Consider the following 72,089-nt stretch of genomic DNA (forward strand, 5'->3'; position numbering starts at 1 on the left):
CTTTGTCCAGCTCCTCGCCAGCCCTGGGTCTGGAAAGTCCCAGGACCGGTTTGGACTGGCCTATGCACGGGGACACCTTGTGTGCCCCGGGCATGTCTGATTCTATTCAGCCCTGTCCTACCCAATACACAAAACCCTGTCTGGGGTGGTGCTCGCACCTCCCAAGGCAGGAAACCCTTTGTCCAGGCCACCATCTGCCGAGTTTCGGTCAGTAGCAGGAGGCCAGACTCGTGTCTCTGGTGGCAGCATCCATTTTGTGATGCTGAGGCTCTGGTTAACTTTAACCTGGGTTAAGGCTACACACATGTCGTGTCCCTCTAGAAGGGTGGAATGCTATCCCCGTCAACAGAACTGTCGAGGGGATAGTATTCCAATTCGTATGACACCTTACTCGACATGTTTTGATAAAGCCAAACCAAAGATAGCATTTAACCGCGAGGATTATAATGCACTTAAGAGTATATGGTATGGCAATATCCCGGAACAGCTTAGGGAGTGGTTCCCGACAGCTGCTGACAGGCTCAGCTCATGCTAGAGCACCATCTCACATATTTCCAAGCACTCTGCCTCCAGGATTGATGAAGCCTTCCATAGGAGTGGCTGATAGGAACATATGTGTCCAGTTTAGGGTTAGATATAGGGATACTATATCTAAGTAAGAGGTGATTACACCAACTTACCCCAGCTGAGTGATCAGCCAGTTGTGTCAAATATGGAGGCCAGGCTAGGGGTGGCACAATACATGCTGCAGCCCCTGGTAGGCCTTGGAAGCACCTATGCCCTGGGTACCTAGGGTACACTGTTACAGGGGCCAATAAGGTGAACCAGTTCCAATTCGTAATGCATCTAAAGTGCATTGGCAGTAATTTAGAGAGAGAACAGCCGGCTGTGGGTCTGATTAGCAGGCCCACAGTCACATTAAGTCATAAACCAGTGAAGCAAAAAGCAAAAATTTGGGGTGACCATAGGATAGCAGACCCTACTCTCCTACACTTGGCCTTGTGCCTTTACTTGTCCGGGTCTTATTTTTCCCCGGGACCGTCGGGGGCCAAACCGAAAAAGCAGCTGGTTGGGATATTGAGGATAGCCCTGGAACTGTTGTTGAAAGGGTTGTTGGAAACTACCAGGGGGCCCCCATGGAGCAGGTGGCCACCACGGTTGTCCTGGCATCATTTGTGGTCCCGAAAAATTCTGGTATCTTCCTGATCTTCGTTGCCCTCTACCTACAAAAGCGGGGGGTGTTGTTCCTGGGTCGCTACCTGAGTCTGAACTGGACCCTGAGTAATTGGACCCATACTTTCTACCACTACGGTTGTAATCCGGTGCTTTGTAATTATCACTAGTGTATGGGTACACTCTGTCCATTTTAAATTTTGCCAAGTCTTTCTTAAATTTGTCCAACTTGGACTGGAGGATAGTGTCTCCATAGTCCTTGGTGTTCTTATCTGATTCATCCTTTGTGTCAAATCCTCCCTTACAGGCCTGTCTGAAGCACAAATAAAACATTTGCATCAAAGATCTTGTCATCTTGAAAATGCGCTGGCACATGGTATTATGGCCTGTTTGCAGTAAGGAAAACATGAGTTACTAAAAATGTGGGTAGGTTGGTTAGAAAATGCCTGGGAATCACTCATATTTACCAGCTGTTGTCAGGCATAAATATGGCACCTCAAGTGGACCTCAAAGGGTGAATCAATCAATCTATAAAATATTCTTTATTCAGTTATTTTAAACCATAAAAGATACTAAAGATAACGAATATTCAATGCCATGAAACAGTTTGCATTAAGATGATAGACACAATAAAAAGCCAAAGACAGTCATAGCAAAATGAATACATATACAAATTAATAATTAATAAAATCCTGTCCTTCCTTGATGAGTTTCCGGAGACAATTAAAAACATGGCTTTTTATTCAATAAGATCTTGATTTCCTTTTGCACATGATCTGTACAGCGCCGAGACACCTTAGGGTATTTGCGCGCTAAATAAATTGCATAAATAAATAAATAAATAAAATAAAAAGGTGAAAAGCCATAAAAACATTAAAACCCATTCATGATAGGCTGACTGATTGCTGCCAATAATTTGCTAACCACAACGCCTCCTGCGCCTGACAGTCCCTGCTAGAAAACAAGCTACATTGAAGCAGAACCATTGATTAGATTAAATTTGCAGAAAAATTAATGCAAGTCGTGCTTGGGGTCAAAGGCAGTGCCTGACCGCCTGTGTGGCTGCAGGGACACAACAAGCTTTAATTGGCTGTTTTCCTAAAGAGCCCTCGTAAGAAATTGGGAACTAATTGAGGGGGGAAAAGCAACCACCACAATTCTTATCAGGATGAAGTAACAAGCAAACCTTAAATTAACTTGTGATCAACCTTTGGATAGCTTGGCACAGAGCAGTCAGGATTAACTAAGATGCAATGTGCAAAGTATTTGTGTAACACTTCAAACAGCAACAAAGTGACACATTACCACAAAAGAATCACACATCTTGTAAGACGAATTAAGCAAAAATGAATAAATATAACGAGACCACAAGGACAAAATTCCTATCAGTAGAACCTGAGATGCGAATATTTTAAGAATAAAGTGTAAAGTAGCTCCCAAAAGAACAAAGTGGCAACCGCAGAATCTGGTTGCACTGGATTGGGTCAAAGTCAAAGGTTGAGGCTGATGGCAATGGATTACATGTCTGATACAGTCACCAGTTTAGGTCCACTGAAGTTTACCTTCTCACGTTCGTGCTAACAGACCTGTTCACATTACCGAGGGCCGCAAGGAGCAGGAAGAGTGTTGTGGGAGGCTGCTGAGAAAGCATGAGGAGTCAGCAAGTGGGCGGGCTGTGCTGTAGGTTCGCAGTGGCAGTCCCCATGAGCGGTCGATGCTGCATTGCGAGGAGTTTGACTGACGTACCTTTACACTGATTTGAAATGTGAGTGGCGGGATCTCGGTGTGGGAAGGCTCATTCATGGTCACAAAGAGCCCAAAGCATGATTTCAGTGCCCGTGAGCCACAACAAGGGTCCAGGACCTGAGAGACATCACTTGCGTGTCAAGGGCTGTGCCGGATATTGGGGAGCCTTTTATGTCCCTGAGGCTCAGATCAGGAGACCAGCAGACTAGCCGTTGGAGTCACTCTGGGATCCTGAGTTCAAGATGAAGTTGCAGGTCCATCTCACCTTCCCCAGAAAAGAGGACAGGAGGGCAGCAGTTCCCATAGAACAGCAGTCCAGCAGAGAGGCAAACCTTGTAGCAACACAGCAGATCTTCTTTCTGGCAGAGTATCCACAGATCCTGAAGTGTACTGAAGGGTTGGTGTCTGATTGTCAGCATTTATATACAGTTGTGCCTTTAAAGTGGGGCGAAGCTCTTTGAGGCATGCCTTTAAAGTGTTAAGTTTGGAAACTAAATGTGCTCCATTCTTATCCTCAATCAGGAGTGACAGCGGTTTGAAGGAGACGGGCTCCAGTGGGAAGTCAACGAGCGTGGCCCTTAATGCCGAATAAAGTCTCTTAATTACAAATTTATCCATGAATGTGGCCTCTTGGAAATGAGCGTCCTCAGTGTCTGAGAAAATGTGCCTGTCCAGGTACAAATCACTAAGCATGGGCGGAAAATCCGTTACACTCGCGGATTTTGCGGATTTTCGGTAAATTCGCAATCCGTGAATGCTCGCGAATTTACAGAAAATCCGCAAATTCGCACGCAGCGGATTTTTTTTTCTTGGTGATACAATTTTGCGGCGTGCGGTGTAAGTTCGCTATTGCGAACATGTAGGTGCGGCGGGCAGCAACAATCTTGCACTCGCGAAATTACAAAAATTGCAATTCTGCACAAGAAATCTACTAGCAAGCAGCATAAACCTTCTGAAAATGATGATTTTTATCAGAATAACTCCTCAGGTTGACATTTGCCTGCACTTTTTTGGATTTGAGGCCTTTTGATTTTCTTTGGATAACTTTTGGATTAGAAATCAACTTTCTCATATAAGCTTGATTGGGGCATTACAGTTGCTGTAATGCTGTTCTGCAGAAAAACGAGTTTTGCAAAAGTGAAAGCAGGTTCAAAAGTTCAAACTCATCATTAGTAACCGTTCCCTGTAGTGCTTCCTGACAAGGGCCCCTCCAGAGTTCAGTTGCTAGTTGCAACAATTGTATGACCCTGCTCTGACCCTCACAGCAGGCTCATAGAATAGCTACAAGTAGGCCACAAAGGTCCTGGAAAAAAAAATTGCACTGCAACAGAAAGCAAATTACAGATAAGGAAGCAGGTGCCAGACTGGAATTGTAAAACAGTGACACATTAATAAATCAACCCCAAATTAATTCATGTCAGTTGAAGCAGGCAGGTGTGCTTGCTTTTTCCCCCCATAATCTACAGTGATGATGAACCAGAGGGTGGCATTGATGTACCAGAGGGTGGCATGGGTGAAACAGAGGGTGGCAGGGGTGAAACAGAGGGTGCTGGGAACCTGTGATGATGAACCAGACGTAGAAACAACATAATCGTGACCGTTGCGAGCCGACATGTAAGTTCGCAATTGCGAACTGGTACAAAACCCTCGCGAACTGTCAGAAATCCTTGCGAACTGGCAGAAATCCTTGCGAACACAAAAAAAAATCCGCAAATTCGCGAGAATTCGCTGATTTTGCGGATTGCGAGTTCGCAAATTCGCAAAATTCGTGAACGCCAGATTCGCAAAATTCGCCCATGCTTACAAATCACCTATCGAGCTAATGTCAAATTTTGTGAGTGTGTGTTGCACCAGTCTTTCTCAAGTTATGGGGAGCCATCTGGCATTCGGTAGTGGAAGGGCAGATGAATATAAAACTGCTGAGCCAGTGTATCAAGTAAGCCTGTTTTAAGCCCAACTGGTGGTCTACACTGTTTGTATGTCTACTTTACTCCTAGGTTCGCCCCTTGGGAGAACGGTAGCCAAGTTCTTAGGGAGGAATAAGTTGGCCTCTGGGTGAAGAAATAGTATCCTGGCATCTTGGTGGTACCAGGCAAAGGCATAACTGCACTGCGCCACTAGATAGTATAAATAAAAGTCCGGCACTCCAAATCCTCCTCTATCATACTGTAAGGTGAGTATTTTCCATCGTACGCGTGGTCTCCCGCCTCCCCACACCAGTCGTATAAGGTGAGATCGCAGTGTGCTGAAGAAACTGTGCGTGAGAGGTATGGGGATATTATTAAAAAGATACAGAAATTTGGGAAGGACCATCATTTTGATTGTGGCTATTCTGCCTGACATGGACAAGGTAAGCCGTAACCATTTTTTCACCTGAGTCTCCAGCTTCAAAACCGCTGCACCGTAAGTAAGGCACATAATCTGATCCTGCTCCAAATGTATATGAATACCCAGGTATTTGACAGAATCTGAGCCCCATTCCAATGGGAACTCACATTCCCAGGGAACCGTACTGTTAGTCACTGGAAAAATAATCGATTTGTGCCAATTTATACCCAACCCAGAGTGTTGTCCAAAGTGAAGGATTTCCTGGATAAGGGGAGCTAGGTTCAGTTGTGGTTCTCTGACGTAAAGAATAGTATTGTCCGCGTATAATGAAACCAGCAGAGAAGCTGTCTGAAATTGCAGTCTTCTGTGGAGATGACATTCTTGAAAATGTTGTATCAGAGGATCCATGGCAAGAAAGAACAAAAGGGGCGTCAGAGGACATCCCTGACGTGTACCTCGAATTAATGGGAAAGGGCCAGGAATAGTGCTGTTAATGCGGAGCCTTGCCATCGTTCGACTATAAAGTAAGCCTACCGTAGAAATAAAACCCGCTGGCATACCCATACGACGCATTACGGACATAAAAAAGGGCCATTAGAGTGTGTCAAAGGCTTTTTCGGTGTCTAGCAGGATAGCCGCTGCAGGAGTTGCGAGAATAATTCTATGTAATACTGCGAACAAAGTCCGCAAATTTAAGGAGGTCGAACGATGTGGGACAAAGCCAGATTGGGCAGTGGAGATAATGAATTCCATTAGCTGTGACAACCGTTAACGACAATTTTGGCTAAAATGTTATAGTCTATATTCAAGAGTGAGAGGGGACTATATGATTCGCAACCAGAGGGGTCTTTGCCGGGCTTCGGTAAAAGAATAATTACTGCTTCGATTAACGTGGGAGGCAAAATTTGCTTGTCCAGGGCCTCAGCATACACCTCTATCAACTTCGGGGCAATTAGGTCAGAGAAGGCCTTATAGAACTCTCCCGTAAAGCCATCTAGTCTTATTGCGGAGGTGCCACGCAATGCTTTAATTGCCCCACGTACCTCTGTCACTGTGATTGGCTCTGCCATGAATTCCAGCATATTTTATTCTAGGTAGACTAAGGCAATTTCTGAGAGGTAATCCTCTTTTGCGGACATGTCCGCGTTGCGTTTAGAAGTGTATAACGTATTGTAGTATGATAAGAATTAATTCCTGATCTCTGTGGACATCGTGAGCAGTGTCCCGTCGTCGCTACAGATGTCAGTGATGTAAGCTTTGCTGTAGGGCGGTCTGAGGATCTGCGCCATAGTACGGCCTGGGTGTTCTCCCTCTCCGTATCTATGTGCCGTTTGATATTTGCCTAAATATAGGATCTCGCTCTCCGCAGTATATCTGTATTCTGTGAGGAGCCTTAACCTCCTACTTCACAAAGAATCCGAGGCAGCGACATGAGTTTCTTTATCCAGCATTGCTAGGTCACTCTCCAGTCGCGCAAGAGTTGAGCGTAGTGACTTGAGTAACACTGCATGCTTAGAGATGCATACCCCGCAAATGTATGCTTTGAATCCCTCCCACAGCACCGCCTAGGAGTCCACGGAGCCGGTGTTAAGTGAGAAATAATCCTCTTTCGCTTCTCTGATCTCATGACAAAACAAGTCATCTAGGAGAGCGCGGCAGGGAAAGCACCACTGCCTCTCAAACCTCTCAGGGCGTGGGACTCAGAGACAAAGTAGGACCGGGGAGTGATCTGAAAATGTTCTGGGAAGCGTGTACATCACATGATACCAGGAGGAAACACCAGGGGAAGTCAGGCAGAAGTCAATCCTGGTCCATGTATCATGCTGCCCTGAATAATGTGTGTAAGCAGTCGCGGTAGGATTTCGCCTGCACCAAATATCAGTTAATGAAAACTGGTCACATAGGTCTTTAACGGCGCGTCGCGCTTTAGGTTTTGTGTTGGAAGCAGTTGATGTAGTATCCAAATGTAGGTTTAGAAGAAGATTGAAATCCCCTCCAATCATAATCAGAGTCGGATTTAGTTTAGAAAGTTGCGAGTGTATTGCATGAAAAAATCCTGGGGAGTCAGTATTGGGGGCGTAGATCAAAGTGACCCTGTGACCATCAAAAATCCCACCACACACGTGTATCAACCAACCCTATCATATATGACCTGTTGGCAGCTAAAGGGAACTCTCCCATGTATCGGAACAGCCGTACCTCTAGTGCAGTTACTAAAATTAGAGAAATATCGATGCGCCCCCCAACTGGAGGCGAAGTGTGCTGCATCTGAAACAGGTAAGTGCGTTTCTTGTAAGAAAGCGACATTGATGTTATGCCTGTTTAAAAAATGCACTATATGCCGCCGTTTACGCTGGTTATTGAGGCCTCTGACATTCCATGAGCATAGGGACAAATTAGAGGGACGTGTATTTAGGTTGTGCCATCTGTGATTTTTAAAATAAAAGATGTGGACGAATAACTGCTGGAAAACAATAACCCAACACCAAAGACAATCCTTATGATAACCAATAGAAAAAACATTTGACCCTGCCCAGACCCCTCAGCCCCCAGCCAGCCGTGCCACAAAAAAGGCAAGGCCAGCCCCAACCTAAAAGCAAAAAACAGTGTACCGATCGATGTCACAGTGTATGAACTCAACCATGTATAGGTACATTAAGATCAACCAACTCAAACCCATGGTATCCACCTAGGGGGGTGACAACACCACGGCAGCCGACCAGCTGTGAAGATAATGCAAATCAAAGCAGAATGTGTCCCCATATAATTCGAGATTCAAAAAGGAGGCAAATACATAACAATGTCACCCAGTACCGGACCCAAACAACAGTTCCTGGTTTGCAGCGGAGCCGCTGTGTGGGGGAGACGGGTCTTCCCTATCACTCTGTGGCTGATTATTGTTGATTTTATATGTGCAACAGAATTATTGGACCTCATTGGGATTGTCAAACAGCCGTACCTGGCCCCCAGCCTCAACCCGCAGTCGTGTTGGATATAACATGCCGTATTTGAGGCCGAGGATCCTGAGGGTAGCCTTCACCCCAGTGAACTTACGTCTGGCCTCCTGCACCATCACTGTGAAGTCCGGGTATTGAGCAATCTTCGAACCCTGCCAGAAAGTATCTCCACGCTCCCTGGCCAGGCGCAAAGCTGTGTCCCTGTCGCGGAAGTTCATGATACGTGCAATAAGCGGACGAGGTGGGAGGCCTGGATTAGGTCGTGGACCCAGGGAGGGGTGGGCCCTCTCTACCACAAAGCCCGGTGTGAAAGCATCCCTCCCAAACATATCTGTCAGTAAGGTCTCCACAAAGAGGTCCAGCCGGCCCGTCGCTCTCCACTCGGGGACCCCGAAAATTTGCACATTATTGCGGCGACTGTGCGCTTCAAGGTCCTCATTTTTTATGGCCACTTCTTTCAGAATTCGCTCAACGTGGTCTAATCGTTTAGTAACCTGGGCATCCTCAATATCAGATATTCGTGCTTCTGCCACATCGAGACGTCTGTTGTGGGCCTGGATCTTGGCGCCCATTGACTCGAGCATTTTGTCTAGGGAGGCGAAACGATTATCGATGGATATAAAACTGGCTCTCAGTTCCTGCAGCCAATCGGCAGGAGGGGCTAATGCAGCTGCACCAGGGACAGAACCCTCAGTTTGCTCAGCCATGTTTGGGCCTACCTCCTTAGTCTTCTTGCCTTTTGAAACTGCAATGTTCTTTGTCCCGGGTCCTTGCAACCAATACCCCTTTGCTATATGAAGTGACCGATCATCCGCCGCTGTGTTCGCAAGGGTGGCACTGACCATGTAAGGGGTGATAAGGCAGGGAGATGTCCGATGGGCCAACCAGCAGATGCCAAGGTCTTAAGGCACCGCACAAGTGAAAGCTGCGCCAGGTACTTCTGGAGCCCCTCTACTGCATAGATCAGGACCCAGGGGTATGACGGAGAGATGACCACACAGTGTTCAGGGAGTAGGGGGGCGCTATGAGAATGCCTGCAGCCTAGACAGCGCAACGTAGGAGAGGAAAAGCTGGGGGAAACTGAGTGCTACCCGACCAGCAACTGGGTACTCACCGGCTTTGAGGGACCCCGCACATGGTGTATAACCACATCAGCTATGTCTGCGGCCAGGTTCCGTCGCAAACCTCCATCAGGCTGTCAGTTCCTTCTTCCTCCGGCTCTCCAGTCACCGCCGCCAAGCAGACGATTCTTGTGACCCACTGCGCTGAACAGCCTTGTGTTACATGTCGAACAGGCTCAGGGGTGCATCGGTGCACTCGTCTCCCCTGCAAACACGCTGGAAACTCGGGGAAAAGCTTTCTTTGCAGGTCGGCTGGCGGAGCTTCAACGCCGCGAAGCCCTCCCAGTCCACGGCTTGGCTACGCTTCCTCCCCTGAAGCATTTGTTCACAGCCAGAGCTGTGAACAAAAAAACTTTGCAATGTTGCAGCTCCAGGCTTATCCAAGACATTATAAGAACGGAGCTACTCTATATTTTTTTAATGGAGCTACCAACATTCCAATATTCTAATAAAACAATATTGTGTATGTTTCAATAGAAACACTAACTACTTAACTACTGGATTCTGTAATTAAACAATCGCCACTCAATCTAAATTGTGGACCCTGCGAACCGCAGTCTAGAACAGATGCAGTTGTCATTAACACCTCACAGCCACATACCGTTCAATTCAAAAGCACGGAGTTGGTTGCACCTGATCACAGAGGGTACACAGAAATCATCACAGACTTTAACTTATGACATCCTCAATCATATAATCAAGACCCCATTTCACTGTTTGCAACTGCTGTACCACAGTATACTCCACCGACTACTGTCAACCAAGCCCAATAATCATGTGCAGCAGTTAGCTATGGAAGCACAGTGTGTGATGCACCTTGGACATCGTCCATTGTGGGATCAAGACACCGTTCCACTGTTGGGACCTAGAGTTGGTTGCAGCTGGTTGAAGGGAGTACCTCCATCTCCACTCTCAGATACAGTTCTAACATCGTCCATTCTGGGATCAAGACACTGTTCCACTGTTGGGACCTAAAGTTGGTTGCAGCTGGTTGAAGGAGTACCTCCATCTCCACTCTCAGATACAGTTCTAACATCGTCCATTGTGAGATCAAGACACCGTTCCACTGTCATGGAGAGGGGCTTTGCCTTTACACTGTGTTAAGTTAGCATGAGCTTGTTAGAAGTTTCAACGCCATTTTTCCTTTCTGCTGCTTTTGCACACGGCGCACGGCACATAATATTATAAATGTTTAGAGTCTAGCAGAGTATTTTGCTTCACACGAGAAAAATATGTTTTCCTATTGTATATCAGCTTTGCTTGGTAAGCTATGTCTGAACAGTGAGTGCTGAGGCCTTCAAGGTTATTTCAACACAGTGGTTGTTGTTCAGTCTGATAAGCGCACGTCCTAGACATAACACATATGCAGCTGTGGCCTCCTCTGATTTTGGCACGTTTAATAATGCACTGCACAGAGCATGCATACACACTTGGAGAACATTCGCATGCAGAGAGCTGGTGTAGAAAATGATGTGATACCTATCTACTAGGACTAGAGGTGTGGGGCCACCTTTGTAATCCCAAAGAGACCTTCTGTAGATATAATATAATATACTAGCAAGAGAAGGGTAAGACTGAGGTGCAATTTAGCCTTCTTCCCTTTAGCATTTTAACATGCTTTCACCCTTTGTATTTTATGGAATAGTAACTATGCTGATAACCTTGTTGCTTATAATTGTCTGCTTGTATTAGCTAAGATACTGCGCCTGAGAACACGGCATTTACTCCTCATTTTGGACTGGTATGACAGTATAACAAAAGAGTGTTCATGTGTTCCACGTTACCTGAGGTATTCTAAGTTCATGTTCTGGGTTGTCTAATCATTGGAGGTATGGAAAAACCAATGAGACACTGATTGCTAGTCTGGTAGGGGATTTTGGATACTAAGGTGAGTTTTGGTACACCCTAATTTACTGAGGTTCCAAGTCTCTATGCACAGTTCTGTGTAGGAGCAGAATCCTTGAGACATGGCGCCCAACGTCGGGCCGCCCTTGTAATCCCAAAGAGACCTTCTGTAGATATAATATAATATACTAGCATGGGAGGGTAAGACTGAGGTGCAATTTAGCCTTCTTCCCTTTAGCATTTTAACATGCTTTCACCCTTTGTATTTTATGGAATAGTAACTATGCTGATAACCTTGTTGCTTATAATTGTCTGCTTGTATTAGCTAAGATACTGCGCCTGAGAACACGGCAATAGAAATACATTTTTCAAACTTGCATGTGTCTTCATTTACTCCTCGTTTTAAATTGGTATGATAGTATAAGGAAAGAGTGTTCATGTGTTCCACGTTATCTGAGGTATTCTAACTGCATGTTCTGGGTTGTCTAATCATTGGGGGTATGGAAGAACCAATGAGACACTGATTGCTAGTCTGGTAGGGGATTTTGGATACTAAGGTGAGTTTTGGTACACCCTAACTTACTTAGGATCCAAGTCTCTATGCACAGTTCTGTGTAGGAGCAGAATCCCTGAGACACCACTGTTGGAACCTAGAGTTGCTTGCACCTCATCGGAGAGGATACACAGAAGTCATCACAAACTTTAACTTCTGACAACTTCAATCCTAGAATTAAGAACCTGTTTCACTGTTTGGACCTGATGTACCACGGTGTATTCCAGCGATAGCAGTCAACTAAGCCCAATAACCATGTGCAGCAGTTAACTACTGGAACAAATTCTTCCTGTTTGTCTTAAACATAAAAACATTATAGTCCTTGGCAACTTCAATGTTCATTTTGATCTCCAGGACAATCCCCTAACTAAACGCCTTGCAACGGATATGGAAATTATGCAATTGACACAGAAAATAGCATACCCCACACATAGAGCGGGGCATATGCTAGATCTTATCTTTACTAATATAACAAATATTACTATTACTAATATAATACCTTTGACTTGGACGGATCACTATAGGATCGAATTTAACTTGAACCTACCTATAAAGAATAAAAGACCTTTCGTTCAGTCGACAAACTCTACAAAATGCTGGAAAAAAAATTCTGTTGAAAAATTTAAAGAAGATTTTGATTATCATTTTAACCCTGGAACCTCCAGTGAGGAAGAAATTCGTCAATTGCTTGGCAACATTGAGAAAGCGTTGGATCATTGTTCACTGTCCCGTGCAATAGATCGACCTAAACGAAAAACCTCAGAGAAATGGTACGGTTTAGACCTAAAAGTTGAAAAAAGAAAATGTACCACACAAGAACATAAATGGAGATCAAGTAAAATGCCCGAAGGCAGAGCTACGTATAAACATCAGCTGAAAGTATACAACACAGCTATACGTAAAGCAAAGAAAGACTATTTTTCCCAAAAAATACTAGACAATAAAAACTCTTCTAAGGAGCTTTTTAAAATAGTAAAGGAACTCTGTAACCCTCCTAGTCTTACCTCAAACTTGACTCCTTCACATGAAAACTGCTCCAAAATTAGTGATTTTTTTAGTGAAAAAATTCATAAAATCTATGCTTCCTTTGTAAACAATAGCCAAGATCATGTAGAGTATCATATTGATTCCACTCTGCAGGCCAGCTGCTCTACCTTTGGCCCTTTTTCTGAAGAAGAAGTTAGCATGGCTATGTTAGAAATTAAATCAGGATCGCCATGGGATGTTTGTCCACACTATATCTTTTCCCAACTTACACCCGTAATTTATCCAGCAGTTACAAAAGTTCTTAATCTATCCTTGGATCAAGCTGAATTCCCAGAAGTCTGGAAAAATGCAGCTGTAATCCCACTACTAAAAAAAGCTGGCGCGGATATAAACGATCCAGCCAATTACCGTCCCATCTCACAGCACCCATACCTATCAAAGGTTTTAGAAAGATTGGTAACTAAACAGTTGTCAAGTTTTCTGGAAATTAATAACCTGCTCGACGTCTCTCAGACTGGTTATAGAACGAATAACAGTACTGAGACAACGCTCCTGGCTGTGATGGACGATATTCGAATGCAGATTGATGAAGGCAAAACGGTCGCCCTGATATTACTTGATTTATCAGCGGCGTTTGATACCGTTTCCCACAAACTGCTAATAAATATGCTAGCTGCTAAAGGAATACAAGGTAAAGCCCTGAACTGGCTGGAGTCTTTTCTATTGAATAGATCCCAGTCCATCTGTTTAGGAAACTTTACCTCCACTCCTCGGAAGATCAAATATGGGGTGCCACAGAGAGCAACATTGAGCCCAACATTGTTCAATGTTTATGTTTCTTCATTGGCGTCTATAGGCAAAAAATGGGGTATCAATATCTGCTCTTACGCTGATGATACTCAGCTGATGGTAACCCTTAACGGTGAAGAGGATGCCAAAAATAGGCTACATAACTGCTTGTCAGAGCTATCTAACTGGATGCATGATCACTACCTGAAATTAAATGCTGACAAGTCAGAAATTCTTTTATTCGGCGGATCCAATCAGCTTTGGGACAATTCTTGGTGGCCAAATACTTTAGGTATCCCACCAAACCCAACCCTGACTGCCAGAAACTTGGAAATCCATATGGACACTATTTTATCCATGAAGCATCATGTTACCACAATATGTGGCAAAGGATTTGCCATATTAAAAATGCTGAAATGTGTCTTTCCCTGGACTCCGATGGAATGTAGACAGATTTTAGTCCAGTCTTTACTGATTAGTAGGCTGGTCTATGGCAACTCGCTGTTTCTTGGTATGGCGGATTATCTATTTTCAAAATTACAGCTGGTCCAGAATGCGGCAGCCAAAGCCGTCTGCGATAAGAAAAAGTACGATTCTGCTACAAACTGCTTGAGAGCGTTACACTGGCTGCCTATGAGGCAAAGAGGATCTTTCAAAATGCTATGCATTGCTCACAAAACTTTGCATAATACTGGTCCTTACATTCTGCGGAACAGAATCAAGTTGTATGCACCAGTTCGTAACTTACGTTCACAAACCACAGCCAAAGCAGTCACCACACGAATAAAACTATCCAGGATGGGTGGACGTGCCTTCTCGCACCTTGCCGCCAAGTGTTGGAATGACTTGCCTATCGATCTACGATGTACGGATTGTTACCTTACTTTCAGGAAAAAATTAAAAACTGCATTATTCCCTAAAATAGAATAAATAGTAGTCTCTGGTAATTGCTCATTGTTTACTGCTCAAATTTCAGCGCCGTGATATCCTTGTTGGATGAGTGTCGCGCTTTAGAAGTATATATAACAACATAATCTGATGCACCTCAACAGAGGGAGTCCTGTGAAAAACCAGCAACAGGTAATATCAGACATCATCCATTGTGTGATCAACTGTTGGGACCTAGAGTTCCTTACACCTAGTCGAAGGGACTACCTTCATCTCCAGTCTCAGATGCAGTTCTAACATCGTCCACTTTAGTATAAAAAAAAACGTTCCACTGTTGGTACCTGTCGGACTACTGTGTTAGTAGTACACAGAGCACTCCACAGTGCTGGGCTTCAGGCTGGACGCTGTGTACCTGTGTCGCGGTACCCAGCGTTACTCTCAGGAACCTTCCAAGCTCGGAGACCTCAGCCCAGGAGCTTCCGCCTGCACGTGGTGGACCCTCTTTCACATCCGGCGGTGTCAAAAGGTAAACTGTGGAGCATATATGCGTTGCAGCGGCCATTACGCTTTCTAGATACCAGCACGCTGAAAGCATCATTCACGCAGCCCCCTTCGCTCACTGCATCAGCCTCGTGTCGGTGTAAGCTGTGCAGACCTGGCAGACACGTTCACCAATCCGGAAGAGAACCACACCCAGAGAAACGTGCCTCTTCTTCAAACCCCTACGCTAGCCTTGCGTATGACAAGCCAGCCCACTATCTAAACATTTAGGCGGGGAAGGAGGAGGCACGTATGTGCTACTATTCCGTAATCTTCCCTACTGACTGTACTATCATTGTTGTGTCCACTGTCCACTTCACTCAATAGACCATCAGTGTATGTTGGCATGTATATGTCTGTGCTCTGCATACTCAACTGTGTCCAGCACATCCCCTCAATACTTTCAATTATATACTTTTATAATCAATAATTACTTACCACCTTCGCACATACTTTGCTTCCATCTCTCCCCGCATTCTGCATTGTGAGGCAGATGTGCCATGCCAAGTTTAGTTTGTGTACATGGCTAGCCAGGTTTCCCACAGAATGTAGTGTTGTTGTGTCTGCTAGGTGCACATGTTGTTTCACGTTGTGTTTGCGACTATAGAAGGTAGCACATTTATTCACGAGCAGTGGTTTCTCCCATTTACATATCGCTGTCTTAAAGAGCATACAGAAGTTTTTCTCACAGGTGAAAAGTGCGACCACAATGACAGTCATTCATTGCTATCTAAGATTGTCCAACTACACAGCGCTTCTAAACCATCAAATGCCAGTCTTACCTACAGTACTTGAATTACTGAGAAATTATATGTTACATGGCATATAAGTACAGATATTGTGTACTTCAATTTTATGTTTGTTTGATTCATGTTCTTTTCTGGCACATTAATAATATGTGCTTGCATTATATGTGATTTGCACTCTCTCCATCCCACTACCTCACCAGAATCACAGTCTTTCCCACCCCCAAACCGTTCCCTTGGCACTGCAATATTGCCAGATATATATTTAATGTGCAATGTGAGTGTTTTCCGTCTGAAGAAACTCTGATCAGTGTCGGTGTGATTAAATAACACTGATACTCAAAGTTTGTTATGATTTGTATATTTTGAATCTTTGTTTTATTGTTTGTCTTGACCTTTAACACTTGTGATGTTATAAATACTGGGACCACCCCCTTATATGTTGCCTTAACATATGAGCAACTCAATAATAATTGTCAAGCAGTCTAAATTATCAACATTATTTATATGCAAAACAAATAACACATAATTAAACTTTTATCATTTGTTCACGTTATCATGAACATATTATGTATTTTTACCTTTTAAGTAATTTAGATACATTACTCAGTAGAAGTATTTTAGAGTAGTGTTCAACTAAACAGCATCAAAACTCTTTCCAAAGTTCAACAGTACCTACTATAAAGAAGAAAAATATATGTAAAGATAATATATTAGAGAAATGTTGGGGCATATTAGCAACAAAGTGGGGAAGAGAGGTGTTAGCCGCCTTGGCTTAACGTCTCTCTTCGCCACTTTGGAAGCGCCAGGCTGCACCATATTACCAAGGATATGGTGCAGCCTAACATTTCCCCCTGCGATCGCGATAAGTTTTACAACTTAACGCCAGCGCAGGCAGGGAAGGTTTGTTTATGTGCAGGAAGGAGTTCCTTCCTGCACATAAACAAAGTTTAAATGCCATTGTGTAACTTACATGCATGCTGCTTTATGCACCACACATGTAAGTTACAAATTGGCATTTTTAAAAAGAGGTTTGTTTATGTACAGGGAGGGACACCTTCCTGTACATAAACAAACCTTGGCATTTTGCTTTTTCCACGTGTGCCTCCCAAGGCAGCACACATGGAAAAAGCAAAAACGAGGAGAAATTAAGCATTTCTCCTCATTTCGCCACCTTAAGAACAGGTCTTTCCTGTTCTTAAATTCGGCGCTGCCGCCTATTATCGCCTCTCTTGATAATAGATGGCAGCGTCTAAGTGAATGGGTGTTGAGGTGGTACGCCCACCGCAACACCCACTGCACGCCCCCTTTCACGATGAGTTTATTGTGAAAGGGGCCCTATTACCAAGGCAGCGTTAAGTCAATTAGCGTGGCTTTAAGCCACGTTATTTGACTTAACGCTGCCTTGATAATAGGGCGATGCAGATATCGCCGCGTTATCGGCAGAAAAGTGCAGATAACGAGGCGATAAGGGGCTTGTTAATATGCCCCGTTAATAATATAGTTTTTAATAACATAACATGAATTTAGAATTACATAACATTTTCAGTTTCCTTTTTTGCTGTTCTCAGATTACACTTAACTTTACCATACACAGTGATTTCAATGTAGTATCATCATTGAACGGTGGGGGAAAAATAATAAAACTGATTGTAGAAAAAAACAAATTAGCGTAGAGCATCATTTTTAATATGTGCAGCTATGTGTTTTTCTATCTACACTTTGTTAAATACTTCCTTCATCTATATTAACTCTATTATTTACCTCAAATAGATTTGCCAAAATATAGATTCTCATTTATATCTGGTAAAATATAGACAACAAATGTAGAACCTATTTGCTTTGCTTTTAAACACAATTTTCCAAATACAATATCAATTACAGCAAATAATAATCCAAGCACTAATGATAAATACCAGTAGTTTGCACGCCTGTCTACATCACTTCTTCCCAATAGGCTGAATAATGTACCCACAACTTTGGCTTCTAAAATAACAAATATGTATTTGTTAATTTATAAGGCAATCTAGGTTTGAATTCCAAGTGGGAATTATTGAAGTGTGTCCATCCTTTATTACACTTTAAATACACAGTATAGTGTCCAGATGTTGTTGTAGGTCCATCATAGAAAATAATAGCCACTGCTATAAAAGTTCTTCCTGAAATAGATATTTGACTAGCATTTAAAATTGTAATTTTCATTTCCAATTTTCTTTCATTTGCTCTGAAACGTTGTAGCTTTAAATTTGATATTTTCCAAATCTTTTTATATGTAATGTAGATAACATCTCTGATCTACAATACAAACATCTCATATCCTGATTGGATGTTTTTATCAATCTATCAAAAGGTACTGATTTGCAGTCTGGTATCGTCAAGTATATGAATTGTTCTGTTTGTATTTCAGTGGTAGAAGCAAATGAACACTCTTCACATTTATGATCTCATCTCTAACTTAGTCCAAATAAGTTTGCAATCTATATTCTTTCATGTTCTAATACTCCAAGCATAAGGATTATACATTCTTGTAAATCTTGTTGTATATTAAGAGTAAATGTCAAAGAACCAGTACATATATCCAAAAGATGCTGAATACCAGAAGCAGTATGGATTTTACTCTGTCAATTACCAACTTTTGAAATACATGATATAGTAAAGAAAGGAATATTTTATCACGATTTCCCATGATTTCTTGATGAACATCTTACAGATAAAAATAATCATTCAGAATCACATTAGCTTAACAGTTGATACCTGAACTATTTTCTAACTGGTCCTACAATGTCATCAACAGTTTCCATTTTCTTTTTCTTTACGCCTTCAAGGTTCTCTTCATTTGTTTTCTTTTTTTGAACCACAATTGCATCTTTGACATACTTCTGTTTTGAACATATTATTAGTTTCTCGTATATGGGATATTTACCTAAATCAGGCGTATAAAGTCTTCCTAAATGATTGTACTCTCTTACAAAATTTGCATCAGCACTAACTTTTTTTAATCATCAAAATCTATTAAATACAAACCAGACAATGTTCTTTTTTCAAGACAATGCAATGTATGCCATTCCCTCTTTGAACACTGTACTTCCAATATTTTCGAAAGCACTGTCTATACTTAAACCTTGTGATTTATGAATAGTTACTGCACATGCTAAAGACAAAGGAAACTGCTGTCTACGTAAAAATGCCCAATCTTTCTTGCCTCGTTTTTCTAATCAAATTTTCTAATCAAAAATTCTATTCCATCTCTGTTCTGAAATTTTACAAAATCATCAATTTTTCCCATTGCTCCATTTACTAAACCTTCTTCTACATTCAAATTACGCCGTAGAATTACACAACAGTTGATACATGCATGCATAGTCTTTTCTAAGCCTGCAGTTTTTTTTACATACTTTTCCAAAGAATACAATTTAGCCTGCAGTTTCTCTGTAAAAAGAATGGTCACTCCTTGGTGTTTAAGTTTATTAATAGCTTCAATTTACACTATTTGTTGTTTTTCCAATTTAAGAAGTTGCTGCTTAAATATAGAACACTCTTGCAGTGTAGGCATCAGACAAACTATAGACTGCTTTTCTCCAAGCATCTTGTACATTATTTCAGCTGCTGTGTTTCTAGTTGTAAAGATGATCCTGAGTAGTCGTCTTCCTAAAGCTTGTTTACCATGTTTTGTTAAGACACCAATTCTTATGTCTTGAAGAATATTTCCATAATCTTCATCACTTGCTTGTCACATATTCTTAACAATTTCCTTATATTCAAAATGTAACCAAATGTTAAAATGTCCAATACTTCTAAAAGATTTCCTAGTGACTTCATTAACATGTGTTTTAAAAACAGGTTGCATTTTTACAGGAGTAAGTTGTAGTAGATCTCCGAATACAATTAAATCTTTCAATCCAAACAGAACATTGTAATCTGTTTTTAAAATATGTTGCATTGTTAAATGTACAAATACAAGCATTACGCTTGAGACCATGCTAACATCATCCATGATTAAAAGTTTTAGTTTCTTTATATCAAGCTTCTCCAGATACCTTCTGATATTCCAAATTATTATCATGCTCAACTGGTAGCATAAGTCATCAATGTAAACGAATCCCTTTATTGTTGTGTGCTGTTAATCCAGTTGGAGCTTGTAGGAAAGTAGGATCTGCTTCTTATGGTTACCCCCACCTTTTGCTTGATGTTTCACTGTTTTTCACTAGCCTGACAGGAATCATGCATAAAGTTAAAAAGCACGATGTGTAAAGTGCACGTCGTGCTTTTGGGCTTGCTGCATTTCTTCTCTTAATGGAGCTCGGCTGAGGGCCAATTGTGAGCACTTGTGAAAGTATTCCTGTTAATTGCAGCACCCTACTGTGCTGCAATTAACAGGAATATTTTCACAATGGCCCACAATCAGCCCCAGGTTTGCACTATTATTGCAAAAATAGAGATGCGACATGAAAGAGAACCAAAAACTTGGTATGGTATTTTCCTTCTGCAGTGAACAAATAGCGCTGGATCAGCAGCCTCGATTCTCTTCCTACTTGGCTGGCTGTTTATATATCCCCAAGCTTATGCCCTCTACGACCTCCCTCAGTACCAGGTGTGCAAATACATAACATTTCTAACGTTTTCAGAGTGGTTTGAGTCGCTGGCGCTGTGTGCCTTTGAAACTTCGTCCTCTGACCTCCAGCCTGAATGCTCGTACACATGTGTCAGAAACATATCTCCAGATATTTCTGTACACAAGGAGCATGTGTTGATTCAGCACCGTCTGAGCAGCTTTTTCTGGTCCTCCTTATGTTGCACACAGGGATGACTAATCCCAGACAATGGTTGCTCTGCTTGGGGAGGGCTTAACCTCCGTAATTGTCGTATAGTGACACTAGACGCTGTAATACAATTAACACATTCTTTCTGTTCACGAACAGACACTGTAACAGCATTGGGTATTCTAGAAAGCCAAGCTCAACATTATACCTAAAACCCAAAGAGAGGAACATCATCTGCCCCCGAATCCAATACATGAGTGCTACATTATTTACTTGATAATGCGCACCCCGTCACACCTGTCCTGCTCCGTCAGGCAAATACATATATCTCTATGCCAGCATTTGTACGCATCGAATCAAAGTTTACAGCAGTGGCTCTGTGAATACTTTTACATCGGTCCCGGCTTGTGCCTCGCAGCGCACTGGCGCTGCAACTTGTCTGATCATTCCGGGCAAAGAGCACATGGGGTGCAGAACAGGTATCAGAGACAGCTACCTTTTCTAAGCAGTGGTCAACCTGTTGCCAATTTGCAGGGTGGGACGCAGACTCGGGCTCCAAAGTGATTCATAGAGAAATGGCCTGAGATACCTCCTCTTAGGACTCGGAGAGCTCTGAAACTTCAGGCAGTTGTAGTCAGAACAGACCACAACTAAAGCAATAGTGACCAAATAGGTGCCAGTCCAACTTTCAACACGGCTGGCACCACTTAGTTAAGAGCCTTGTGTTTGTAGTAGCTCGGTGACAGCCACAGCGTGCTGGTGTGATCTGGTGCAGCAGGTAGCAGTGAACCGACCGGGGCAGACACCGCTTCACAGGGCTCGGTAATAATTATTGTTAGGGTTGAAGAAGCAGTGCTATAGTCAAGTCTAATTCAGCAGCCCGGCAGGCTGTAATGCGTGCCACTCTTTCCTGATTTCTGGTGCTTTACAGTAGTTTTATGATCTTCGTAGAGTTTCTTGTCATTCAAATGGGTATAATTTCTGATAGTTCTCTGTTTTCCTCGTCTCCATGGCTTGAATTTGCCTGCGATAAAGGGTCACTCATAGTCGTTGAAATGTCACTCATAATTACAATGCAATTATGGAAAGGTTACACATAACAATCTGAAACCTTGGCAGCTATGTATTTGCACTCCAGTGAGTGCAGCTTGGTGGTGCCTGCTGCATGATATGTAATGCCAGGTGAGTCGGGACTGAACACGGCTGCTGGGGTTTATTTGGTGCCTGCAGCCTCTCATAACTCTGGCCCCACCGGTCCCCAGAGGAAGAGTTTAAAAAGTATCAACAGGCCTAGTCAGTCCTGCCCAGCCCTGCAACCTTAGCGGTCAGCTTAATCAGTTTTTTACATGTAAGTTTTACATTTCTGGGCAAATCACTTAACAAAAGAAATCGAATGTGTAAGTCTATAACGTAACTGGTGCTCAAGTTAAGCGCTCTGGCCCCTCCGGGTGGAGTTTACGCTACATAAAACTAAAAAAAAGAACAAAAGTGTACGAAGCTTCACTTTTTTCAAGTTGTCACTCACACTTATTATTTTCTTTTAAACCACATGGTACAAATGTATAAATGTGCCTATTTGCTACAAGTATTAGAATAACTTTGCCAAGTATTATTAATATAGGTTCTATTTTTGAAAAATGTCATCATAAATAGGCCGGGAAGGTGGCTGGGTGTGCTGAACGCTTGTTGCTGGCTAGTGCGATGTTTTGGAAGTTAAAACTGGGTAAAGCAGACTTATCTCATCTTTTCGATGTGAGTACCCTAAACTATGTAATTGTTGCAACTGCTATTCTCATACCTTATAAATGGCAGAAATGTGGTGTTTACTGCTGTAAAAAATGAAACTTTAATGATTATATCCTAGATATTGGTTTTAAAGATCCGAAAAGTGACTGATTTAGAGAAACTACTCAAATGCAACGTTGCCAGACCCTTTCATTAACAGGCAAAAACTATTTTACTGCTTTTCTGAAGCACAGTGACTGAATTAAGGCACGTGTTAACATTGTGGATGGGAAGAACAGTAGCTTTATTACAAGAATGAGCCCACCCATCCCTGGGGCCAAATCAATCTATTGCTGAGCACCTGAAAGTGACAAGTAGAACAGCTCGTAAAGAAACCAATGTTAAGGCATAGCAAGCGACAAAAACGCATTCGCCAATAAAAGGCAACCAATTGGATACTGTATGCCTTGAATTAAATAAGTCACTGCGCACATTTAAATGTGAAAAGGAAATCTTGGACATGCCTCTATAGAATTTACAGATGTTATGCCTGTGATGCATAGAATTGAATTGTATTTTATGAAGCATGCTGCTTCCCACAGTTCAGTATCCAACTGAAAGCTGGAGAAAGAAAAGAGAAGATTTAGTAAGTGGACTAGGGTTTAAGTTTCTATTAGAAAACAGATTCAGAAGAAGATAGACGAATATTTGAGGGTAGGGGCTTATTACAGAGCCTAGGGAACAAGAAACTGAAAAAACTGCCTTCTTGTCTCGCCTTACTGACGTGGAATTGTGATCAGCTTACCATGGATGGAGCGAAGGTCACAAGTAGGTTTATATCGACTAACCTAGTTACAGAAATACTTAGGGCCTGTTTTGTGAAGGCTTTGTACATCAGACAAAGAGCCTTGAAAATCAACATTTTCACAACAAGGAGCCAGTGGAAATCAAACAGGTGACCAGAGTTCAGGTGATGATGATGGTGGGTGATGGGCAGAAATCTGGTTGCAGCATTCTGGTGATCTGGAGGTGCTTGATAAGAAAGTTTGGTAAGCCAAACTATTAAGATTTGCCGTAGGTGGAAAGTAAGGTGTGCCTGGGACCAGCGTGCCCTGTAAGGTGCGGTCGCACCCACGCACCTCAGTGACCCCGAGCGGACAGTGTCCTGAGTGAAGCGCGCACACATGCTGGGAGAGCGTTCACGCCGCAACTTATAAAAACCAGAGCGGCGCGAAAATCTGTAATTTTCTGATTGCCCTGAAGAATTTCTTTCTTAATGGGCCACAGCTGTGGGCTGTTTGTGGGCCTTTGTGAAAATATTTCATTGCAGCACCGTCATGCGCTAATACTTATGGGTGTACAAGAGTAAACTGAAAGTGTACAATATTTCTTAAAGGAAAATCATTGTCCTATATATCGCATATATGTTTGTTATCATCCCAGAGTCAGGGGTGTAGCTTCCCATGTTGCAGCAGGTGCAGTGGCCCCAGGGCTCAAAGGGGCCCATGTAACCCCGATTATTGCAGTAATTTGTCATTCATATTGCAGCTGGGAGATCATTGCTTTCTTGCCCTAAGGCCCATGACAGTGTCTATGATACTTGACAGCCTTGAAATTAATTGAGCTCTATATCACTGTATCCAAAACTACTTTGTCCTCTAAATTACAACCCAGATACAGCAGGGTCTCAGTTAAGTATAAGAAAAGGTAAGTGACCAAAAGAGGCACATTGATTGCGATGAGCACCTCTGATAAACGAAGATCCTCCCCCAGTTACTGCACAAGCAATGGGTGGAAGATAATCAGGGTAGCGGATCCCTGCCTTCCTTTGGAGGGAAAAGCCTCTGCGGGAGGCATGTATTTGCCCACAACAAAGAATAAATTGGTTAAGAAAACAATTTCTCTATATTGGTTGTCTGACTTTGAAAATGCAACCTTTGTTCTATATGTATCAATTGTAGGAACATATAGATGCTGAAAATGGCACTTCAGTTTTTCCATTATTCCTCTGAATACAGCAAAATCTTAGTGAGTCTCCCCCATAGTGCGACATTTTGTGGAGAGTGAAACCAAGCGATTAAGTAAATAGAAAGAGATAAATATTAGAAATTACACCCTTTTGATCAATAAGACCTACAATATTTTGAAACTGCTTCAAAACCCCTGAAATGGAAAGTTAGGATACTGATATGATTTATGTGCCCAGAAGATATATAAGTAAATAAATAATCCTATAACATCTCATACCCCCATGCATTTGCACTTTATTTCACCATAATACAGCTAAGCACATCATGCTGAAATCAAATGAACACATGGAGGATATATTGATGTTGCAGACAGTACAATAATAAGCAAAATCACTTAAAGCTGGAATGTTTTAATTTTATCTGTACATATTACAAAGAACAAATATAAATAGAAAACAGTTTTAAAAGTGTTCTGGAGGTGATCTATGAGTAACTAACACTTAAAGTAAACATATACAGAAAAGGCATGTTCCAAATAATAAATTCAATGTTGTATTCAGTCCTATTTAGTATCAGATCCAAGCCTTTGCAGATTCTTTGAATAACAACTAATGGCCAATTTTTCACTGAAAAAGGTATCAACCCTAGGGTGAGTTACCTAGCTGCTGCTTTCCACCAGTGTCTGAAAGCAGCTTTGTTTTCAGTCTTGAGCTACGGTGTGTTTTGTTGCTTCAGCCAGGGAGGAAGGAAAATGTCTATAGCTGCAATTTAACGATGTGTCAGAGCTCATGGAGAGCCACAGGCAGTTCTCCTCATGGTTTCTCGCTTGGGCTCACAGCAGTTTTTGCTTCTTACGGGACTCCATGCATGCTGTTTTATCGGAGGTCCAGCCGCCAGCCCAAGCAGCATCAATACCTTCTATGGTGATGTGAGTAAAATAAAAACATCCTGCATAGTCTCACTCACTGACGCTGACAACATTGTGAAGTCCTGTAAGCATGCACACAGTACATTGCCACTGTGCCTGCAGCCACCACCACAATAAGAAAAACAAGGTTTCATTTGCCCAACACTTAATTCATAGTTGTATCTCAGTACTTACTGTGGATGACGCTATTCAGTTATTCTGTCAAAGGCGGATGTATTCGGCTAAAGGTTAAGATTTGGTGCTAGAATACACACCAGGTAATTTACCAACTCGTGTTTTTAAAGTTTGCAGCGGCGATAGCAATTAGGGTGCACTACCATGCCCTGTGTATGACTTACTGCTTTGACGTTCCTCAAAAGGCAGCCGGTAACTTCCAAAGAAAGCATATCATTCGTTTTCCTAAAATTAAATCAACTTGATTGTGACTGGTAAACTGTGACTGACAGTGACTGGTGGTTATACTTACTGTGTTCGTTCTGTGGTTCTTCTTCTTCTTTTTCCCCACTGCAGCGTGACTCTCCACTGGTGACGACTGGCAATCTCACTGCTGTCTCCTAATTGCATGATGCAGCAGTGCACTCTCCCTCACCCAGTAGACTCCAGTCGGCAGTCCCGGGTTACTTAGAAATAATTTGCCGGTGTTGCCAATAATTTAGCTCCTGCGCCACCTGGCAGAGCGGGCGGCCTGGACAGGTTAGAGCAACATCACACCTTACACATTGTGCTTTTGGACGTTCTGCATTTCTTAAGTGACACATAAGTTAACAATCTCTGCTTAGCCTAGTGTGCTGCCAAGCTGGTATTTTGCTGCTTCTTTTAGTCTCTACATCTAGATATATAATACAACAAGTAACATTACACCTACAGCAGTAAAATCATATGATGGTACCACCATTGGAATCTCGTGCTTTTTTAAACCCAAAGTGTACTTGCCTGTGTAACCAATTCATGTCATAGCATATACATCCAAACTGCAAACCTGTCGTAAGACCCTTAACGTGGTGCTGTATGTGTGGAAATGCACAGTCTTTTCACTTTTTTAAGCAAAAGTTTGGAATGATATTTAGAGCTGCACACACATGCGCAGCTTTCTTCCTGGCGCACATAGCCATGGCTGCAGTGCACGGAACACCTACACTGCCGCACACAGAGGAAAAAAATTAGAGAGAACATTGGTCACAACACTTAAAACCTATAGTCACCCGTATAGCAGGCCTTGACAATCCTGAAGGTAGGGTGCTGGGTTCTATCTGAGAGGGTGCCCCTGTATGAGCAGAGCTCCTCTGTAGCCTTCAGAGACCATTCTCCCAGGTTGTCTGTGGCACAGCCAGACATATAGGTAAAGGTGCATTATAACCTCGTGGAAAACGGCTGAAACAAAGCATGTCATGTTTGGTATCAAATACCTTGGAATCATACCTCCACACTGGTAACCGGTATGATTCCACCTTCCAAAAGCAAGCTTTGTGGGTCCCTGGTCTTCCTGGTACCATTCTTCTCGAACCAGACAGCACAAAATGGATGTTGCCGACCAGAGACACATTTCTGCCCTCCTGCTGCTTAGCCAAGCTTGAGCAGAGGAAGGCAGCACAACAGGCATCCTGTCACAGGGAGGTGTGAACACCACCCATACAGGATTTAGTGCATTGGGGCTGAGTGGGTATACTTCCAAAGAGCCTTAAAGTCTGCATGAGGGGCACATTTGGTGTCCCTGTGCATAGTCCAGCTCAAATCAGTTCTGGGAGCCATTGGCCCCTTCTCTGGTGCAAGAGTGGACAAAGCACATGGGTCTAACCACCCCCCTTTCCTGACCAGCACCTCAGAGGGTCCCCGGTCTCTGTTCAACCCACTTCCGTGAGTAGAAAATGGCTTGATTCAACATGGACAAGATTCGGAACAAGAAACCAATGACCTTCGACTGTCTGGACACTCTAGACTTCGCTGGACTTCAACTGGGCCCAACTTTGTCTCTGTGTCTCGCCAAAGCATTGTATGTGCCTGTGAACCCTATAGGCTCTGTGTAGGACCTGTGGAGCATCAGCACAACTTAAGTATCTCCCTTGGAGGGAAGGGGTCACCCCCTGCTTTTGCAGGCACCATTATGCAACTGACTGGTCTGGTGATCATGAGCTCCTGCAGACTCTGAAGGCTCCAGCAATGCAGGAGGAGGAGTGCTGCATTAGTTGAGGTTGAGCTTCCCTCTCACCAAGTGTGAGGCCAGTATCCCTCATGGGTACCGCATAACCCAAACCCCTGTGCAACGCATACTTTTGCAATTGCAAATGCTTGTTGGGGTGTCCCAACTTTGTGCATTGAGCTGTTGATAGCCCGCACCTCTGCGCACATTTCCAACAAAGGACTTTGGCCTTCTCGCACTCTCTTTCCTGCAGGCTGTTACTTTGTGAAACTGCTGGAGGTCTTCTCGCTATTCCTGTGCCTTCAGCCTGTGGGTCCTTTTGAGGGACGGCACTGCTTTTCTTTGGCTCCCCTGGTTGCTCCTGACATGCCCTGACTCCCCTTGCTGGGGTGAGTCTTCTGGTCCTTGTTGGGCCAGACCGTAGCTTTCTTTGTCCTTCTTCGTGGGTTGCCAAAGCTTTTAGGTGCTACCACCAGACACTGACCCCTCAGCACTCGACATCCTTTGTGGAACAGCTCATATCTGGCTCCTGGTCATCCTCAACATCTCCAAGTCCCTATAGCTGTAGAGTCAAGGTCTCCTTTGCACCTGAAGCAACTGACATCGGTGGGCATTCGTCAACCAGGTCCCTGGTTATTTCTGAGTGACCCAGACTTTGTTACCTCTGCTATCAGGTTCCTTCCATCAAGAATCCACCTTTCAGTTCCACCAGTCACTTTTATTCATCCCAGCAGTGGCGTTTCTTTGAAGATTCCCATTGAGAACGACAGCAGTTTCCGATACCACTATGCTTCCGGTTTCCCTGGAATAGGTAACTTGGGTACTTTGGTATCCACGGGTGGGGTGGCTCTCCAACCTTCTATGATGAAAAGGGTTTCCTCGTAATCAACTTGCAAGGGTCCTTTAACTTTAAAATTACAATCACGACTCTCCCCGCGAGTACTGTTGTGTTCTCATACTGCACCCATCTTCTATTGCGTCCCTACTAAACTCACCTTGGGTAGTTCATTGGGGTTCCAGCGATTCTACATCCTCTAGACACTATCTTGACTCGAGTCGTGGTTCTTATACCACTTTTTTAGTATATGGTTTGGTCTCCCCATGGGGCCCACTGTGTATTAGTGCTACTTACGATTGTTTCTGTGCTAAAGTATTGTGTGCTTTGAATTTATTTGCATGTAGCAGATACTGTGAGGTATTTAGGTGTTATAATAATAAATATATATTCTTATAACTAGTGTGGTTCTCCTTTCATTTAATCAATACTATAAGATTGCATTCTGGTAAAACAAGCTGCTTAACATTCCTTCTAGACTAAGCCTGAAGACTGCTCTCCACAGCTACCACTTGGATAGCTTTCATAAGTTTATCTTTGACCTTTTAAATCACCATATGGGTTGTTTGCACTGGTTCAAGGTTTCCACTTTTATTAATGGACATCACAGACCAGGCCAACTTATCACAATACTTTGCCAGATAAATCTTTCTATTGATTAACTGAAAACCACTAAGTACTAGGTACATATAATACTAGCTTAGGATAAGTAAGTTCTACTGAGCTTAGAGTTGGGTAAGTCAAGGGTCTAGCACACCCTTTCTCCAACCTAAGAGAGTTTAGTTCCAACTAGGTTAGGTAGGTGCAACACCTCACCACACTTAGTATGTTTTCTAAAGGAGATGCCAGTGGCTCTCTTCACTCTTGATACAGTGAGCTTTCATTCCAAGATTTGAAAGCTCTGTGTGCCCTTGAAAGCTGAAAACAGGGAGAACTGCAAACACCCACCGCCTCATTGAGGCCTTGCTGCTAGATGGCCTTAGGAGGACTCCTGGGTCAGATGAATAGTAGAAAGTGGGTGAGACAGGGAATGAGGACAGGTCAAGAGGTGACACCTTCTATGACCTATTGCAAAAAACACAGTTGATGGACAGAATGCAGAACAATGTCTTACATTCACCCCAGTACAAAGATCTGGGCCTAAATCCATTGTTTTTTTGCACTCCACACCACCCTAGGTCAGACAATGGCTATATTTTCACCCCGAGTGTGCTGGGTATACTCAGACGTGAGTCCCAGGCTCTCCACACCACTGGAGTCAAGCTATCCAGGCTGAAGAAGGCTGATAGCCAGAAACCGGTCCTTGGATGCTTGATTCCGGTCTAGGAAAGATATGGCTTGGTAGTTCGGACTGGACTGTTCCCATGAGGCACAGGGTCAGAGCTGATTTGCATATAGCCAGTGTCTAACCCAGGGTGGTGTGGAGTGCAATAAAACGATGGATTTAGGCCCAGATCCTTGTACTGGGTTGAATATATGACATTTCTACATTCTGTCCATCAACTGTGTTTTTTGCAATTTTCCCCCTGAGTGTGCTGGGTATACTCACACATGAGTCCCAGGCTCTCCACACCACTGGAGTCAAGCTATCCAGGCTGAAGAAGGCTGATAGCCAGAAACCGGTCCTTGGATGCTTGATTCCGGTCTGGGAAAGATATGGCTTGGTAGTTCGGACTGGACTGTTCCCATGAGGCACAGGGTCAGAGCTGATTTGCATATAGCCAGTGTCTAACCAAGGGTGGTGTGGCGTGCAAAAAAATGATGGATTTAGGCCCAGATCCTTGTACTGGGTTGAATGTATGACATTGTTCTACATTCTGTCCATCAACTGTGTTTTTTGCAACCTTCTATGACCTAGACTCAAACCCTGGCCAGGAGGAACAAGATGATTCCCACATGAACAAGTCAGATCTTCAGGAAGATGGCAAAGAAGGCCAAAATGACCCTCTCTTCACCCTCCTGGAAAAGTGCAGAGCTTACCAAGGAGATCTAGATCTCCCTATGCAGAGTCACATCACTTAAGACAGTCTGTGGGGACCTCTGTATCTAGCGAAAGGGACCATTCCTTGGGCAGCGAGTACCAACTGCTTGAATTTGGCTAGGTTTAGGCTCAGACAACCAGTTGACCCTAGACAAGGAAGCCCTAGAAGTACATAGAACTAGGTAACACATGGGACTAGAGTACCATGTGGACAGCACCAGTGTCCCTAAAGTTAAAAAACATACTTTTGACAATAGAAACCTGAACAAGATTGCCCCTCCCTACCATGTTGGATATGACATCCACAAAGGCATAACTGCTTTAGAGAGGGCCTGTAAAGTTCAGAGGGTCCCTGAAGAGCAGTGAGCAGCTATTCTGTGGCTCTTCTTTGCTGACAAAGATAGAGATAAGATCCTCACTATTAGAGAAGAGGATAATGACAACTATTCAGTCATGAAGAGTGCTCTCATTGATGGGTTTGGCTTAACCACCAGTGCAGGATTAAGTTCAGAGACACCCATGATTTCAAGGGATTGTACAATTTGATAATGAGAGAGCAGATGCTTAATAATTTCCAAAATCAATAGCTAGAATTGGGAAAGAAGGCAGATAAGTGTGTCAGAACCAGGGTGAAACAGAAAAACCAGAACTCTGGTGGTGACAAGAAGAAGCAAGACTCTAAAAATCCAAATAAGGGTGGGGACTAGGTTTTGGGCCCTTAGCTGTCACGGGTACTTGACCCATCCAGACGAGTGAGGTACCATTTTTTTCAGGAGACCTGGGGAAATGCTGGGTAACAGGAAATTTGCGGATACATGCAGATTCTAGAGCTTTCTCACACATAAATCTGAGTGTTTTTTCCGCTAAATCTGAGGTTTGCAGAGGATTATGGGTAGGAATATTTTGGGGGACCCATGCAAGGCATACCTTGCTAAACTCCTTTGCGTGTCTAGTTTTCTGAAATGTATGGGTTTGGTAGGTTTATCTAGATGGCCTCCGAGCCCAGGGCCAAAAACTTATGGGACCCCCCTTGCAAAACCAGGATGTTTTGTGATAGGTCATTTTGATTGCGCCTCAATTGGGCTTGGGCCCTTGCCTGTTGCGGGTACCTGAGCAACCTATCCATGTGAGGTACCATTTGTATCAGGAGACCTGGGGGAACACTGGGTGGTAGGAAATGTGTGGATCCACACAGATTCCAGAACATTCCCACACAGAACTTTGAAAAAAAGTGATTTGTTTAGCTAAATCTGAGGTTTGCAGGGGATTATGGGTAGAAAAACTTTGGGGGACCCACGCAAGCCATACCTCGCTATACTTCCCTGGGTGTCAAGTTTTCATAAATGTGTGGGTTTGGTAGGTTTCCCTAGATGGCATCCGAGCCCGGGGCCAAAATCTCATGGGACCCCCCCTTGCAAAACCAGGTTATTTTGTGATAGGTAATTTTGATGTTGCCTCAATAGGTTTTGGGGCCTTGCCTTTCGCAGGTACTTTACCCACCCACGCAAGTGAGGAACCATGTTTCTTGGAAGACTTTAGGGAATGCGGGGTGGGTGGAACTTTGTAGATCCACGCAGATTCCAGAACTTTCCACCACAGAAATGTGAGGAAAATGTGTTTTTGTTTTTACACATTTTGAGGTGTGCAATGCATTCTGGGTAACAAAACCTGGTCAGAGGCAGTCAAGTTACCCCATCCTGGATTTCCCTGGGTGTTGAGTTTTCAAAAATGTATGGGTTTGTTAGGTTTCCCGAGGTGCCGGCAGAGCTAAGGTTCAAAATCAACAGCTAGGCACATTGCAACAAAAAGAGGCAGATTTCACTGTGAAAATGTGTTGTGTCCATGTTGCGATTTGGGGCGTTTCCTGTCACGGGCAATAGGCCTACCCACACAAGTGAGGTACTATTTTTCACTAAATACTTTGGGGGAAGCAGGGTGGGTGAAATTTTGTGGAGCCACACAGATTCCAGAACTTTGCACCACAGAAATGTGAGAAGAAATGTGGAGTTTTTGACAAATTTTGAGGTTTGCAAGGGATTCTGGGTAAAAGAACCTGGTGAGAGCCAGTCAAGTCACCCCATCCTGGATTTCCCAAGGCGTCTAGTTTTCAAATATATATAGGTTTGCTAGGTTCCCCTAGGTGCCAGAAGAGCAAGGGTTCAAAATCTACAGCTAAATCTACAGCTAGGCACTTTCCAAAAAAAGTGTCCGTGTTCACTTAAAAATAAAGTGTGTCCACGTTGCGTTTTGAGCCATTTCCTGTCACAGGCACTAGGCCCACCCACACAAGTGAGGTACCATTTTTATTGGGAGACTTAAGTAACACAGAATTGTACAGCAACTGTTATTACCTATTGACTTTTGATGCATTTCTGCCTTCAAAAAGAAAGACAATGTGTAAAAAATAAGTCATTTTGAAAAATGACCTATAATTCTCATGCTAGTATGGGTACTCACAATTTCAGAAATGTGCAAATATCTACTGTTTCTAAACGTTATATTGTGTTCCAATTTTAGAAATACATATTTGTCTTTCATACTGATTTTTCCATGTATATATTTTCCCAAAATAATTACTATATACCCCGTATATATTTAAAAAAAATTTGCAAGACGCTGCTCAGTTATTGGCTCTGCGTTTGTCGGAACCTACAAGTGCTACACATCCCCACAGCCAGAAAGGTCCAGCAATTGTAACAGTGTATTGCTTTCAAACAGTTGTCACAATTGGAAGAAGTTACAGGTGAAAACTTTGGCACAAATGGGTGTTTTTTTCAACTAATTTACAATTTGTCCTATATTCAACTTTTGGTTTCTATAAAGAAACCTTGAAGGATCTACACAAATGACCCCTTGCTGGATTCAAAATATTGTCTACTTTTCTAAAATGTATAGCTTTCCAGGATCCATTATTTTTTTCATACCAATTTCTACCATTAACTGGAAAAGGTTGAAAGCACAAAAAACAGCAAAGATAGGATATATCCAAGTAAAATGCCAAAACTGTGTAAAAGAAATTGGTTTTCTTACAAAAGTCTATCAGTCCCTAAAATCTGGGAAAATTGTGATTTCAGCCCCATAACCCCTTTGTTGATACCATTTGCAGGGAAAACAATCTGCATCTTTTATTTGCAGCCCTTTTCCCCCAAAAACAACATTTTGCTATATTTTGGCTAATTTCTAGGTCCCCTCTGGGGAAATCCATGAACCTGGGGTACCTTTAGAATCCCCATCATGTTGGAAGAAAAGGATGCAATTTGAGGTAGATACTTTATGTGGTCAAAAAGTTACAGGGGCTTAAGCTTGCACAACCACAAAAAGCCAAAAAAGGCTTAGCACATGGGGGGGGGGGGGGCAGGAGAGCTTGCAGCGAAGGGGTTAAAGATCATTAACTGCATTATAGAAGGTGGAGAAGTCCTATCCTCATTTCATACAGCAACTGTGGTTAACTTCCTGAAAAAAGGACAAGATCAGGGAAAATGTGAATTGCTATAGGCCTATCATCCTCTTAAATGTCAACTATAAGATTGTCATGAAACTACTCGCCAACTAGCTGAGTAAAATTGATGAAACAATTGTCCATCCGGACCAGTGTAGTTTTGTTTTGAGCAGACAGCTGTCCTCTAACACAAATTTTGTGACTGAAGCCTTAGACTACTTTTTACAAAAATTATTTTCCTAACCAGATTCTGGTATTAGATGCTGCAAAGGCATTTGACCTAGTCCGCTGGGAGAGCTTTTTTGTTATTCTTAGGGAACTTGGATTTTCTGCCAGCTTTTTATGGATTATATCTCAACCCTATAGAGGCACAACAGCTCACATAATCATTAATTTCAGCTACATTGGGTCTTGCAACGTCAACAGGGGAATGAGATAAGGTTGTCCGCTGTCACCTATACTTTTCCCTCTTTTTATAGAACCGTTAGCTGTAGCTGTTTGCACTGATATCTGTATGGAGCAACCAATAAGTGGGATGATCAAAATCAAGCTATACATTATAGCACTGGGCCCAATTCACAGAACTGACTTAAGACAAAATCCTAAACTTACTACCATTTTGGTATTCACAGAAGGCACTTACTCATGTTGGTATTCACAGAAGGCACTTACTCATCAACATTAACAATTTCTATGCACTGAATTTCTTCTGCACTGAATTACTTCCTCATGAACTGCAAAATCAAAGCGCTATTCATAAGATGGGCTAAATTGCCTTTATCGATAATCTGCCATGTTGCTTTAATTCAGATGTGGGTTTTACCCCTGGATAATTTCCTGTTTGATTTATCAAAAATGGAGGGATTAGCCCTAATACTCCAACTGCATCTGGGCGAATGAAACCAGTACAAACAAAGATAATGCAGTGGAATGGATAAAGCAAACTTTTTCAATGAACTCAGTAGAAACTTTAGTTAATCCACTGGTGGGAAATCAATCTCGAAGTGACCAATTATCCTATTTAAAGAACAACCTCACATTGAATTGTGGATCATATGTAAATCATTGTACATCCAATTCTTTATGTAGATTTTTTCTCTTATTTTTTTCAACATATACACACTACCCATTTATATACAATAACATACACAAATCTATATACACATATACACATTACACAACTGTACAAATATATGTCAAAAGACAATACAGAATCTTTGAAGCCAAAATACTAATAGTGCTGCGAAATACATTTTTAGAAAACACAACAATATACAATTCGCAGTTCACATTAAAGATAACTCTTATGTGGACACCTTTAGGCCCAATTCAACTATAGACCAGTATTGCCACAATTTCTTTTTGTGCAATAAATTCAAATAAAAAAGTGCTTCTTTTTCATATATGGTCTACGTGTTTCAGCCGAGTTAATTTGGGCCTCATTGTTGTAATTTGGCAGCGATAAGGTTAGCATTAGCAGAAGCCATCCTGTATTTAGAGGTTATCTTGTCCGTTCTGTGGAATCCATTTTGTATTTATGGCAGCCATCTTGTTTGCCATGTGCTACCATGTGCATGCCATGTGCTCTGTCCTACCTTGCTGTTGTCTGCCATTGAATTCTGCCTAGAGACAGGTTATATTTAGCCTCTTCTGCTTTGCGAATGCTCAGTTGAGCTTGCAGCTGTCCTTGCAGCTGTCCCTAGTCTGTAACTGTCAGGATGTGTTCAAAGAATTAGCAACTGTTAGCTCCTCCCACTTGTTGACTGTGCATTTTCTGTATGACCTTATACGTACCTAAAACCCTCTTCTTGTACTTATACCGCCTTCTTTTGAGCCCCTGTATGGGTATAAAAGGACCAAGCTCCTTCTATTCAGGGTGCTACTTCATACACTATCGAAGGGTGTTATGTGAATGTTGTTCCACCTCATGAGGTTTAATAAATCTTGTATTTTCTATTCCAGTTTCCGTGCCAACTTCTATTCTATGGTCTGAGGTGCAGAGAAGGGCGAACCCCTAGCACTGATAGGCCTTGCTGAGGTTCACCACCACAAATTGTCGCTCCAACGCGGGGCTCATCGGGGATTCATGCTTGCAGCGTGTGACTGACGCCATTTGGTAGCACGGTTGCAGGGCGCTGTGGTGCTCTATTCTGGGTTTGTTTTATCTGTTGATGTACATTTTTAAAATACTTGCTCCAGTGTTTGTGCTGCTATATGCTCGCTATTTTATATATCTTAAAATTTGCGCATTTGCACACTTACCGCTTCTGGGACTTAAACCCACCAGCTCCTCCCCGGTCCACCCCCAGCCATTAGTGGGCTGTTTGTGTGGAGGGAATTGAGTCTGGTAGGGACCCACTTACGGTGTGCCGTGCTCCCCACCATTTTGGGTGAGGAGACGGTCTAGTTGATATTTCCCTCACACCAGCCCAGTGAAAAGCGGCTGATGGTGCGGAAGCGTGCCGCGGGCGCGCCAAAGGCGCACCAAAGGCAAGCCCGTCTGCACCCGTCTGTGCCAGGCCGCCGCCAGACACCAGACATGCTGCCTCCCCCGCTAGGGATAGCCATTCTTACACCCATAATTATCTCCTTTCTATCAGAAGCTCGGTGAGTAACTGCAGACAGTCATTTGGAGATATGTCTGGGGCCCCGCTCTGTTGCTCCCTGTGTGGCTTTAGGACAGTACATGCCTTGCCTCCTGGCTGCCACCTCCCTTGCCCTAGCAAACCTATCAGCATTTTAAACCTGAACTGTCGCACCTTAGTCAAACATCATGCTGATGTCCATGACTTATTAGAGGACTCAGCCCTCGACGTTCTCTTTCTCACAGAGACTTGGCTCTTGGATTCCACAACGGTGAGACCAATTCTTGCCCTTCCCTCTGGCTATTGTATCCTTACTGTGAACAGGGGAGCTAGAGGAGGAGGAATTGCAATGATCTTTAAATATTGTTTCCCCTGTACCTTTGTTAAACAAGTTGTCACAGGTTGTGAGTGTGCTCTTTTTAAGATTTCCCCAAATCCTAATTACACAATGTCTGGTCTCCTGGTATATCGTCCCCCTGGCCCCTCTAAGGACTTTAGGACCACCCTCATAGAGACTATCAGTGCACTTGCTGTTAACACCATTGAGGACAGACCGTTCAACATAGAGACCAACCTGATGGTCGGATTAGATATCAAATTTCTATTTGCCAACATTCCGCACTCTAAAGGACTGCAGTTGATCAAACCCCGTCTCCTTGCCAGACCCAGACCTACACGGATCCCCACCGACTTCATTATGGACCTTTTACGAATTGCCCTTCAGAACTATTATTTTCTTGTGAAGAAATGTGGCTCAATGGTTAGAGCAGGCAGATCTTGATGCAGAGCTCTGGCCAGGGACCAGGGTTCGATTCCTGGCTCGGCGGGTCTCGGGCTCATTAATTCCCCAGCCCAGATATTCTTGCCTCAGTGCCTATTCTGATCGTGGGTCCCACGCTGCAACTCTGGGCAATAGCTTGCTTAGTCTCCACAACGGCCCCCACAATGCAAAGGATGCCTGGTCTGCACCATGGGGGTGCCCAGGAGTGGACACTTCACAGGGAAAGCCAGGAAGGTTTTCCTTGCGTTATTCGTACAAGCGCCGGGAAACCCACTGCGGGTAGCTGTGCGCTATACAAGTACAAAAAAAAAATACTGAGATACTTTCTATCTACAAGTCAAAGGGGTCTCCATGGGCGCTTGCTTTGCCCAAAATTTTGCAATTCTCTTTGTACATCATATGGAGAAAACATACATCCTTCACATCAACAACCCCTTTTTGAACAACATCAATCTACGGCGTGGCTACATAGATGACATCCTTGTTCTCTGGAACGGAACAAGAGAGACTTTAACTACTTTCATTCATTGGCTCAACCAATCACTACAGCATCTGTGTTTCACCTGTGATTGTAAAAATAATGATCTTCCTTTTCTGGGTGTTACCATACATGCAGAAGATTGCAAACTAGGCACTTGCCTATTCCGCAAGCCTACTGAGAGGAACACACTCTTACAATACTCGAGCTACCATCCACGAGGATTGAGAGATGGTCTCCCGTAAGGCCAATTCCTCCGTATCAGAAGGAATTGTAAGTGGCGCAAGGATTACTTCCGAGAATCCGATATCCTGGCCAACAAACTAATCACGAGAGGATATCCCAAACGCCTTATCTCAAGGGCTCTTAAAAGGGCTTGGTATTGCCACAGAGAACATCTTCTGACCGTCCAACCCAAGAAACCCATGAAACGAATTCCCTTTCTATCCAAGTTTAGCCCGAGCAGTAACCAAGGGGCTAGGATCATAAAGAAAAATTGGACTATACAACGACTTTTCAAACTCTTCAAGGAAATAACACTTTTCTCCTACCAACGAGAGGATAACCTAGCATCGCACCTGGTACATGCCATCACATGGCCAGAAAAATCTAAGGACAAACATACGATCACTGCTGCGTGGGGTATCCCTCCGGTAATTGAACATATTAAATGCCAAAACTGTTCTGTCTGCGATCTGAACACAAACACTAAAGATTTCATCGACAAAAACAGAACCTACAAACTGAGACACCTAACGAACTGCAGATCACAAAATGTCGTCTACACAATCAAATGTCCCTGCGATCTCTTTTATGTCGGCCAGACTACCCAGATGGTAAAACACAGAATCATCCAACATAAGAGTCGCATCATTTGCAAAGTTATCACTGCGCCCCTGGTCTCGCACTACCTGGAGAAGAATCATCAAGACACCGACATCATCTGGCAGGTGATAGAACAGGTTACGCTACCCTCAAGAGGCGGAGATATCACAACCCTCCTGAATAGATGTGAATGCAAATGGATGACCTTATGTGACTCTGTCAATCATGGTCTTAACACCATAGATGAATGGAACAGTACCATTGCCATCTAACCCGTCCCTGCTGCAATGACCATTATCTGTCTTACATCTAGGCATGTTTGCCTCTCCCCCTACTCTTTAATATACTATCCTGTCCAATACATTTCTCACTCTTTTCTCCCTTTATAAACATGCCTAATCTGTCCTGCCGCAAATTATATCACTGTGTTATCATACATGCCGAACTCTGCACGTATATACAAGTATATATGTATACATGCCTCTAAACTTGTCTTGCTCCTTCTACAATTATGTTGTTATCATACAAATCTAATTATTTCCTAATAACAGAGCGTGCTAAACTACATGTCTAAAGATTGTTGCCTTATATGTATGTATGACTTGCCCAAACAGCCCCAAATGATATTATTGTGTAATCATACTTGCCGAACTCTGCTCGCATATACAAGTAAACATTGATACATGCCTCTAAACATTTCTGGCTCCCGCTATAGTTATGGTGTTTTCACACATGCCAAATTTTGTCCTAATAACATAGCTTGCTTAACTACATGTCTAACTGATGTCGCCCAAAATGTATGACTCTCCTCTCTCATTGCACCTTCTTTTAAACAGTAATCACTCTAACCTGTATAACCCGGTCTAATTTGTGCTATCGATTTATGTTATCGATTTGTTACACGGCCGTCATATCTATGTTCTCGTCGATAGTGATGTTCCCCATGACATGTATTAATCATCGAGCACGGCATTATTGTACCGTTCATGCCCTGCCTGCTCCATACCAATCTTCGATATTGCATCGCCTTTCGCCCTCCCCCATTGGCTTGCTACTACTGGAGGACCTCCCGCCTCCATACACTAGGCGCTCCCGCCCTCGCTGCTGACCAATCCAGCCCAAGCTACAAAAGGGGGTGGTGATGGACGGAGCATCTGAACCAGTCAACAGATCTGGGTTTAATCCATCACCGTTCTTTAGCCCACTCTGCCACTCCAGTTCAGACATGGCCTTATGCAAATCAGTTTGACCTTGTGCATCATGGGAACAGTCCAGCCCGAACTGCCAAGCCCTGGACTGGAATCAAGCTTTCTAGGACCGGTTTCAGGCATGCCAACCGTCTTCAGCCAGGCTTGCTTGAATCCAATGGCAAAGTGAGGAAGGGACTCACGTCTGAGCATGCCCAGCCAACTTATAGCAAACAAAGCGGTACAAAATGGGGTGGTGATGGACGGAGCATCTGAAACAATCAAACACTCACACCCAGTCAAACGATCTGGGTTTAATCCATCACCGTTCTTTAGCCCACTCTACCACCCCGGTTCAAACATGGCCATATGCAAATTAGTCTGACCCTGTACCTCATGGGAACAGTCCAGCCCGAACTGCCAAGCCATGCCTTCCCTGGACCGGAAACAAGCTTCCTAGGACAGGTTTCTGGCATTCCAGCCGTCTTCAGCCAGGCTTGCTTGAATCCAGTGGCAAAGTGAGCAAGGGACTCACGTCTGAGCATACCCTGCCAACTTATGGCGAACAAAGCGGTAAAAAAGGGGGTGATGATGGACGGAGCATCTGAACCAATCAACACTCACACCCAGTCAACAGATCTGGGTTTAATCCATCACCGTTCTTTAGCCCACTCTGCCACTCCAGTTCAGACATGGACATATGCAAATCAGTCTGACCTTGTGCCTCATGGGAACAGTCCAGCCTGAACTGCAAAGCCATGCCTTCCCTGGACCGGAAACAAGCTTCCTAGGACCGGTTTCTAGCATTCCAACAGTCTTCAGCCAGGCTTGCTTGAATCCAGTGGCAAAGTGAGCAAGGGATTCACGTCTGAGCATACCCTACCAACTTGTGGCGAACAAAGCGGTACAAAAGGGGGTGGTGATGGACGGAGCATCTGAACCAATCAAACACTCACACCCAGTCAACAGATCTGGGTTTAATCCATCACTGTTCTTTAGCCCACTCTGCCACCCCAGTTCAGACATGGCCAAATGCAAATCAGTCTGACCCTGTGCCTCATGGGAACAGTCCAGCCCGAAATGCAAAGCCATGCCTTCCCTGGACCGGAAACAAGCTTCCTAGGACCGGTTTCTGGCATTACAGCCGTCTTCAACCAGGCTTGCTTGAATCCAGTGGCAAAGTGAGCAAGGGACTCACGTCTGAGCATACCCTGGCAACTTATGGCGAACAAAGTTTACAAAAGGGGGTGGTGATGGACGGAGCATCTGAATCAATGAAACACTCACACCCAGTCAACAGATCTGGGTTTAATCCATCACCGTTCTTTAGCCCACTCTGCCACCTAAGTTCAGACATGGCCATATGCAAATCAGTCTGACCCTGTGCCTCATGGGAACAGTCCAGCCCGAACTGCCAAGCCATGCCTTCCCTGGACCGGAAACAAGCTTCCTAGGTCCGGTTTCTGGCCTTCCAGCCGTCTTCAGCCAGGCTTGCTTGAATCCAGTGGCAAAGTGAGCAAGGGACTCACGTCTGAGTATACCCTGCCAATTTATGGCGAACAAAGCAGTACAAAAGGGGGTGTCGATGTACGTAGCATCTGAACCAATCAACCACTCACACCCAGTCAACAGATCTGGGTTTAATCCATGACCGTTCTTTAGCCCACTCTGCCACCCCAGTTCAGACATGGCCATATGCAAATCAGTCTGACCCTGTGTCTCATGGGAACAGTCCAGCCACACTAGGCGCTCCTGCACCCCGCTGCCAACCAATCCAGCCCGGTCACCTCACTTCACTCCACCCCTTTGCCCACACGTGACGCTGCCACTCCCCCAAGCTCCCGCCTTATGCTTCCGGAGTCTTTGGCGTCTCCTTGACTACGCCCAATTTGCTCAGACACAGACTCGCTGATTCCTGCTAAGTGAGGTATGTTCTTTCTACCGTTCCCCTACTTTGATTCTGTGGCTCTCGTACCAACCTGCCACTGATTTCTTCGTGCCCCCCCTTTTTTTTCAGATGGACTCGACTCCGCCCGATCACTGACTGGATCGGTTGCCAGATCCCGCACACCGGGACCCCTCACTCTGCCCTGAACTACCCGGCTCTCAGGTCAGCCTGGCATTTTGCCTGTTACCGTGCCTTCCCACTCGCTAGCCGCAAATACTAATCTTCCACTATTCGGGTTTCAGGCCCGGCTAAGTCACATCGATGACATCAAGTCTTGTTCCCCAGGATCACCACAAAATATTTCTCCTACAGGTATTCCCTCCGATTCATAGCCCATCGACCCCAGCGCTGCACTCCCGCTCTGAACCAGGTTCTTAACAGTTGGCCCCCTTCCCTCCTGCGCAACAAGGAAAGGCTGTTAATTGTGCCGAGAGGCACCGCGCTCTGCCACTTCGCCTAGGATTCCCTCACGCGCCCCAGCTTCACCATGACTCACTATCCGCCAGTTACTCTAGCACGCTAGGGGTCTTCCCTAGTTTGGTCATTGGTTAGTTTCTGTTCCCTTTACCGCCGCGCTTAGCCCCACACCCGTCTAAGCACCTCGGGTGCTCGCCTGTCGGCCAGCCCGCCACCACTTTTAATTTAATCCAGATCTCGCCTGCTTCAGATCCCAAGTACATTCTTGGCACTTAAGCTTTTCCCAGACCCAACACCACGCTGTCCCCCAGAGGCGAATTACATACGCCCCAATGCCAAGCATTACCCTGACTTGGTCCTACCTTAGCCTCCTCCCTATGCTCCACCACCTCCCCGCAACGCTTGCACCTTTTCCTGCCCCTTCGCCCCCACCCCTTATCATCTCTTCTTTTTCCCCCTATGTACAGCACCATTTTCACAACAACCCAGTCCTGATGAAGATCCCAATTAATGAGGATCAAAACGCCGTCGACCACTCAGCGTAATAAGAGGCGCAGCCCACAATGTGAATCATCCAAAATACAGTCAACCTAAATTAGAACCCAAGCTTCACAATTCATCTGGAGCCACATTGTTTCATTTACTCACTGTGTATATTTATGCACCAGTCACCATGCGCTGTTTATGCTGATCACATTGTCCCTTGCGTCGCCACCTCGTTCATCACATGCACATCTTGAGCACCAAGTACAATTAGGGTTGTATTATTTGTTTATTTACAGTGCTGCTACAACTGTAATTTGCCCTCCCTTTTCTAGATAAATATGATGCCATGAGCACATTTGAAACAAATAAAGACTCTCCTTATTTCCATGCTGATAAGGATTAATCATGTGCAACAGTTATCTACGGAAGCACAAAGTCTGATGCACCCCAACAGAAGGACCTCTGAAAATTCACCTGCACGTTATATCGGACATCGTCCATTGTGGGATCAAGACACCGTTCCGCTGTTATAACCTAGAGTTGGTTGCACCTGGTCAAAAGAAGTACCTTCATCCCCACTCTCAGATGCAGTTCTAACATCATCCATTGTGGGATCAAGACACCGTTACACTGATGGTACCTAGAGTTTGAGTTTGATGAACTTCATCGGAAGGGGTACAGAGAAATCATCACAAACTTTAACTTCTAAAATCCTCAATCATAGAATCAAGACCGCGTTTCACTGTTTGGACCTGCTATACCACAGTCTATTCCAGCGACAGCAGTCAAGCAAGCCCAATAATCATGTGCAGCAGTTAACTACAGAAGCACAAAGTGTGATGAACCTCAACAGAGACAGTTCTGTGAAAACCCAGCAAAAGGTTATATCGGACATCGTCCATTCTAGGATCAAGACACAATTCCACTGTTGGAACCTAGAGTTGGTTGCACCTGGTTGAACAGACTACCTTCATCTCCACTCTGAGAATCAGTTATCCATTGTGGGATCAAAACACCGTTCCACTGTTGGAGCCTACAGTTCGTCGCACCTGATCAGAGGGGGGTACACAAAAATCATCACACACTTTAACTTTTGACATCCTTAATCACAGAATCAAGACCCTGTTTCACTGTTTGGACCTGCTGTACCGCAGTGTACTCCACTGACTGGTGTCAGCCAAGCACAATAATCATGTGCAACAGTTAGCTACGCAAGCACAGTGTCTGATGCACCTCAACTGAGGAAGTTCTATGAAAACCAAGCAACAAGTAACATTGGACATCTTCCATTCTGGAATCAAGACACTGTACACTATTGGGACCTAGAGCTGGTTGCACCTGGTCGAAAGTGGTACACAGAAATAAACGCAGACTTTATCTTCTGACATCCTCAATCATACAATCAAGACCCCGTTTCAGTGTTCGGGCCAGCTGTACTGCGGTGTACTCCAGCAACTACACTCAACCAAGCCCAATAATACTGTACAGCAGTTAGCTATGGAAACACAGAGTGTAATCACCTCAACAGAGGGATTTCGATAAAAACCAAACAACATGTTATATCGGACATCTTCCTTTGTGAGATAAAGACACCGTTCCACTGTTGTGACCTAAAGGCGCTTGCATCTGGTCGGAGGTTTACACAGAAATAATCACAGACTTTAACTTCTGACATCCTCAATCATACAATCAAGACCCCATTTCATTGTTTGGACCTGCTGTACCGTGGTTTACTCCACCGACTACAGTCAACCAAGCCCAATAACCCTGTCCAATAGTTACCTACATAAGCACACACTAATGCACCTCAAGAGAGGGAGTTCTGTGAAAAACAAGCAGCAAGTTATAGTGGACATTGTCCATTGTGGGATTAAGACACCGTTCCACTATTGGAACCTACAGTTGGTTGCACCCGGTCAAAGGGACTACCTTCATCTCCACTCAAAGATTAATTCTACCATCGTCCATTGTGGTATCAAGACGCCATTCCACTGTTGGGACCTAGAGTTGATTGCACCTGGTCAGAGGGGGTACACAGAAAATATCACAGACTTCAACTTCTGATATCCTCAATCATAGAATGAAGAACCTGCTTCACTGTTCGGACCTGCTGTACCGCATTGCAATTTCAACTTCATGTATAGCAATGGCTGTTTCATTTTCCAGTATTGGTCGACCAAGAAGATCGTTTCACTATCTTGAGAACTTTCATTACTAATTTCAGCTGTAATAGTTTTTTCCTGTTCAACTTCATCATTCTTAAATATACAGCAAAAATTCCACATGCAACGCTACCTTTACATGTATTACAAGAATCTTCGTAACAGTCAAAGTCTCCAAATAATTCACTTTCACTACACCATGTAAATAATAAAATTCTCGCTTATCTAAAGTTTCACAACTAACTTTCTTGTGGTTTATGAGATTACTCTTTGCAAGTTTTACTAAACAACCATAACATCCAACTACTGCATAGTTTTCTTCTTTTACATTCTCTTTAACATTTCTTTTCAAGCAGTAATGTTGAAATACTTCATACAGATATAGCTGTTCCAGATGTTGACTCAGTTTTGGTTAGTACGTGTTCAACATATTAGTTTTAAGATTGTCTGTACTGTCTGCTTCATTTACTACTAATTCTTCAATTTCTTTAAATGATTTCAAGACTCCATTTTGTTTGCAGGCAAGACCTAAACTTACCCAAATGATTCCTTGTGACTTTGAATTTAAACTTGAAGAACACATTCAGTCTGAAAATTCATACAATCCAATTTCTCGGTGGGAAAGCATTTTCAAAGTAAAGCTGTACAATTCTTTACAAAGGCTTTTCTCTTGTGTAATTTCTTCCCACAGTTCTTTCATTTCTATTTTTTCTGATTTTGTTATGTATGATGTAACATAACATGCAACAGCAATTGAGTTATCGGCAACATACTGAATGTCCATGTTCGCATTCCACATTTTTAAAATGACCGGATTGTAATCATTGATGTACTTTGACACTTCTCTTCTTTTTAACTTGTAGTTATTCGTTTGAGATTTCCGAGTTATTGTGTGCCTTACAGAAGCAAAAAATACTGTATTCTTCCTTTACAAATAACTGGACAGGCGAAACTAAACCGACATCTGATGTAACATTTTCCTTTCATCTCGTATTTTTTTCTGCAATACTTTCAACAACTGTGACTTTGGAAAAGTAAAACTTTTTATCTCAAGCTTCTATCTCCTTCTTCTCTTGGTATCTCACATGTCACATACTATTCAATGAAAGACAATACTGTTTTTTCAGAATCATTTCCAAATTTAGGTTCAACCTTGAACCATAGTAGCATATGTATATGAGGTGCACCTCTTGCTTGAGACTCCTTTCTCCAAAACAAATCGGTAACCTCTCCAAGAGGTGTATTCTGTTTGTTACAGATGAAGGTTATTATGGGTTGAAACCTATCTTTACAATATCTGCACACATTTACAGGATCCAATGAACTCAGTTCACCAGGACTCTTTATTTCAATTTTTTTTATATTGGAATTCACTTCTCTTAGAAAGTCAAGCAAGTGTGACAAACCATGTTCTTGTACCTACGTTCCGTAACATACATTTGAGTTCTTCATGACGACAATATCAATACTTATTTGTTCCATGTTGACATGCCAAATTGAATGAGTCGCCTTCAAAATTTTCATCTCTTTCTTGAACGTTCTCCACAAATTCCTTCGCCGAAAGAACTTATTGATGAACTTTAGTTTTAAGTATGTGGTTCACTGCATACGACAGAGAAGACAGATCACTTTCAGACAAAAGGTGAAATATGTATAAAGTGCACTTTCTAAATCTAGGATCTTCAGAATATAATCTGAGATTTCAAGTGATCAAATTGTGAAAGTGGACAAGTCAAGGACTAAAGATATTTATGAACATTACACAATATATCATTTGCATTCAAAAGAAGTAATAGGAAGCAGCATTAAAATATTTGAAATGAAAAAAGCATGGGGAACTCCAATGCGTGTATAGGAGAAAACCTTGGAAGGTTATTATTTTCCACAGCTGTTTCCTACAGGAGAACGTGGACGGTATAATGATCCACCTGTACCGATTGCAGCTTCAGAATATCAGTGAACAAGAATCATCTTCTAAACTTATTACAGTTTTGTGATAAATATTGTCCTCTATAAGATATAAGGTAGCCTTTTCAACTTTATTAACACCCACAAATTCTTGCCATATTTTCCGACATTTTTTTACTACACCATTTCCTAGAATGACTACTGCCTAATTTTCCTCTTTCACTCCAGCAATAGTTTCAATTGTTTTCTTAAAATCCAAAGGTAACTACACCACTCTTCCTTTAAACCTCTTTGCAAGTCTGTTGGTGGCAGTTAACTGTTTTAGACTCCATCCGATTATAGTTTGAAAAGAATGAACACATTGAATTAGAACAGACTCATATGTATTAAATTCTGCCAGTTCCTCCGGAATAGCTACTAATTCTATGTTATTATGTACTGCTCTAAAAGGCATTTTGGGGCATATTATCAAGGGGGTTTATCTCCGCTTTTTTGGCTTTAAAAGCCAAGAAAGCGGAGATAAAATTATCTCCCTATTATCTAGCTGCCGCTAACACCAGTTAGCAACAGCTAGTAGGAGATAGCGACCATCTTGTGCCCCACTTTGCATGTCAGTGATATTTATCACTAATGAGATGCAAAGTGGGCGTGCCAAGATGTTAGAGACTGAAAACAGTCGCTAACATCGCTATCTCCTATTACCAACTTTTGGAGATATTCGCGCTAAGCGCGAATATCTCCAAAAGCTAACACCTGCCCTGAGCAGTTCTTAGCCATGTTATCCAATGGGAGGTGGATAACATGGCTAAGAGCATTATCTCGCTAATGCATGAATATCGCTGACTTTTCAGCGATATTCAAGCTTTGCGGCGATTTTTACCGCATTTGCGTTAAACCTTGGTAATACCAAGGTTTATTTGCGGTAAAAATCGCTGCAGCGCTGCGGTAAATTTTTGTCTCTAGCCAAGCAATAGCGATAATTATCGCTATTGCTTGGTAATATGCCCCTTTGTTCTCTTCTAATTTGCTGTATCAATATTTGCATAAACGTTGATCACTACCTAACTCAAATTCACCTTCCACCAACAAGTAAATTGTAAATTCTACCCACTTACCATTGTGCTCCTTGTCACTTTTCAAATACAAATCAACATTCCTACTTTGACTTTTATAATCAGTACGTCAACAACAAACAGAAACATAGTTTTGTATTTAAGACCACACTACATTAAACTTTCCAATTTCTTCTTCAAACTGATCAGTGCTAATCACTTTCCCATCTCCTCCAACATCTGTAATTGTCAAACTTTCACTTTCTAGGAACTGCTCCTCTGAACCAAAATATCCTATTTCAATATCATCACATTTTTTTTGAACAACTAATAAAGAAGCATATAAAAGACGTGCTCAGTTCACTTGAAAATGAAGCAGGACTTTTTAAATGGTACACTTTTCTCACAAACTTACACACAAAATAACATACTGCTAACAACCTCAACTGATGAAAAGCACTTAAAAGACAAGCCATAGATTGCCCATACTTCTCAGTATATTTTCTTATGTGACATGGATCTAGTCCTTGTAACAACTTAAAGTTCTGTTTAATACTTTCTCTTCAAAATCACAATGAATAACTTATGTTTTAAATTGAAAGCACTATCCACTATACTTTCAATACGCTATTTCTCTTTCAATTCAAAAACTTTCATTTTATATTGGCAGCATTGTTTTAATTGAATTCTGAATCACTCTAGATCGAAAAAGTCTCTGACGATTTTCATGAAACTGCTTTTGTCTCAGAGTGACAGAAACTATTTCTTTATCATCTTTACTTTTCCTGGTATTTGAACTTTGCTTCACCTTACTTGAAAAATTCTTCTTTTTCCTTTTCTGTGATCCTTATTTCATCTTGTACTTATAGTAGAACCAACTGTTTCTGTACTACTCCCATTTTTTTCTAATTCAAACTTTTGCCTTTTGCTGAAATATATATTCTACTCTTTTCTTTTTTTTTTACTTCTTCTTGGCATTTCCAAATGTTAATCAAAACAAAATAATTTTTTGAAAAACAAAAATTAGATTCAATTATTTTTCACATTTGTTCACTATGTTAAAATAATAACATAGAATTACAAAACTTCCACTAACGACTTCCACACCCAGTGCTGCAATGTGATTGAACACGACAGAGCAGCACTAAGATGACAAGTAGTGCCATAGAACATACAGCAAGTATTTATTTAATTATTTACAAACACCTTTACAATTTATATGTAACTGCACTACCTCGTACTTTTCACTTCTCCACCGCAACCCATCACCCACACCACTCTCTCTGCAACCCACCGCAGACAACTTTATAGATAGTATTTTAAAAAATGTTAATCTATGTACTTAAGATCATATTATCAACCAAACAGCACACACAAAAATTACCATTATTAGCCTACAATTGTATCTACAACTTTCCAAACATAACACTGCCCCCCCCGCCCCCGACTTAAAGTGGGGGGGGGTGTCTGTGGGGGTCTAAGCACCAGCACTTTATTTTAGGGGGCCTCGAAACAGGTCTTTATTGGGGTCTATTTTCAGGCCTCGCAAACCTCATCTGTTTTTATTTTTTATCGCACTGCAGTGAGACTGTAAAAGCATGCACATTACTCACTACTCAGAAGTGCAGACATCATACCAGGTGACTCGTACTGTAGGAGAAGGGAAATCCTTTAAAAAGACAAATTTTCTCTCAGAAATTCCCTTCTCTTTTTGCAACGCAGGAGCAACATCTTTGTGGGGTAATTAGCAAACAGACCACCATGCGCTGGACTCTCTCAAACAGCTTCCCGGGTGCACACACACAGCCGCACCCGAGTACTACTCAGGTCTTCAAAAGATAATTTTTTGATAAAGAAGACTCTGTCCTTTTTCATCCCTTTTTACAGCCCCTACATCCCCACTTTGCCTTTTGCTGAAAGAATCAGACTCCCCCAAAATCTCACTCTGGTTGCACCTCTGGAAATGACCACAAGCAGGCAACTCCAGCACAAACCTGCTCTGACCTTACACATTCTCTTGTTTTAGTGCTACGAAAACACACGCTTTGCCTGCCTCACTTAGTTCTTCTCACACCCCCTCTTTAATATGAACATAAAAGCTTTCCAATTACTTTTATATTCCTATACTGTGCATCACATGGAAATATAGAAATTAAGGTTCTCACCACCCCAAATTACCACTCTGGTATACTTTCTCAAATGTGAGAAGTACAGGTATTCAGTATATGTCAGTCACGGCCACTTTAAAACAGTGTACCTATATACAACTCGACAAAATGTTATGTTTCTAAATTAACGTCTTACACTTAAAAGCTCCTTTACATTTCTTTTGCTACAGGTACCTTTCTTTAAAACACCACTAGAAAAGGGTGGTGAAGTATGCGCCACAAAGAGCAACTCAAAGCTTTGTTATTCTTTATAAAATATTCTGCCTGTCAATGCTTTTCACAAGCCTTTTCAACCCCTTTAGAGGCTGCGTTGATGAGTATAATACGTTGTATTTAGGATCGGGGAAGGGCGTTGCACGAAAAATAAGAATGTATAGTTGAATAAAGAGTGAGTGGATGCATGGCCATATGCATCAATGCATAGATATATAGATGGATGTATCAATGTATGGATGGAAGGATAAATGAATACAGGGACCAGTACTTATGATAGATGGGTGGGCTGATAGTTGCTTAGGATTGGTTATGGGACAGATGTATTAATGGATATATAGGCGTATGGCTGCATGAATGACACAGGGCTTACAATAGGCGAGTGGGCTCATAGATGCTTAAGATAAGTGCAGGAACAGATGTATGTATGTATATAAGTAGAAATGTATGCATCAATTAAAAGATGGTTGGATGGCGCAGTGCTTAGGATAGGTGAATGCTGGGCTTTAATTGGGCCGGGTCTGAGGATCGGCACTTATTTCCAGAGAGCCTCCAAACGGGTCTCTATCGGGCTCTATTTTCGGACCTCGCAAACATAGTCAAGTTTATTTTCTGCCCTCGCAAACATAGTCAATTTTGTTCTTCATTGCACTGCAGTGAGAGCATGCAAATCGATGTACACATGCTTATTTTGCTCACTACTGAGAACGGGAGACATCACACTAGGTTACCCACGTTATAGAAGGAAGGAAAATCCTTTAAAGAATGTTTTTTTTCCAAACGTAAGATAATTGGAGAGGATTTACTAAAGCACACAATGATACTTATCTTGATTTAGACCATGGCCCAAAATGCATAGCCCACACCCCTTTAAGAGCTTTGCCACCCCCTTTTAGAGCACACCCACTTTTGTCTCCCACTTACAACCCTAACTACACCATAATAACAAAGAAACAGTGTGAGCTTCCATTGAAATCTACAATGGCACTGAGTTTCATAATTTTCCATAAACGCCTTCAGCCTTCTACCACAGTAAAAGAGTATCTATTAGCACAAAGATTTCTTATCCACAGAAATATTTTGTAATTTGTGTACCTGCCTGCTGAAACACTCATCACCAAAAGGTATTAAAACATGGGAATGTTCCAGAAAAACACATACCATACCATAAAGCGATTCATAAATGGGTACACTGCCACTGCACCACCATCTTCCCCATCCTTCCTTAACTTTACAAAATTAAAGAAAGAGCCACATCAAACCTAGTACACACACTATAGCACAGGAACGTAATTTCAACAAAAGTCTACCGGAACACTCATAAACAAAGCATATTAAAACATGCAAATTTGCGGGAAAAACATATACCATGCCAAAGGGCACTTTATAAGTGCTCCCAGTGGTACTACATCATCTTTATTAGCTCGACATCAGCATGTTACTATATTCTGTGTTTTAATCAGAAATATACCCACCTCCCCCCCACCCACCCCTGCCCTTCCTTAACCGTACGAAATTAAACAGAAACCCCCACCATTCCTAGTAGCGTCACTTTACCCATACAGGCATAATTTTAACAGGTGTGTGCCGGAACACTTATCCACAAAAAGTATTCAAACATGCAAATTGGCGGAAAAAACATAAATAATACCATAGCACGGTTAATAAATGGGCCCAGTGAAACTACATTACCTTTACTAACAACAAATTCCCACATTACAAATGTCCATCATATAATCAGCAACATACGCACCAACCCCACCCCCACCCATACCCATTCTTAACCTTACAAAATCAAACAACGAGCCCCTGAACTCCTGTTACCGTCACTATAGCCATGCCTAGACTTAATATCAACAGGTGTCAGACGGAACGCTCATCAGTAAAAGCTATTGAAACTTGCAATTTTGCAATTCAAACATACACCATACCATAAGACGATTTATAAATAGTCACAGTACCACTACACCACCTCAACATCTGCCCTTGCTTAACTTTACGCAATAAAAGAAAGAGCCCAAGCAAACGTAGAAGCGCCACTATAGCCATACATAAACAGGTGTCTGCCGAAATGCTCATCAGCAAAACGTATTAAAACATGCAAATTTGCGGGTAAAACATATACCATGCCATAGGGCACTTTATAAGTGCTCCCAGCGGTATTACATCACCTTTAGTAGCTCCACATCTCCACATTACTATATTCTGTGTTTCAAACAGCAACATAACTACCTCCCACACACCTACCCCCACCATTGGTTAACCGTACAAAATCAAACAGAAACCCCCACCATTCCTAGTAGCGCCACTATACCCATACACAGGCTTAATTTTAACAGGTGTCTGCCGGAATACTTATCAGCAAAAACTATTCAAACATGCAAATTGGTGGGTAAAACATAAACCATCCCATAGTACGGGTTATAAATGGACCCAGTCTAACTACACCACCTTTACTAGCTAAACATCTATATGTTACGAAAGTCGTTTAAGCAGTCTGTAGAGTGTATAGCATGGCATGGGGAGAGTAAACAAAGTTCTAATTCCCAAACTTTTGATATACCATCCCTTTACTGTATCTATATTAAAGATATTAAATGGAATGAATAAATTGACGAGTATCAGTAAAACACGGGTCACTTCAACACCTACATAAATCCACCACAGCGACACAGCCTGATAAATAGTATCACTTATAATCACATGTTGTTCTCTAATGTCAACAAAGTCATTCAGAAAATATACCGCACATTCATATTTTTTTCTCTCACACATTTATAAAACATCTCTTCTAAAGAACCACTCCCCAACCACTTCTATTCCATAAGAACAGACAATAATTAATATGTTTACTACCATATATTTTAGTATATCTACCTTTTCACTCATCAGCTTTATCCCCCAACTCCAGCAGCACCTCAGCTTGCGCCCCCAGTGCATTCAGACCTGTAGGAGTCAGTGCTTTCCACTTTCCAGATACCAAATTCATTTTATACACATGAATGTACCTTTGCACTCCCTATATAACACTCCCTAAACACCATACACAAGTTATATTGTTTTAAACAAAAGTTCCTCCGAGCACCTATAACTACATGCTGACACTACTTGGACAGATGTGGCACAGCGGCAGAGCACATGACTTCACAGCATATGATTGATTGATTCAGTATTTGTATAGCACAGACTGTCACCCTACGGGTATCCTGGCGCTTCTGACTGAAGAGAAAGGCCTAGGTGGAAAAGAAGGTAGAGCCGAATGTATAGGAGGCAGAGAACTATACTTTAGAGAAAATCCAGGTTTTGAGGCTCTTTCGGAATTCTAACAGGGTGGCTGCTTGTCTCAAGTTCAGGGGAAGTTCACTCCAGAGGTGTGCACCCACGACACTGAAAGCCCTCCCTCCTGCCCTGGCAATTTTGAACCTAGAGACCGACAATAGGCCGGCACTGGAGGAGCGGAGGTGCTTCTTGGGTTGGTACCACATGAATGCACTGCTCTGAAAATCAGACATAGAGAGTTAAACTGGACCCTTTCCTTAATAGGCAGCCAATGCAGCTCTCTAGAGCCATGGTGGAAGATGAACTTCGTGGCCTATTGAGTGCTAATTTTTCCGCTGCGGACTGTACTCTTTGCAGCCCCTGGATGATATATTGTGGGGCGCCAGAGAACAGAGAATTACAATAATCCAGCCTGCTTAGCACGCTGCTTCTTACCACCAATGATCGTAACTCAGAAGTTAGTAGCGGGAGTATTTTTCGTAGCAGCCGAATTAAGGAGAGACATACGTTAGCGGTCTGACAGCCACATGCATCATTGTTGGAATTTGCGATTCCTAAATTGTGAAAATTAAGGAATCGCCATTTAGGAATCGCAAATTCCTATGCATCAAGAAATCGCAAAAGTTTTGCGATGTCTTAATTTTCCTTATTTGCGATTCCTTAATTGCAAATCGCAAATAAGGAATCGCATTACATTGATTCCTATGGGCCCAGAGGCCCATAGGAATCAATGGGAAGGCCTTCTCATTTTGCGAATTCGCAATTAAGGAATCGCAAAATGAGAATGCAATTTCAAGGGTGCAGGGGGGGTCCAAAGGGCCCCCCCCTGCACCCCTGAAATGCCACGTAAGTACATTTTACTCACACACATGGGTCATCGTTGAGTTCCACTCTATTTAATCTCTACGTGAGGCCGCTGGCTGCGGTCGTCAAGCAATGGGGCTTGACGATGGTGTCATATGCAGATGACACGCAGCTGGCGGTCACGTTGAGTGCGGACTCAGACATGGAGGCTCCCAGGTTCTGCGACGGTTTACGGGCAGTGGCCAACTGGATGAAATCCAACTGTCTCCAGTTAAACACCAAGAAGACCGAGGTGATGGTGGTCGGCAAGCAGGTCGGGCTGTGGGGTGACAAGTGGTGGCCTCCTGAACTAGGTGTGACCCCCTCTCCAGTATCGGAGATTCAAAACCTAGGGGTCTGGCTTGACCCGACCCTTAGTTTCATTTGTCACACCAAGAAGGTAGCGGCCTCTTGCTATGGCATCATTAGAGGACTTAGACCTATCCTTAAATTGTTTGATGCTCCCACCAGACAACTGGTGGTTCAAGCATCAGTGTTGTCCCGGCTGGATTATGCCAGCTCGCTTCTGGCCAGGATTAATCAGTCAGAACCCGGCTGCAGCGAGTTCAAAATGCTGCAGCCAGAGTGGTGATAGGTCTGCCTAGGCGGTGCTCGATTTCTAAATCTCTGCACTCTCTCCACTGGCTCCCTGTAAATCAGAGGATTAAATTTATGGTTTTTTGCCTTGCGTTTAAAATCCTCAAGGGTACGTCTCCCCAAATCTTGGAGAATCTGTTGACACCGTATGTACCCTCGCGAACCCTCAGATCTCTGGGTCAGAATCTGGTTGTGGTTCCACGTTTCAGGCTCAGTAGAGCTGGTGGTCGCTCTTTCCGAGTGCTTGCGGCAAACTCGTGGAACGCTCTTCCTCTTCATATCCGGACTATTGATGATCTTCTTCAGTTCAGATGCGCCATCAAGACCTTCTTATTTGCTTAGTTCCTATTTTGTTCCCGTGGCTTTCCTGTCTTTTATTGGTGTTGTGTTGTGTTTGCCTTGTCAAAGCGCAAGGACGCCCCTTCGCTGGGGCAGCTGTGCGCGGTATAAGTAAAAATAACATAACATAACATAACATGTCCCAAGGGCATGTGTGTGTGTAAAATGTAAGTTTCAAAAATGCAATTATTTGCATTTTTTGAACTGTTCGCAAATTACCATGAAGGTGTACTTCATGGCAATTTTCCCCTTCAAAATTGCGAATTCGCAAAAAAAATAAATCATGCATAGCATTTAAGAAATCGAAAATTTGCGATTTCTTAAATGCTATCTCAATTTGAGAAATCGTAAAAAATTGCGATTTCTTAAATTGCGATAATTGAAAAATGAATGATGCATCCCAAAAAGTGATTTTGGAATCGCAAACGGCCGAATTTTGCGATTCGCATCGTTTGCGATTCCAAAATCGCTTGATGCATGTTCCTTTTAGTTGCTTGGGACTCCATCTGAAGGTTTTCATCGATTAGAACCCCCAGGTTGCGTACTTTCTTGACCTGCGGTATTGATTCCTCCTCAGGAGTGAGTTTGAATTCGCATGGTAGAGGTTTAGGTATCCTTGCAGAGGAGCAATACAGCACCTCGGTTTTTCCACTATTAAATTGAAGGGAGTTTCTCCTGAGGCAGCCAGCCGTGCATTGCATGCATTGCTGGAAAGTATCCAGGGAGATTGCATGTTCCCCTTGTAAAGAGGACGCTAACTGAGTGTCATCAGCATATGACACACAGTTTGGGCTCACGCTTTCATCCCGAGTCCGGCAGAAGCTCAGCTTAGCAGCATGAGACTCTACACACTACCTCACATATTTTCCATACCCCAGGACTTTCAGACCTGTACGGGTCAGTAGTTCGTCCTAGTAGGCTTAAACACATGCTGACACGACTTCCACAACTGTAGTGCAGCGATCACGGCACATGACTTCACAGCATAAGACACACACTTTGGGCTCATGCTTTAATCCCAGAGTCCCGCACCAGCTCACCTTACCAGCACCAGACTCTAGGCAATACCTCACTTAATTTCTGTAACCCAGCACTATCACACCGGTAGGGGTGAATATTTTGCTTCGCACCCCCTCTATAGCACACCCTAAACACCCCACAGAGATTACAGTGCTCCTACCTAATGGTGGATTGGAAGGGAGGGAGGGCCACCGCCTGTTCTCTGTCCTGGAGGAAGGACTCAAACTACCCCAGGGCCCTGCCAGTAACCCCCACCTCTCTCAACCTGTCCAGCAGGATGGTATGGTTTACCGTATCGAAGGCAGCAGACAAGTCAAGCAGGATCAAAACACCTGCCTGACCCATGTCTGCCCGCCAACGAAGCTCATCCAACACAGTCACCAAGGCTGTCTCGGTACCATGGACTGGCCGAAAGCCGAACTGCACTTCCTCCAGGTGTTTGTGCTGCTCTAGGTGTCTAGAAAGAGTGCCTGCCACCACCCGCTCTACAATTTTAGCTGGACAAGGTAGATGCGAAATGGGTCTAAAGTTCTTCAAGTAACTTAGGATCAAGTGTGGGCTTTTTCAATAAAGGGGTCACCACCGCCCGTTTCCATTGGGAAGGAACCACTCCAGAGGTGAGCGACTGGTTGCAAACAAGCCGAAGCGTGGGAAAAAGCTCAACCTCAAACTCCTTTCAGATTTTCAGTGGAAGCGGATCAAGTGGAGACCCAGATGTAATACCAGAGGCCACTCCCCTAAACTCATCTGCAGTCAACTGCGAGAATTCCACAAGGAACTGATCTCCTCCCTGCTCATGGGCGGCTCCGAGATTATAGTGATTGGATGATGTAGTGACTGAGCCCTGCTTCAGTAGTCTATCACACTCGACCAATACCGGGGAGTCTGGGATGTTAACTCTGGGTTGTTGCTGATCCACCCCCAAGTCTTCAATGATCTTATTCATTTTATCCTGGAAGAACCCAGCTAGATTCTCACACAACTCCTGGGAGGGGGGGATCTCGTTCTTAACACAGCCCTGACTAATAAGGCTGTTAAGAATGTTAAAAAATACTGCGGGAGCTATTCGGGGATCAATAATCATTTTGGAGAAATACAATGCTTTAACTCTGTGGATCTCTTTCTTGTATTCTGTCCAAACCAGCCTATCCCTGTCCAGATGGGGTAGATTTAAGGTTTAGGGAAGTGCAATGGTGTTTGAGTAATGTAGGCGGTCGTGCTGGAGTAGTATTTTGGGGTTTAGGGTACTGCATTAGTGAATGGGTAGTGTAGGTGATCGTGCTGGAGGTAGATTAAGGGTTTAGGGTAGTGCACTAGTCTTTGTGTAGTATAGGGAATCGTGCTAGGTATAGTGTCACTGCAAGAGTACATGTATGTATATGTCTGCAAACACATAAAACAACCACATCATTGTCTCTCGATTGCCCCAAATGGACACTGACTCACAGTGTGATTCTAGATAAATAACAATATTTCTTACAAAATGCAGTACTAGGGTAGTATAGTGGTGTTTGGGTAGTGTAAGGGGTCCTGCTGTGATAGATTTAAGCTTTAGGGTAAGTTTAATGGTGTTTATGTAGTGTAGGGAGTCATGCTAAGGCACTGTTCTACCATAGTGCAGTGGTGTTTATGTAGTGCACGGGGTCATGCTAGGAATAGTGTTTTAGTGTTTAAGATAGTACAGTGCTGTTTGTGTAGTGTCAGAGGTTGTGATAGGGTAGTGTTCTAGGAAAGTACAGTGGTGTTTGGGTAGCATAGGAGGTTGTGCTGGGGTAGATTTAAGGTTTAGGGTAGTGCAATGGTGTTTGAGTAGTGTAGGCAGCCGTGCTGGAGTAGTGTTTCACGGTTTGGTGTACTGCAGTAGTGAATGGGTAGTGTAGGTGATTGTGCTGGAGATAGATTAAGGGTGTGGGTAGTACACTGGTCTTTGTGTAGTGTAGGGAATAGTGCTAGGGATAGTGTTACTGCAAGAGTACATGTATTTATATGTATGCAAATACATAAACCAACCATCCATTGTCTCTCAATTTCTGCAAATGGACACTGACTCGCAGTGTGATTCTAGACAAATAACAATATTTCTTATAAATGCAGTAGTAGGGTAGTATAGTGGTGTTTGGGTAGTGTAAGGGGTCCTGCTGTGATAGATTTATGCTTTAAGGTAGTGAAATGGTGTTTGGGTAGTGTAGGGAATCATACTGTGGTAATGTTCAAGCATGGTGCAGTTGGTTGTGTTTATGTACTGTACACGGCTATGCTAGGAATAGTGTTTTAGGGTTTAAGGTAGTGGAGTGGTGTTTGTGTAGTGTAGGGAGTCGTGGTAGGGTAGTTTTCTATGAAATAAAGTGTTGTTTGGGTAGTGTAGGAGGTTGTGCTGTGGTAGATTTAAGGTTTAGGGTAATAAAGTTGTGAATGGGTAGTTTAGGTGGTCGTGCTGGAGGTAGATTTAGGGTTTACAGTATTGCAGTGGTGTTTATGTAGTGTAGGAAATCGTACTGGGGTAGTATCACTGCAAAACTACATGTACTCATTTGTCTGCAAAAACATCAGGCATGCATTCCATATATTTCAGAACTGTGGGACACAGCTATATTTTCTGGAGCCAAAGGTATGCAGAACACAAAATAATTCACAAAGACCTAGGTTTACCATATGTAGACATTAAATGGATTGGACAGAGTGTCATGGGTTCCTTGGCAATCGCTCCCCTGTAATGGTTACCCTGTATTAGTAAATCAAGTAACTGTGTTAGGATTCATTGTTTATTTGGTGCTAGCAATGCTTTTTGAGTATTGTAGTAGTATTGAAACACATCATGCTCCTTGTTGGTACCAAAGGTCGTTTTTTCAGAAGGGTTCTCAGGTGTGTCTTGCTCCAAAAGAACTTTCTCGCTCTCACGTTCGAACTGCCGATTCCTCTACACGTGAGTTGCTGAGCATACGCCCTAGACCCAGGCTATAAATAACAGCACAGCCATTTCAGAGACGCTTCGCTTCCTTGATTGCTTCACTGCGAACGTGCTTGAGCCCAGCTGTCCTCGGAAGCCCTTTCTTCAACCAGCCTCACCCCTTCAATCCGGTTCCCTTTTTACCTGCTCCTACAGAAGATCGTCTTATTCCTCGCTCTTCGGGCAGAGTTCGGCAGCAGTGACACTCTTCAGAGCTTCTGGTGAGGTCCATCGGCCAAGTTCTTCCCCGCATTTCCGGTGGAGTCTCCGATCATCATTCCGACGACCTGCAAAGAGCAAAGTAAGAGATATCGTAACCAGACAGTTAAAGGACAAGAAGCATTGGTAAATGCAATCTGTTTTTTCTTATTTCTAGAGACAAGAGATATCGTAACCAGGCAGTTAAAGGACAACAAAGCATTGGTACATGTAATTCATTTGTTTTCAATTGGTTTAAAAGAAAAGACTTGAGAAAGACTTGCAAAAACTAAATTTAATGTACAAGAAAGTACAACTCAGGAGAGTGTTTACTTCGCAATTCAAAAAGCATTGGCAAGATCAATAACTCTATAGCCCAAAGGGATTTGTGATTGAAATGTGATGATGCTTAAGTTACAAATCACTTTGTAAAGTTAAAGTGCATTGTTCATAACTCTAGTGGTTAGGACCCCAAATATTGTCAGAGAATCTTGTTGTTTTATCTTTTCCATTTCATTGTTTTTCAGAACCCCTTCTGAGGAAACCAACGAGTATTTGCCAGGTAGGCAAGGTGTTGTGCAAATTGTTGTGTGACTAAAAACACCCCTCACTAACCTCGTTAACTAATATTAGAGTTTAGTTCTGTAAGAATAATGTTTAAGACTTGGTTACATTGAATTCGTAACAAATAATTCTTGGAATTGCATTTTAAGGTTTGAACTCAACTCGGGTCAATCCAGGCAAAAGAGTGTAGGAAAGGACTTCTTTAATTCTTGGTATGTACTAAAATGTAATCCATTCAAAGATTTTTGCTGAAGGTTGTTAATGTGAAGTCACACTAATGATGGTACTTGCTCTTTGAAGATGTTACAAAAGAAGTACTAAACACTCAAAGAGAAGCAGACGTGGACACTGACACTAAAGGAAGATTCCCAGTGTTTCTTTTTGTCTTGTTTCTCAATCCACTTCCCCTTTCCCTTGTAGGTTAACCAGCCACACAAGAGTTCACTTCCTTGCAGAATGGTTGAGTCATAGGGGAGTTGGGAGCGTGCACCGCAAAGAAGGAAACATCAGAAGCCTCGTGTGTGAACGCTGACACAGAGAGGGTTAAAGTGGCACAAATTGATGCCATTGGTGAAATCCTTTTTGCATCTCCAACACCCTGACCTCATAATTGTGCACTGTGGTTGCAATGACCTAGGCACTTTGACTGGGGTAGGTCTGGAAATGCTTATGAAGAACACCTTTAGAGAATTGATGTCACTTTCCCCCAAACTGCCTTTGTCTATTCTAACATACGCCAAAGGCAGAAATGGAACTGGTCCAATCAATTTTGTCCACAGTTTGAGAAAGCTAGGAATCATGTGAATAAATCTGTTTCTGCTTTTCTCCGAGACAATAGAATGGGGTCTATATACCACAACAATCTGCGTTTCAATATGCATTGCATCTATAGGAGAGATGGTGTACATTTTACAGATGAAGGGAACAGAGTCTTCCTCTTAAACTTTAGACTGTGCATCTGTACTTACTTGTAGGTACTAAAATCTATCAGAAAACACAAGGGCTCTTTTTAGAGCCACCTAACAACTTAACACATGAGCTTGATGTATATCTGAAAAATATTATTAGTTTTTTGGCTTGGAGTCTCACACCAACGTGCCAAAGTTGTGCAGCCAACGCGTGCACCACACGAGCTGGAGTCGCGCACCCTATGGGTTAGGAGTCATGCATCCAACACGTGAACACCAGGGGCCGCACTGAGCTCCGCGTTGGGTGCGCGACTCCAAATTTTACCATACAAAACAAATAGCCCCTATCACTAATTTTTCTTATCCCCAGGGACCCCATCCCCCGGGGCTTATAAAAAAACATTTGGGACTGTGGGTGGGGCCCCAATGCCCCCACGGTCTCAGCCAGCTCCCCGCGTTCTTTGGGAGCCGACATTGCTTTTCCTCAGGGAGAGCAGCTAACATGCTGCTCTCCCTGAGGAAAATCAATCTGCTTTCCTATTTGGAAGAGAGAGCAGGTTTCCTGCTCTCTCTTTCAAATAGGAAAGCAATTTGCAATGACAGGGTGAGAGCAGCAAGGCTCCCGCCCTGTCATTGCAAACGGCAGTGCCCCGGGGATGGGCACCCCAGGACACTGCAGGAGCCAGCCCTGGGGGTGGCGGTCCCAGGGCCATCTTGGGCTCCAGGGGGGAGCCACCCAGCCCCCTCCCACACTTTCAAAAAGCCCCGGGGGTGGCACTTCCTGGAACTGGGGGTCCTAAGAGCCCCCCACCCATTTTAGACAAGCCCCGGGGGTGGCGGTCCCCGGGTCTGCGAGGGGGCCCTGTGAGCCCCCGCATATATTAAGTTAGAGCCCCGGGGTTGGCGGTCCCCGGGGCAGTGAGGGGGTATTGGGACCCCCACACTATTTTTTTTAAATGCCCCCGGGGGCTAATAACCTTTAAATCGCGGGAGCACACGCTTCATTTTTTTCCTGCAGCTAAATGCGTAGATCCTACGTGCAACCCACAATCCCTTCATTTTTTTGGGCCTTAGGGGTCCTTCTGGATCCCCCTGAGCAGGCCTAGGGTTCAGGGTGTGTCTACCCTACACCCTTTTCGCGTTTTGCACACATATTTCACAGACTTCTTCAGCCTCACTTCTACCAAGGCATAACATGGCTGCCAACAGTTTCTGGTTTTGAATGTTGACAACCACTTGACAGCCAATTAGCATTCAGCACGTGATCAGGTGGGTGCGCGTATGGTGCACTCATGGTGAATGCAGGGTGCGCAGATCCACCGCGCCCATAGATATATAAATTGTTTTAATTGTAATTCTCTCAGGAACTACTGAACAGATTTACACCAAATAATCAAAAGGCACGAGTCGGAACCAAGGACTACCTCTTTGCCAAATTTGGTGTAATTCCGTTCAGCAGTTCGGGCTGTAGCTGCGGCTAAATGTCCTATGGGAAATTGCATGGGGAAAACACGTTTTGGGACCCCCTTTTTTCCTGGCACCCACTTGACGAATCATCCCGAGTCTTTCAGGATTAGAGTGGACCGGAGCTGGCCAAAAGTTTGGAAAATTTCACAAAGATTCGTCAACCGCCGCCAAAGTAATTCCAAATAGAATGTTGCGGATTTCCTATGGTTTTTTCAGTGAATTTCTAAGGTTTTTAAAATTCAAATTCCTAACTATATCAGGCCTGAAACCTAATGTTTTTTCAGTGAATTTCAAACGTTTTTTAAATGGAAATTCCTAACTATATCAAGCCTGAAACCTATGGTTTTTTCAGAGAATTTCAAAGGTTTTTTAAATGCTAATTCCTAACTATAACATGTCTCAAACCTATGTTTTATTCAGTTAATTCCAAAGGTTTTGTAAATGACAATTGTTAATGTATGCATTGTTATAGTGATTTTTTTATACTGATTTACTACATTTTTTAAACTATTTATTTTTAAATATTTTATTTTTTTAATTACATTATATTTACTTTATACATTACAATACAAAATATACTTTCTCAGAATGAATTAATTTAGTTTAAATACTTTCTAAATAGTCAGTAGACTTTTAAGTACAGTAGTTACAGTTGTTGCAATGGGCAACACAATTTCAAACACAATGCAACATTGACCTCAATGTTAATTTCTAGTCAAATGCAATTAGTCACTTTATGGATTACTTTTCTAACCACAGGACTGGATCCTAGATTTAGTCATTTGACATCTCCTGTAAACAGTTGAGTAAAAACGTTTTGGTTTTTGATTACAGTAGTGATTTTTAAGAAATATTATTGTATTTTAAAAGTTGACACTTTGACATTTTTTCACATAGAATCACCAATGTTATCCTGTGGCAGAACATTCACTTAGCAGGTAAGTAGTGTTATAGTTACTTTTTCTTACTCAGTGGTGCATCTCCTGTAAACAGCTGAAAGAATCTGTTTAAGTCATGCAGACGATTTTTTAGGAATATTTTTAGTTTGTGAAAATAGACAGAAACTTTTCTGGTGAAAATCACACAATGGATTCCTACAGAAGGAAATACAAGTTACTCATAAGTACGCTTAGAATTACTTTTCAGGGTCAGTGCTGGGCTGAAAGATGCAGCACTGGGTACTCTCCTGATAACAGGTGAGTAAATCGGAATTCGTAGTTCGGCTGATTTTAGAGGAATATTTGTACATTTCAAAAAATCGACACTTGGAAACTTTTCTGGTGAAAACCACACAATGGATTCCTATGGAAGGAAATACAAGTTACTCATAAGTATGCTTAGAATTACTTTTCTACTGATTGTAGAGGAATATTTTTACACTCCAAAAATCAACACTTTTCCAGCAAAAAGCAGGCAATGATATCCTATGAAAGGAAATTCAAGTTACTGGTAAGTACGGTTAGAATTACTTTTCAGGATTACTTTTCAGGATGAGTACTGGGCTCAAAGATGCAGCACTGAGGTCTCTCGTGATAACAGGTGAGTAAATCGGAATTCTTAGTTCGGCTGACTTTAGAGGAATATTTGCACAATGGTGAAGGAAGGGGGCGGGCATGAGGTGACATGTGTGCAAACACGCCCTGTGGCACGTTTTAAGTTGGGGAATTATTTCCTCTTCAATCCTGAGGTCCCCTGGGGGTCAACTAGCCCACCAGGTTCCTCCAGTATGTGCCAGGAATCTGCTTTGCAGAGATGTGTTCAGAGGCCATGCCCCTTTTTACAACACTCTGCAACGCAGCTCCGTGGTGCTTACTGGATGTACTTGGTGGGCTAGATGGCGCCCAGGGGACCTCAGGATTGAAGAGGAATTAATTCCCCAAATTAAAATGCACCACAGGGCGTGTTTGCACACATCACCTCAGGCCCCGCCCCCTACCTTCACCATCGTGCAAAACCGCCCGTGACGCATTTTAAGTTGGGAGATTAAGTCCCTTTGAATCCTGAGGGTCAGTGGGGTCCAACTAGCCAACCAGGTACCTCCAGTAAGCGCCACAAGGCTGCATTGCAGAGAGGTGTAAAAAGGGGTGTGGCCTGGAGCACCTCTATGCAACACAGCCCTGTGGCACTTACTGGAACTAACATGCTGCTCCCCATATGAAAAAGCAATCTGCTTTGTTTCATTGATGTGAGAGCAGGTTTCCCTGCTCTCGCCTCAATAAAGCAAAGCAATTTGCAATGGCAGGGTGGGAGCCGCGAGGCTCCTGCCCTGCCATTGCAAACAGCAGTGTCCCGGGAGTAGGCACCCCGGGACACTGCAGGAGACGGCCCTTGAGGGTGGCGGTCCCCAGGGCCTGTACAAGGCTTGAGGAGGGGGGCCACGTGACCCCCTCCTACATTTGTTAGAAGCCCAGGGGGTGGCAGTCCCCGGGGCTGGGGGGCCTGAGAGCCCCCCCACACCCTATTTTAAGTAGCCCCCGAGGTGGTGCTCCCCGGGCTGGAGGGCCTAAGAGCCCCCCACCCAATTTTAATAAGCCCGGGGTGGCAGTCCGCGGGACTGGGGGGCCTGAGAGCCCCCTGTACATAATTTATAAAAGCCCGGGGCTTTACATATAAATCAATGCCCCTGCAAATTATTTTTTTTTATCAGCAGGATGCGCGCCTCCGTTTATAAAAAAATAAACAAATTGGACCTTGGGGGTCCTTGTGGGACCCCTTGAGCAGGCCTAGGGGGTCAGGGTGTTTCTACCTGGCCCCCTTCCACTTTTTGCAATGTTTTTTGTGTGTTTCCTGTGCCTCCGGGTACGCAGACCCTCCGAGGCCATAGATATATATGTACTTTTAAATGTCATTTTCTCAGGAACTACTGAACAGATTTACACCATTTAAGCGAAAGTCTGACCTAAGGACTACCTCTTTGCCAAATTTGGTGTAATTCTGTTCAGCAGTTCGGGCTGTAGCTGCGGCTGAAAGTCCTACGGGAAATTGCATGGGGAAAATGCATTTTGGGGCCCCCTTTTTTCTAAGCCCCTGCTTGATGAATCACCCTGAAACTTTCAGGATAGGAGCGGAATGGAGCTGACTGTAAGTTTTGAAAATTTCGTGAAGATTCGTCAATCGGCGCTAAAGTTATAGGGAATAGAATGTTGCTGCTTTCCTATGAAAAATAGGTCCTAACAATATCTACCTACTGGCGACCGCCAATAGGTAATATATATTATATATATGTATACATATATATATATATATATATATATATATATATATATATATATATATATATATATATATATATATATATATATATATATATATATATATATATATATATGGTCCAACAAAAAGCCCTCGGGCTTCAATAGCTTCAATTATAATCCTTGAGTAGGAAAGAATGCCTCTTTTGCGTGCGTGTTTTCCCCCTGGGTAGAGCGTGCTTTGCAAAGCGAAAGGTTCTCCTCTGCAGCCTTCTCACTCCTTCAATGACGTGTAGTCTTGGACAAGAATGGTGCTCCTTCCCACGGCCAAGGATAGCCGTGTCTATTAAATGGTCCAACAAAAAGCCCTCGGGCTTTGGAAGGGCACACAATGCTCTGCCCTACCATCCGGTCTGTGTGCCCCGCAGATGCACGCATTCAAGGCTTCCAGTAAAGTGTTCCCATGTCCGACGCGTTTCAAGGCAGGTACTCCCCTTATTCATGAACTGCTGCGCAAGTGGCAATGAAAACTCACTTTCTTCATTCGGCATTTTATTGAATCGGACGTGGAAACACTTTAATGGAAGCCTCAAATGCGTCATCAGTGATGTCATTTGAGATGTCATCGGTGATGTCACAGACCATGTCATGAATGATGTAATATGTGACATCAGCCGTGGATTGTGGACGCGCGAGTTATAGTTAGTACAACTAACTATAACGTAGGAATTTCAATGGTTTTGTACGAGTAAAATGTCCACCTAACTCTAACACCCCTAAAACCTATGGTTTTTTCAGTGAATTTCAAAGGTTTTTTAAATGCTAATTCCTAACTGTAACATGTCTGAAACCTATGGTTTTGTCAGTGAATATATATATCGTGAGCAAGGGAGCGTGACTCCCGAAACGCGTTGATGAGGATGCTTAATAAATAAGCTTTTTGACAAAACCTGTTCGTGAGTGCCTGGATGCTTTTGGTGGAATTGTGGATCTGAAAACTCATTTTGGATATATATATATATATATATATATATACATATATATAAATATATATATATATATAGGCCATGTGATCAAGCTTCATTTGGAAGCGAAACGGGTTATGGCGGCGGGCTGACTGAAAAAATAAAACACCCTGTTTGAAGCACGAAATCTGGGTCTGCTTTTCGTCATTCATCTCTTGGTTTGGAGCCTGGTTTGTGGTGATGACTTACTTATATATATATATATATATATATATATATATATATATATATATATATATATATATATATATATATATATATATATATATATATATATATTGCGTTGATCGTCACCAATTCAACAGATATCATCTGCAGGATCCAACAATGACGAGGAGTCGACCCAAAAAGTGCTGGTGCAACAAAGTTTATTTAGTTAAAGCCAGCGCTGCCGCCATGACGCGTTTCGCCTTAGAGAAGGCTTGATCACATGACAAACTGCTCTTCAAGGAGCAAAGCTTTTAAAGTGACAGTGCATAGTAATTGACGAAGGACATAGAAAACATACTAGAGTGCAAATGAGCAGCGTTATAAAAATGTGGGAAAATGGCAAAATACCACATGTTTTTGGGACCAACGAAGAAACAAAGCTATCCTTAACAAATAACTGTATAAAGTATTACAAATATAAAATACTGGTAACATATCATGTAGAAACAATATCAACAAACTTTTCAATCTTGTAATAATACACGACAAATAAATATGTCTATGTGCTTATCAACATAAAACATTATTGATTGATATTGTATTACCACGTTATTATGCTTTGTGAGATGGCCCAATTTTGTAAACATATTCGAATAACATGCTGCTAGTGCAATTGAAAGAAATTATATACATCCTGGTCCTCGGTTAAATGCAATAACAATTATTTTGAATAGAGCCCAAGTGGGCCTGCCACAAAAGCCTGCTGAGTCTTATAAAGTGCAAGATTGGTGATAGAAAATATTCTTGAATAAAGTGCAAGTGAAAAACAGCTCATTATATGTGCAAAAGTTTCATGTTTAAAAACAAGTTTTATCTTTTTCGTTTCATAAGTTGTTAAAAAGATCTAATCAAGTAGAGCACCACATTATCACTACAGTTTAACAAAATCCATTTAACTCAAAGTTAACCCAAACAGTAACTAAACATACAGGAATATGAAGGCATATATGAAAATTCATTCAGATACATGTATAAAGATCTTCCCGATCATTTAACCCGTTAGGATTCTTAGTGTTTAGCTCCAGTATGTATCTGGTCTCAAGAAGACGGAGTTTGGCCTCACGGTCACCTCCCCTTCTTGAAACCTCAACTGCATCAATTAAAAAATACCGGAGCGGATCGGGTATGCCATGATGTTTTACCTGGAAATGTCTAGCCACCGGATAGTTTTGGTTGTGACCCGAGATTGCACGTATGTGTTGGAGTATCCGTTTGTGGGCAGGCAGTTTAGTACTGCCTACGTATTGTAAACCACACGGACACTCCAACACATAGATGACAAACTCCGATTTGCAGGTTAACCACTTGGAGATAGCTGTGGGGCGTTAACGGAAGGGACTCTTGAAATGAGTCCCGTTGCTGCCAAAGTGGCAGGCTTTGCATTGGGGACAGGTCTTAAAGCCCTTCCTGAGTGCCCCCCAAGTGGTGGAGGTTATAGGCTCCAGGGTGTTACTAACTAATGCCCTTGCCATGGATGGAGATCTGCGAAAGGTGACTTCTGGTTTACTGTTAAGTGTGTGTCCAATTACTGGATCACTTTGAACCAGATTCCAGTTTTTATATAGGATTTTCCTCAGTGCCCCATGCTGACGGTTAAAAGTTAGAATAACTCGTGGGCAACTGTTGGCATTTTCTCCTCCTGGCTGGCTATTTGGAGTGATATTTCTCACCCTAGGGACAAGGGCCTCCTGTCTGCTAACAGAATTGGATCGTTGGATGGCTTTGGCTAGGCTTATGTTGGAATAGCCTCTATCAAGGAAACGTAATCTGCAAGCTTCCTGTGCAGCCGCACATTCAGCGTCAGTACTGCAGATTCTCCTGATTCGGATCATTTCCCCAAAGGGAATACTCCGAATCAGATGTGCAGGGTGCTGGCTATTAGAGTGTAAAATTGTGTTACCAGCACTCCGTTTCCTATATAGTCTGGTACCTAAGGTGTTATTAGATACAAAAACTTCCACATCCAGAAAACAAATGGAAACAGAACTGATACTTGATGTAAAGTTAAGATTAACCGAGTTGACATTGATTAACTCAACAAAAGCCCTGGCATTTTCAATGTCTCCCCTCCAAATCAAAAAAATATCATCAATGTAACGCAGGTAAAGAACAATATTGTTGGAAACAATGTTTTGGTGCTGGCTGACAAGGACCTTTTCCTCCCATAGCCCAACGTGTAAACACGCGTAGCTTGGTGAGAAACAGGCCCCCATCGCCACACCTCTTACTTGATGATAGATTGCGCCATTGAAGATAAAAAAGTCTTGTTCGAGGCACATTCTGGTCATATCCACCAGCATCTTGTTGTGTGCCACTGAATGAGGGGGGCATCTGTTCAAGTAGTAATCCAGGGCTTTCAATCCGTCATGATGTCATATTGAAGTATAAAGGGACAACACATCCAAAGTCATTAAAAGCATGTCCTCCTCCCAAGCAAAACGCTCAATCTTGCTGAGGAAATCAAAAGAGTCTTTGACATACGAGTTGAGAGTTTTCACATGTCCTTGAAGAAAAAAGTCAATGTACTTGGACACGTGTTCCAAGGAACTGTCAATTGCCGAGATAATGGGTCGGCCAGGGGGTTGTACAGGGTCCTTGTGAATCTTTGGGAGTAAATAAAACGATGGAATAACTGGATGATCTTTCTTAAGATATCTGAACTCCTCGTGTGAAAGGAGTCCTGTGCTTCTCCATATATATATATCACTCCAAAGAAAAGCTCCTACTGGACTCCACGAGACCCATGGAGGGTGGCGCGCATGCCAGTAGAGCCACCAGCAAGTTCAATTGTCACAACAATCCACAAAGTTAGTGTGCTCTCAGAAAATAAGCAGACACGAAACCGTCAAAGTGTCCAAAGTTTACTACACAACGGGTTTCACCTCGAAAGGCTTGATCATGTGAGAGGAACAAACAGTGTTACACAGCATAAGTAGTGCTTGACATAGAGTAACAATTGACAATGGACTATCAACTGATATTGGCGGCCATGTTGAAACATGCATGTTCGTAATACTTATTTCCAAAATAATTGATTATAGGCTATTCCCACAGAGCACAAACTATAAACTGTATTGTACATTGGTTATAGTCAATTAAATATACTAAACAGCTCTCACCCAGCTAGAAAATAAAATAAAATAAAATGAAAGTGCATTTCGTGCTGAAGTATCACATAACATGGTCCCAAATAATGAAATAAAATGAAATTCATTGGGTTGCTGCCTGTGCGTTACATATATACAACACTTTAACTATCATCCCATGGCGTGCAGTCAGCACACTATGCCTGTATCCCGCCCCTACGTAAACGTGACGTGCTTATCCATTGCTCACGCATTCCGTGTGAGCAGTGTCACTGGCTGTCTGTCAATAAAGTTGCATGGATGACAACTGCTGATGACACTTGCTAAATTGTAGCCTGCATTGATATCACACATGCCCATCCTTGATCCCTAGCTGTAAAGTACAGTACATATCTGGAAAACGTTCCCACATGTTGGCAAGTGCCGGAAAAAACTTTATGTCACATGAACAAAAAGGAGGGAAGGTAATAGAACGGAGGAGGGGAGGTAGACAATTAAAATAAAAGGCAAAGTGAACGGGAGGATGTAGAAACGAAAAGAGAAGAAAAGCACAGGGATAAGATAAAATGGCAATTGCACACCTCAAAATGCAAAATGCATGTGCACTCAACCCCTAAATACCAGTTTACAGTCCTGCTGTGCAGTCTACGATACAAGGGATTACTGTGTCGCAACACTACTATTCCATGCTCTAATATAGATTTTGTCGCAGTGCTCTTGAAGAAAAAGAAAGAGAAAGAGAAATAGGAAGCCTGTGTAAGGTGAGTGCTGGTGATTTGGGTCCCTTCCTCCCCTCCTGTAGAATAAAGAAAACAGAATAAAAGTTAAAATCCAGGATTACAGGAAACCCTGAAAAGCATTCCTAACAGCTTGGGCACATGTTATACTGGAAGAGGATTGCTATGGTAAGGCAGATAATAAACACATATATATTAAAATTACATTATTCTTTCAGGTGTACTGATAGCTCCTCTTTCTGATTCAGGCCTTTGGGTGTTTTGGCCTGAAAGTCAATGATGAGCTTTGGCTCTCTCTGGCGTAACTTCAGCACTCTATTACCCACTCTGGGATCTTTTTGTACCTGTTCTAAAATGATGTAGCTTAATTCCTTGGAATTGGAAAAATGATGTTCTCTAAAATGGCGGGCAACCGGGTATTTTGGATCAAAATTCGTAATGGCACGACTGTGCTCTAAAATCGTCTTTTTGGCCATGCATGTAGTGCTACCTATATACCATAACTCGCAAGGTAAAATTATGGCATTTCTAACAAAAACAGAACTACAGGTCAAGAACTGTGTGATGTTTTTGGTAATGCCATTATATTTCACTAGCTTGTAGCATTTGCTCTGGGCACAGGCCTTGCAGTGACCACAAGGGGAAAAACCCTTGAGGCCCTCCATGCTGGTAGGGGGATAGGTGATAATATCACTTCTTACCAGCATGTCCCTCATGTTTCTGCTTCTGCAATATGTAATGCTGGGTCTTTTTGGGATTGTATCTCCAATAACTGTGTCATTCCTGAGGATTCCCCAGTTTTTGGTGATAATCCTCTTGATTGCCTGTGCATCTGAGCTGTAAGTGAATATCATCCTGGTCTGCTCATTGTGTACCTCAGCTGCCGGTTGTTTGTCTGTGATGGTGTGTGTTCTTTCTATGGTTTCAGCTCTTATTCAGGGCATTTTTAAGTACCCAATTGGCGTAGCCTCTCTCCTTGAATCTACCTACTATGATCTCACTTTCATGTTTGTAGGCCTCTTCTGTATTACAATTCCTTTTTGCCCTCAGCAGCTCCCCAAATGGAATACTCCACTTGAGAGTCTCTGGATGGCTGCTGAGGGTATAGAGTACACTGTTACCCGCAGTGGATTTGCGGTGTAACATGGTAAGAACCCTATTGTTCTTAACTTGAAGTTTGACATCAAGGAACTCGATCTCTGTTCTACTGAGATTCCCACTGAGTACAAGGTTTAGCTGGTTGTCATTGAGTTTTGAAATTCATTGCATCACTCTCACTGCCTTTCCAAATAATGAACAAATCATCAATGTAGCATTGCCACATCGACACATGTTCAAAATCAGATTGAAGTCCAGGATCTGATCTGATGCTTTCCTCCCAGCTTCCCATGAACAGGTTTGTGAAGCTGGGAGCAAAGCAGGATCCCATGGCTGTCCCATTGATTTGACGGAACAAAGCCCTGTCAAACAAAAAAATATTGTTGGTGAGACAGTATTCCGTCATATCAAGTAGCATCTGAGTATGTTGACGATACTTAACATGTCTGGTATTGAGACAGCCACCTCTGATATTGGCGCGTTTAATAATGAACTGCGTAGGCTTGATCACACACACTTGGTGAACATTCGTATGCTGAGAGCTGGTGCAGAATCTGATGTGATCCACTTCTGCTAAATACCAGAGGTATGGGGCCGCTTATGTAAGCCTATGAGACCTCCTATTAGTTATAAAATAACCTACTAGCAAGGAAGGGTGAAATCTAGGTATATTTAAAACCAGTTTCCATTTAGCATTATAACATGTTTTCTCCCTTTGTATTGTATGGAATAGTAACTATGCTGACAATCTTGTTTCTCATAATATGTCTGCTTGTATTAACTAAGGTACTGCGCCTGAAATCACAGCGTTAGAAATAAACATTTCAAAGTAGCTCGTGTCTCCATTTGCTCCCTGTTTTGCACTGGTTTGGGAGTATAACGAAAGAGTGTTCCTGTTTTCCTCCTCACCTGAGGTATCTTA

This window comes from Lissotriton vulgaris, chromosome 7 (assembly GCF_964263255.1).
Source record: "Lissotriton vulgaris chromosome 7, aLisVul1.2, whole genome shotgun sequence".
In the NCBI taxonomy this organism is placed as follows: domain Eukaryota; kingdom Metazoa; phylum Chordata; class Amphibia; order Caudata; family Salamandridae; genus Lissotriton; species Lissotriton vulgaris.